At 49.8% G+C, this 70,118-nt stretch overlaps 5 protein-coding genes across 8 annotated transcripts in view; 4 read left to right on the top strand and 1 right to left on the bottom strand.

Moving 5' to 3' along the window:
• LOC144717544 (disintegrin and metalloproteinase domain-containing protein 8-like) overlaps positions 1-5,217 on the top strand; it is a 19,117-nt gene extending 13,900 nt beyond the window's left edge. For both annotated transcript variants that reach the window (XM_078592943.1, XM_078592942.1), the window contains exons 17-20: positions 1-4; positions 791-923; positions 2,727-3,042; positions 4,146-5,217. The exon at positions 1-4 is cut by the window's left edge and continues 75 nt beyond it. In XM_078592943.1, the coding sequence (XP_078449069.1) occupies positions 1-4; positions 791-923; positions 2,727-3,042; positions 4,146-4,280 (588 nt within the window). In that variant the 3' untranslated portion in view covers positions 4,281-5,217. The remainder of the gene's footprint in view (positions 5-790; positions 924-2,726; positions 3,043-4,145) is intronic.
• Positions 5,218-9,792: 4,575 nt separating this feature from the next.
• Positions 9,793-20,399, top strand: LOC144717546 (pancreatic triacylglycerol lipase-like). The gene is made up of 13 exons (XM_078592946.1): positions 9,793-9,878; positions 10,599-10,652; positions 11,031-11,182; positions 11,524-11,649; positions 12,083-12,217; positions 13,127-13,235; positions 13,641-13,760; positions 14,526-14,645; positions 15,524-15,642; positions 16,151-16,280; positions 16,875-16,986; positions 19,436-19,609; positions 20,192-20,399. The coding sequence occupies exons 2-13, from the start codon at positions 10,601-10,603 to the stop codon at positions 20,259-20,261; spliced, it is 1,419 nt and encodes a 472-aa protein (XP_078449072.1). The 5' UTR covers positions 9,793-9,878; positions 10,599-10,600; the 3' UTR covers positions 20,262-20,399.
• A 7,351-nt stretch (positions 20,400-27,750) lies between these two features.
• On the top strand, positions 27,751-38,114 carry LOC144717545 (pancreatic lipase-related protein 2-like). Its single transcript, XM_078592944.1, has 13 exons — positions 27,751-27,763; positions 28,676-28,729; positions 29,077-29,228; positions 29,960-30,085; positions 30,397-30,531; positions 30,757-30,865; positions 31,544-31,663; positions 33,175-33,294; positions 34,136-34,254; positions 34,731-34,860; positions 35,489-35,600; positions 37,118-37,291; positions 37,919-38,114. The coding sequence occupies exons 2-13, from the start codon at positions 28,678-28,680 to the stop codon at positions 37,986-37,988; spliced, it is 1,419 nt and encodes a 472-aa protein (XP_078449070.1). The 5' UTR covers positions 27,751-27,763; positions 28,676-28,677; the 3' UTR covers positions 37,989-38,114.
• Positions 38,115-49,052: 10,938 nt separating this feature from the next.
• Positions 49,053-59,845, top strand: LOC144717482 (pancreatic triacylglycerol lipase-like). The gene is made up of 13 exons (XM_078592852.1): positions 49,053-49,074; positions 50,709-50,762; positions 51,208-51,359; positions 52,116-52,241; positions 52,558-52,692; positions 53,598-53,706; positions 54,192-54,311; positions 55,797-55,916; positions 56,733-56,851; positions 57,490-57,619; positions 58,251-58,362; positions 58,593-58,766; positions 59,679-59,845. The coding sequence occupies exons 1-13, from the start codon at positions 49,053-49,055 to the stop codon at positions 59,746-59,748; spliced, it is 1,443 nt and encodes a 480-aa protein (XP_078448978.1). The 3' UTR covers positions 59,749-59,845.
• A 1,056-nt stretch (positions 59,846-60,901) lies between these two features.
• Positions 60,902-68,330, bottom strand: LOC144717542 (coiled-coil domain-containing protein 172-like). Of its 3 annotated transcripts, none has more exons than XM_078592940.1 (8): positions 68,187-68,330; positions 67,167-67,270; positions 66,191-66,276; positions 64,904-65,020; positions 63,912-64,071; positions 62,641-62,742; positions 62,156-62,258; positions 60,902-61,834 (listed from the first exon to the last, which is right to left on the bottom strand). In XM_078592940.1, the coding sequence occupies exons 2-8, from the start codon at positions 67,246-67,248 to the stop codon at positions 61,699-61,701; spliced, it is 786 nt and encodes a 261-aa protein (XP_078449066.1). In that variant the 5' UTR covers positions 67,249-67,270; positions 68,187-68,330; the 3' UTR covers positions 60,902-61,698. The 3 variants fall into 3 exon arrangements, with proteins under 3 accessions (XP_078449066.1, XP_078449065.1, XP_078449067.1); XM_078592939.1 differs by lacking the exon at positions 68,187-68,330 and adding an exon at positions 67,754-68,179; XM_078592941.1 differs by lacking the exon at positions 68,187-68,330 and adding an exon at positions 67,754-68,178 and having other exon boundaries at positions 60,902-61,841.
• Between the last annotated feature and the right edge of the window lie 1,788 nt (positions 68,331-70,118).

Genomic DNA, 70,118 nt, shown 5'->3' with positions numbered 1-70,118 from the left:
GCAGGTGAGACGCTCTCATCCTTCACAATTATTCTTGTTAAGAGGAAACTCAACCGGTGACGCTGTGCCGCCGCCGCACGGTATCCTCGCTGTCCAGGAGAGAGAACGACTCGGAGGCACCAGGAGAAACCGCAGACGAACGGCAAAGGCGGCAGCCGGGCGAACAGCCGGCGCCAGATTCCCCCCCCCTCCACCCCACAGCTCTGCAGTCCTCTATATATTTTGGTGTTATCGGCCAATTATTGTTTACGTGGGAGGAAAGCCATAGCACCCGGAGAAAGCCCACACGTGCGAGGGGGCAACACTCGATCCCCGTATGGCACCTCCCCAACACCCACGGGCAAGGAGTTTCACATCTGTGCAGTGATGCACCAACCGTCGCTGCTGCCTCCAGCGTGTGCGCGTGTGCAACCCGAGTTCGATTCCCGCTCGCGGCCGCCATCGGCGACCGATATTTTAACCGGTCCTGGGCCTCCACCGAGTTCCACTCGACCTTAAAAATGAGTACCTGGTGCGGTGTGTCGTGAACATCGCCACTGGGGAGACAAAGGCGGCAAGGCGTGGTGCTGGCCACCCACCCTCTGCTGCTCGCTAACAGCACTTGCCCCAACATCCTGTATGGGGGGGGGAGCGTGTCTCTCTCTTTGTTGCGTGTGTACGTCCACACCCACACAGTTGCATCAACTAAATCTATTCCTGACCATCCACCTGCCGCCCCCCCCCCATTACTACTCCTGCGACCCGTAACCCCCCCCCAACCCCCACCTCCCATTCTCTTCGCCCCCCACAGGGCTGCCAGTGGTGGTGGTGGTGGTCTGTGCGGTGGTGGCGGCGGTGGTAGCAGTGGTGGTGGTAGCGGTGGTGGCGGCCGTGTGTGTCCGTCGACGGAGGAGAACGAGCATCGGCTACAAGCAGCACGACAGGTGAGAGCACCAGTGTGTGCACCTAGCCTGGCACGAACACTGTAATGACGTCACTGCCGCTTCGTGGTTGATGGCGGTGGTGTGGTGGCGGCGGCGGTGCTGCGGTTTTGCACGCTGCGCCACGAAAGTCACCGGCCCCGGTTTCTGGGCTCCGGTTAACATCTGCGGCGAGTGACGCGACATCTTGTCATGCGCCTCTCTTAGGTGGGCTCAGCCACAAACGAGTACATGGTGCGGTGTGGTAACATCGGCACTGTGGAGGCAAAGGCAGCTTGGAGTAGTCTGCAAGCACCCTCCGTGCGCCGTGCCAATCTCACCTCAACAACCACTTTGCCTTGACAGCTGTTTGTCTAGATAGGAGTGTTTGTCTTTGCGGAGGTGTGTGCCTTTTTATTAACCTGGTCAGGGCCAACAACACCATTAAAGGGGTCGTGACCCTCTGTTTACGATCAATAAGGGCCTTCGAATTGCTGCGCAGGCCCCGGTAAGGCTGAAAGGACCCGGGTGTTGGCAAGTTTTTGTATTTACCTTGGGGTGCAACAAGGATTTGTTTTTTTTTGGCCCCTAACACGATTTCAAATATTTTGTTCTGACCCTGTAGTTCAAAAACTCTTTCCATGATTTTCTCAGTAGAGGCTTATCAATGCCTTTTGTGGTCAAGGGATGGCTTCCTGTTGGTCAACCATGTTGCTTTACGCTCGATGCCCTGGTAATCACTGCCCACTAAAACATAGCAAATGCCTGGGTATGTTGCGTGATCGAGCACTATACCCACCGCCTCAACTCTTTCAGGAGCAATTGGGCAGTTGAGTGGAGAGGGTTCCATATCTGGGCAATGTGCTCATGACCAGCTCGTTTGACAGAGGAAGTCTCACTCCGAGTCAAACGGTATTATCTTTCCATCAGCTGTGTAACGCTGTGTGGAAGTTACCTGGTCTATCGCTCCAGACGAAACTCCAGGTCTTAAGCCATGCCCTATTTACGCTTGTGAAACATGGACCCCTTTACGGAAACACCTGCGCTCGCTTGAAACATTCAGGCTGGGCTGCCTGTAGTCCATCCTCTGAGTCTGCGGCTGTTGTGCATGCCCATGTACTTGTGCTTACCTGTGTGTACATGTGGGGGGTGGGGGGTGGTGTACCGGTGAGTGCACTGCGCTACCCGAGTTCACTTCCCTTTCACGGCCGACACCAGTGACGATTATCTGAACCGGTCCTGGGCTTCCGCTCGGTCAACTCAGCCTCAAATGAGTACCTTTAGGGAGACAAAGGCGGCCGGGTGTGGCGCTGGCCACCCGCCCCCTGGTGTGCCGTACCGGCCTTTATAGGTGCTCGCACTTGTCTCGACAGTCTGTTAAGGCTATACAGGGGATCTTTGTCTTGGTCTTTATACATGTGGTGGGGAGTAGGGATTGTGTACACGTGCGTGTGAATGTCTTCCTGCGTACAAGTCAATCACATTTCGTTTAACCCCGGTGAGAACTCAAGAGACCATAAGAGTCTTGTTTGCCAGTGACCTGGGCACAACCTTAATAGGCGCTCGCTAACGCTCATTTTCCAGACATAACAGAGGAGCATACAAATACCTCTCCCACACGTATCATTGGCCTCCACGTGAATGATAAAAGTATTCATTTCACAGCCCGTCGGCCCAACGGCCTTCAGGGGAGTGCACAATTTCAACGGCTTTGATTTGGCAGGTACAAGCAAAATGCCGAACCGTTATCGGCACGTGGTGCCTCATCAGCAGACAGTCCACCACTAAAATGAACCTCCGCCGCTTCGCCCCTCTTCCAACTCGCAGCAGGAGCACCGCCAGCGTTGCCAAGACGACGGTGGCCACCGCCAGCGTTACCAAGACGACGACGGCGGTGGCCATCTCAAGCCCCCGCTTCAAGTCGAGCACGAACCACGCGGCCCAACAACGGCTGCCCCTCCCCGCGGCGCTCCCCGCGCCGCTCCCCGCGCCGCCCCCAGCGGCCCCCGGCACCGTCGCTGCGACACGCGCGTTGTTCCTTCAGAGTCCCTCCGAGGCTGCCCCCGCTCCTCCCGGGGCTCCGTTCAGGCCACGGCCCCTCAAGTCGGCGACCTCGCCGACCTCGCCGACCTCTGTGGCAGCGGTAAGGAGCGGCCGTGTCGCGTTCGGTTGGTGTTTTGTGGTTTGTCCGACGCCCGTCCTCGCACCACGCCACACTGCCTGTGGCACGTATACAGGGCATGTGTACAGGGCACCTGGCTCTCACCTGGTTGCTTTATTTATGCAGGTGAGAACTGAAGAGACCAGCCTTCTTGGTTCTTTCGGTAAAGTCACGTAGAAGGGAAGTAATAAAATAATAAAAATAAAACACCTGAAGACGGCTGCTTGCGTTGTAGCCGAAACGTCGTGAGAATTATTTTATTTTATTGTGTTTTATTTTTATTATTTTATTACTTCCCTTCTACGTGATTTTACCGAAAGAACCAAGAAGATGAATCCCTGCAGTCACGAAAGCTTTAAATCGAAATTTGAAGAGACCAGGATAGGAATACAAATTTTCAGCAGTGACCCCGAGTCACCAAAATGACAATTTTATTAAAAGTATAGCAATGAAGCAAATATAAATCGGGGCAAAAACGATTGAGCCAGACAAAACATCGAAAAGGATGTGTGAAATTTTTTATTACAAATTTTACAAAATATTTACTCGCTGAACTTGCCTGATGAATGGTAGATTGGTCTATGATAGAGCACGTGGGAGATTGGTTCAATTTAAAAGCGACATGAACCTTTCTGCAGTCGCACAAGATATAATTAAAAAATCTTATTTTATTTTCATAACATAGTTAGACTGTAGCGCCCTCCAGTGGCTACAGGGGTCAGGAGGGATCACGTGTATCACAAGTCTCAGGATTGGCTGCAATTGGTACGTTACACGCCTGACTTTAATCCAATCGTTGCCTTGGGCAGACATGGTCAGTAGAAGTGCAGTGAAGCAATACCAATTCCTGTGCCACGCTCCCCACCCTCGTCAACTCACTCCGAGCGGCGTGAAGTGTGGTCAAATAACCCCCACGCCATGCGTGGCGTGGGGAGGCCCTCATCCAGCAGTGGATTGACAAAAGGACTGTTCGCGATGCGTTGTGTTATAGCCTGGCTCTATCCCAGCCTTGGGATTTATGCCGAATCTGTGGAGAATTCTCATCCCTTGTGTCGTCTCCCGTACCCCCTTCTCTTCCCCAACAGCCACAGCCCAGGCCCCGCCCGCCCGTCCCCTGCAAGCCCCTGCCGCTTCTCTCCACCGGCATCAGAGGGGGGGGCCCATCCCGGCCACTGCTGCCCCCCAAACCGCTCATGCCCCCCAAAGTTGGGCCGCGGTGACACCCTCCCCCCACATTTTATTTCTTGTTACGCATCGTCGTTTTTGGCGGCAGTAGCATCTGCTATGGTCTATCCACTGCTGAAGGCCGGCACTTGTTCGTCACCACGTGCCGTGATCTAACCACTGCTGGATGGACTCGATATACTGCCACCTATTCACAGTCCTGAAACCCATCGGTCTCGTCTCACCGATGCACTCGCGATGGCCCCGTCGCTCGACCTCCACGGCGGTGGTCATCCTCAGAGGCCGCGGTCCTTCCTTCGGCCGCCATGCCGTCACCGGTCTTGTTTGTTGGCTATAATCACCCATAATCAACCATAATCAACCCTTCTGGCGATTAAAAACGCCACCGGTCCAGGCCCATTTGCCGCATCACCAGTGCGTCCCTCCGTGTGACGTCTCCGACGTTTGTTCGTTCCCCGCCCCACGTGCTCCTCGTCCCCATTTTGAAGACTGAAAATTACTTGAATATTCGTGGCGAATGCGAGACTCTCTTCACAAGGCTGGAGTGTGTATTTATCATTGGCAACATCGACTTTACGCTGTTTAATTAATGGCAGCTGAACCTGGTTATCGACCCAGGTATCTAAAGGGTGCTGGTTTTGGCCATTAAAACTCCCTTCTCTTTTCAGCCAACCGGCCCCCACCTCAGGCTGAAATAATTATTAATTTATCATCTCAGCCCAGCCTTGCCTCAAGAGGGTCCCACACGATCTCACTATGACGTGTTGTCTTCTGAAAGTACTTTTTTAACCTTTTTTATGCTTTTACAAAGCAGCTGTGAGGTCTGCAAAGGTTTACTGGTCCTAAGTGAATTTTTTTTATTTATGGGGTTTTTTTAAATCGCGAATTTGCGTTCGAGTCCGTGAGGTTTGAAAGTCTGTTGACCAAAAATACGCGTGAATAATGATAATAAACATGCTCGATCAATGCCAATTATCTTGGACGAGTCGAGTGCAAATCGCAAACAGAATGGAATGACCATCACCACATCATCACATCACCGTCAACACCATACACATCGTCAATTCCCTGATCACCATCGATGCCAAACAATGAGTCCACAGTAATAAACTACTTCTCTAACCTTAGACCACTATAAAACATCAACACCATTACATGGCGGTCAGAAATGTAAAGTAACGATGTTACCTAAACCAGCATTACCATTAGACATCAGAAACATCACGAGTACAATCACACCACCACCACCAGCCGAGCCATAAAAATAAACTTCCAGGAAATGATTCACACCGGCTCTGAAACTGCTTGGTGCCAAACCTGGAGTTTGTGGGTGGCGCGTCCCAGCCAGATGGTACAGATGGACTGGCGTTTACATCACGGCTCCTGCTACACCGGCCAATCGGCTGCCAGAAAAACAATCGGGGAGGGGGGGGGCTCACACGATGCGTGTACGAGGATGAGGTTGGTGTCCGGGGTAAGGGGCTGGCGGGGCCGTGTTGGGGTCGTCAAAGTTGCAGACAGTGTCGCAGCCGTCGGGTTTGCCGGCATTGCAACTTCACCCGGGGGGACCCACGGCTTGGAGGAGGGGGTCCAGGCGCCAGGCGACAACCCTCACGACCACCCAGCGAGCGAGTTTGAGCTCCGAGCAACCACGGCCGCCGTCTCGCCCTTCATCAATTCGGGGACGTCAGAAACTTCACTCGAACCCAGGCACAGATTTATTTTTTCTTAGTCACAAACTGGTCGATAATGCAAAGCAGTAAAATTTTGGTTGTAACAATGCCACAATTTAATATCGATTAAGCCAGCAACAACCGTGCCTCCAATTGTGCGTGCGAGGATCCCCGATTGTCGATCGCAATATTCTCCAAACATGAAGGCGCACTTTATTCCCCCTGCTTGCAAAAGCAGAGCTTGAGTGGGATTGTGTCACACGCACACACAAACATTCCATACCAAACTACCATCCACACACGTGGTCAGACGCTCCCGAGTGTAGCTCGGTTCTCACAAAGCATGACAGACATGCGCCCCCTAACTGTGCTCATACCTTTGGTAAACTCAAGTCATAAAATTACTCTTAAGAGTTTACAGACTCAACACCAGTCCGCTTCACCTTCCACACCTGGGTCATCAAAACTCTGAAGTGGAGTTTAAGCGTCACCGCTTGCGTCGCGCGTGCAGCCGACACACACTCGGCGTGGCACACGGCATGGGCTCGGCAAGAATTTGGCTCCCGAGGCCAGCGCCGAGGCCTGAGGCTGTCAGTCACGACGAGGAGGGTCGCAAGAGGCCTGCGCCGGGGAACGTCGCTCCGTCCGCTTCCTTCGGTCCCCCACAATACCACAAGACGCGGCTCTCGGAGAGTCGCCTCTGCGGCCCGGACTCGCGATGCTCCCCACAGTGAGGACACGGCAGAGGAGGGGGGACCCCCGCCGTCGTCATCCACGTGCAAATGGCACTTAATGAAAGTTTTCAACGTCTAAATAAAGTGCGGTAGAAAATCAATGACTGCAGGGTAACTGGCACTTCCAGCTCAGTCGGCTGTTCACCCCCCCCCGCCGCCCCCGCTGGCAGTGGCGCCCGCATCAGGGCACGGACCAGGAAGCGCGTTCTCACTCCAGAGTCGAGAGCCTCTTGCTCGCACCTGATGATGATGATGATGCTGGGTGTAATTTCCAGCTAAACATCGTTGACGATTGCTAGCGTTGTGCTTGCTTTTCAACATGCCCGTTTTCTGGAAAACCAAATCGAGTTGCACACACATCTCCACCAGACAACTTGCCTCGTTTGGATTTTGGTCGAGTGGTGGTGGGTTATAGCTCAAATTGCCGTTATACCTACGGCACGATCTAGCCCAAAAGAATACCAATCGTGAACATGCCCATTTGTTTCCCAGTCGAATGTAACCCGTGAACTTGTAATCGATGATTCGGGAGATGCAACCAGATTTGGGGGATTTGATAACAGTCGCCCAACCGATCCAGGTGCGTCCATTCCCACACTACGAGTGGACACGTGCAGGGCACTCGGTGAAAAGGGCAGACCGCTATAAACTGAGTGTTGTTGCCTGGCACCACACCACCACCAATAACAAGAAAAAAACTCGCATTCGTCAACAACGCTGACCCTGAAAAAATCTATAGAAGGGTGGATGGATTAGTTAATTCTCAACTTGTACGTGAATATCCTTGTTGTCGACGTGGGTCTCCTCTCCACGTCCTGGTGGCAGCGATTTGCTGCGTTTGGGACCGCATCTTTACTCGCTGTCCAGGAGGGGTCTGAGCGTCTCAGGGAGGACCTCATCATCATTGAGACTGTCTCATGAAGATGCTTATCGAGCCGGAGCCTGTGTTGGTTAATCTCTGCCATTTGATTTGCGTGTATAGCGCTACCTTTTAGCCCGTTCTCGACGCTGCTGAGCAACGTTCGATTCTTACTCCAGAATGGTTTTGTCCCCGCTCGGCACGAGGTCGCCGAGATGAAGCTGCCCCCTGACGTAGCCCTTCAGGGAGTCTCGAACAATCCCCCTCAGTGACCAATCGTGTGACCGGGGTACCACCCCCTCCGCCGTGACTTGCACCGTCACGTATCCTCCGGCAGGGTCGGCTACGTTTCGCCAGGGTGAAATGTAATATTCTTGGTTCTTTAAGTAAAGTCACGGAAATAAAAAAAAATAAAAAACGAAAAAAATGAAAACTTAAATAAAAAAATGTTCTTTTATTTTTTTTCATTTTATTATTTTTTACGTGCCTTTACCAAAAGAACCAAGAATATGACTTCCTGCAGTCACGAAAGGTATGTCAAAATGAAATGTAATATTTGGTTGATTTCGAGAGCCACCAACCTTTGCATTTGGTGAGACGCCATGTGCGCTTAAGTTTCCCCGACTTGTCCACAGAGAGGTGCGTTGCCTAAAGGTATGCAATGTCTGCTTTTCGGCTGTTCAAATGCCTTAATATCTCTCTTTTACTTGGGTGGTCAAGTCCTTTGATATTTGGAGAGACTATTTTTATATGGACTGTGGTACAGGGTGGAAGAGTCTTCGTTTAAGGGTTCATGGAGGTTTTAGTGCTTCTGATATGAAAGTGGCAAGGCCTCTCTCCAATGGGCAGCTTGGGAGTGGGAGGGAATGAGCGATCAGTTTTTCATATTTAAATCATACGTTTGAATATTTGGTCAGAAGTCGGAATAAGATGCTTCAGACATACACAGGCCCAGCCACCACCACTTAATGAAAGGAATCACAGGGAGAGGAACAATCCCAGATCATCCCACTCGCATTCGGAACGTGTCAAATATCCAATAACAACAACAAGACTCCTTGTAAGAAATCGCCCCAACCGGGCACAATATACACTTGCTCAACATTCCAATAACAGAGCCCCCCCCCCCCCCTCCATGCTTCCCCCATATAACTGTCCGTTAACAAAACCGCAGGCAATAGATAACCATCATCTTAACGTTTAGGTAAAGAAGAATGTCAGCGTATCCCTTGTCAATAATTCTTTATCCAAAAAGGAAGCGCAACGTTGAGTGGGCCACCTCCCTGGCAAAGTTGGTCAACTAAAATATCTACACCACCACGGTCCTGTTCACATTATCAGTCCAAATACAAAGGTCCAAGGGCAGGGCAAGGGAGGGGGTGGGAGTTCAAACACTTGCGTTTGGTCACGCAACTCTCACGTAGCGGTAGGACTGCCGTGGGACTAATGTGCGTCCACCCTCTGAATGCCTTCCACTTCCCTGTCGTCCCCTCAGCCAGAGACGCACACCGATCCCTGCGATGTTATTTCACCACTGGCATCAAGGGCCTTGATGCATGACCATTGCCCTCCCATCTTCCTCCCATCCCTTCTAGTTAAAGAGTTATCCATCAATTCTAAATTTGAAGCTTTCGTGACTGCAATAATTCATACTCTTAGGTTTTTTCGGTAAAGTCACGTAGGTAAAAATAAAAATGATAAAAATAATAAATGATAATAGAAATATTTTTATCATGTTTATTATTTCTTTTTAATCTCCAATCCCCATGCTTTGCCACTCATCCGATAACAATAACACCCACGTGTCACTGCGAGAGATTGATCCCCTAAATTAACCGATTGAAATTGCTTACGAGCGATGTATCGTTTCAAACCTCTACAGGCGAGTCCACCAAAGTGTGAAGACATGCATGCCAGCAATCACACCAAGCGTAAGAAAGAAGGAAACCTGGATTGTAGAACACACGCAAGTAAAAAACCACAGATTCAAGGGCAGTTGCAAGTCACGAGAAGGGGATGATGGCTGGTGGTCAAGGATAGCTTCGGAGTGGCAGCCCAAGGAGGGATTGTAGCCCCGAGGACCGCGGTGGTGGCACGAGATCAGCTCCTGCGCAGGAGTGAGACCGTGGAATTGCAGGCCCCCAGGAGGGACGGTGGCAACGTGAGGAGACCTTCATCCAGCTGTGGATAGATGTCCGATAGTGCTTGCAAACACGAGGGGGGGGGGGCTATCGGGGGAAGCAGCTGTCGCCGTCCCAAGGCCAACAAGACCCCCCACGCCCACCACCACCTCCACCACCTCGGAGCGAATAAAACCAGCGACAACCCTGGGCGCACCAAGCCCCGACTCGCTCCGGACAGCAGCAGGTAAGCGTACACAGAGAACAGCGTGGACACCACGCACGCACAGCCCTGTACACAGCGAACACGTGCACACAGCCAGCAGAGACACGTGTACACCACGTGGACACCACGTGCACACAGCCAGCAGAGACACGTGTACACCACGTGGACACCACGTGCACACAGCCAGCAGAGACATGTGTACACCACGTGCACACAGCCAGCAGACACGTGTACACCACGTGGACACCACGTGCACACAGCCAGCAGAGACACGTGTACACCACGTGCACACAGCCAGCAGAGACACGTGTACACCACGTGCACACAGCCAGCAGACACGTGTACACCACGTGGACACCACGTGCACACAGCCAGCAGAGACACGTGTACACCACGTGCACACAGCCAGCAGACACGTGTACACCACGTGCACACAGCCAGCAGACACATGTGTAATCTGTTCACACCATATGGAGAACCTGGAGAAACCCTCTAGAACAGGGGGGGAGAACATGCAAACTCCTAAGAAAAAGGCACCCGAGTCGGGGATTAAACCCAGGAGCTTATTGCTGCGAGGCACGCACGTTACCACTCAGCCACTCTGCCGTACGCAACGCAAAATAAACTTTAAAAGTTATAGGGCGATGGAATCGCGATAATCGTCAAATCTTGAAATCCAATATCGTATCGTGAAGCGTCGTGCAGCAGCATCCATGTCAAGTTGTGGTTTTCTTTGTGCAGAGATGTGGGCCGCGGTTCTCCTGGGAGGCCTCTGTGTGGCGACTGTCGTCACAGGTGAGTGTGTTGCGTTCACACACAGGTGAGAGCGGACCGATTGGGTGGGGGGCTTTAACCTTGGAGGGGGGTGGTTGTGGCGGTCACAGGATCGTGTAAACGCAGGTGGGGGAGGGGGGCAGCCACAGGTTGAGTGTTGATAACAGCGACAACGAAATCGGCAATGTCGACGATGATGATGATGATGCCGACGATGATGATGATGGTGCCGACGATGACGATGACGATGGTGCCGACGAGAATGACGCGATATTCAAGATTACGATCGTGGCAATAACCACTCTTAATGACGACGGCTATGTTGACTACGACGATCAGGACGACGATGATTATGGCCCAGGACTCTGGTGACGACGACGATGTTTTTGCCGCGCGCAGCGAGTCAGGTGTGCTACGACCTGGGCTGCTTCACGGACGACTTCCCCTACTCGGGCTCCACAGAGAGGCCCATCAAGCAGCTCCCCGATAGCCCCGAAAAGGTCAACACTCGCTTCCTCCTCTTCACCAAAGCCAACCCCAACACCTGGCAGGTGAGAACATCGCCCGTCACGGTGTCCCATCGCCCGTCAAGGTGTCCCATCACCCATCACGTGTCCCATCGCCCGTCTTGTCGCAAGTGGTTGTCGCGTGCCCTCGCCCCCCCCCCCCCCCCGTCACAGCGACGATGAACGTTCACCGTTGGCGAGGTGTGGCGGCACCAACAGCTTCGTCCACGATGACTTCTTGATCTCCATGTACACGCACCAGCCGCTTGTGCTCGTCCAACGGGAACGTTATTTCCACCACTGCTTCTGCGGGGCGCCGATGCCTCGCACGCTTCGCTTGTGCAGAAACTCACCCCGACGTGACACCATTGGCGCTGCGCCCGCAGGAACTGAAATCCCGTGATCCGTCCACCATCGGCGCCTCCAACTTCGGCAGCGGCAAGAAGACGGCGTTCGTGGTGCACGGGTTCATCGACCATGGCGAGGAGGATTGGGTGCAGGATATGTGCAAGGTGCGTCAGCCAGTCAGCCACGCGCCCACCCCTCCTGTGTGTAGACGTCCACCTATCTCGTTACCGTTCATTCAAAAGAACTGAGTGTTCGTATTGTTTCCACAAGCGTGGTGGTCACGTGACATGCACGGGAGGCACACAAAGCCGCGCCTTCCTGCCCGTTCATGAGCAGCACAATTACGTGTTCTTTAAGCTCTCGAGTTGGTGGTCTAGACAATGCTGAGAGCATTGTACATGCAGTAGTGGTTACGTGACGTGCACGCCAAGCGTACGGATGGGAGTTGCGCCTTCCTGTCGTTCGTGACCAGCAGCAGCAGTGGCGCACCCTTCACGCGTCCTCGTTCCGATCCGTGTCCAGCCTGGCACGCGTCCCCCCGCCGTGATGACGATTTCTCGATCGTTCCAGCACAACTTTGTAATTGTCGCATCGCAGGCCATCGTGGGGGTGGATGACGTGAACTGCGTGGCCGTGGACTGGAAGGGCGGCTCGCGCACCCTCTACACCAAGGCGGCCAACAACATCCGCGTGGTCGGAGCCGAGATAGCCAAGCTCGTCAACACCATGGAGGTGAGCGCGCCACGTGGGTCGTCGCGGCCACGCGGGACGTCGGCACGGCGGCTGCTTCAAGTGGCCGGGGGTCAGAGCGCTGAGCCGGCTCCGCCGAGACCCTCGATTCGAATCTGGGGTTGAGGTGCCCAACCAAAGCGACTCAGTTGAGTGCTCAACTGTGGCGAGTTAATGTCCGCAGCATGGTTAACAATGACTCCGCACAAAACAACCCATCGCATTACATGTTTCTGCACTTGATTTGGATGAATTCCTACTGAGAATCACGTGTTCTGTCATGTTAGGATCAGCGCTATTGCTAGGCCTCCCATGTTTTATGTTCCGTGTTAGCCCAAATGCAGCACGAGCATCTCATTTGCATAAATACAAAATGTGTTTTCTTGCAGACACGCAGTTTGATTGAGTTGCCATCTGGCCTGCTTTTCCCGATAGTCCTTTTGTTGAGGCCGATGCGTGTCCTGGGAATCTGTCAGTCTTGCCGGGACTTCAAAAGTCCCAATTTTTCCCAGTTGCGTAACAATAAAATTGCACAACTCCAAAGTCAATGCATTCAGGTGTCGTTTTCCCTTGTTAGAGTATTGATGATAAATTACTAATTTGGGAGTTTACACATCGCAATCAGCGCCCCCTGCTGGCAAACTAATGCACGTTTGCAGGCCAGGCCTTGAGTCGCATTGTGCCACACACGGGGCAGCTGCCACTGGGGGTGCCCTTTCAAATGTTTGAGACCGTTCCCAGCGTACAGGAGGGCCACTCCACCAATAATAAATTGTCATTCTTCTAGCTGCGGTAAGTCCAGGTTTTTTGTTTTGTACCGCAAGAGGTAGCAACACTCAGGAGATTCTGTGCGTGTCGCGAGCCGTGAGAGTTGCGATTCTGATGGAGTGATCATGGTGGTGGTGGCGGCAGGCTCAGTACGGGGCGCGCCAGGAGGATGTGCACATCATTGGACACAGCCTGGGGGCGCACGCGGCCGCCGAGGCTGGCCAGCGCCTGCCCCAGCTTGGGAGAATCACCGGTGCCTGGCACAGAACCTGCATGCCTACCCACCCGTCGACCCACCTGTCTGCCCACCCTTCCTATACCCACCCACCTAACCATCTACTCACTACCCACCTTCTTAGCACATCACCAGTACATCTCCTTATCCACCCACCCACTCCGCTTTGCTACCTACTTAACATACCCCTTCGTGATGTATCCTGACTGTAACGAGACTTCCGTGCTCAGCCTGAAAGAGAGTGCCTGGTAGGAGGGCATAAACATCCACCACTGGAGAGACAAAGGCAGCCGTGGGGGCACGGTGCTGACCACACCACCCGCTCATATGCGACGTCGTGCTAGGCTTCACAGGTGCTCGTTAGCAGCACTTGCCCCCTGTGCGAGCTACACGGGGGATCTTTGCATTTGTCTTTGTGCCCAGGTCTCGACCCGGCCGAGCCGTACTTCCAGAACTGCGACGCCGCCGTCCGCCTCGACCCCTCCGACGCCGCCTTCGTGGACGCCATCCACACGGACGCCGCTCCCATGATCCCCAAAATCGGTGAAGCTCGGACCTCGCCCCACACTCCCCCCCCCTCCCAACCTCTGCCACTTGCCCAACGCCCATCACAATTTGGAGTTTCGGCAGGGTTGCCACCTGTCCATGCTTTACCAGGATCACCCTTTATTTAGGGGAGGGAGGCGGGGGGAGAGGAGGTCAATCCTTCTCGTTACTGTTGCCCTGTCCTGGAATTCGTCACATCCTGAAATTTAAAGTCACTAATATAGTACATTTCGTATTTGTTTCGTCCGTATATAGCACAAGGCTATCCAGAAGGTGCTGTCTCACAAACATCGTCTGCCGTGGTTTCACAGCAAGGGCTACGTTGCTGTGTACTTCCTGCGGAGTAGCGTGCGCTGTCATTTTTAGAATTTGGTAAATGTGGACCGTGACGCTGGCACACAATTACCTACTCTCTTGCCGAATGACATCACGGAAATCTTTAAACTTCCACTGCGAAGCAGACTGTGTGCGCAGTGCGTTATGGCTAATACACCCCCCCGCGTGAAACGAACTGTCAACTTCTGCAACACGCGGAGAATGTGTTACCACGGAGCCGTCGCCACCACTACTCGGAGGTCACACGTCAACTATGCAAGAGTGGCAGGATCTGGTGGAAGGTAACGATGATGATGATCATGATGGTGGTGGTGGGTGGTGATGTGATGGCTTATGTGATCATGATGGTGGAGATGATCGTGATGATGGTGGTGATGACTCATGTGATGATCCTGATGGTGATGATGGTGATGATGGTTGTCTCAGGGTTGGGCATGAAGCAGCCGGTTGGGCATCTGGATTTTTATCCCAACGGAGGAGAGGAGATGCCCGGCTGTGACAAGAACATCATCTCCACCATCATCGACATCAACGGCATCTGGGATGGCAAGTTGAAAACTGTACGCCAGCGGTAATGGTTACCTTACCCTAGGTAATGGTTACCTTACCCTGGGTAATGGTTACCTTACCCTAGGTAATCAGCCGCCGGGATACCACCCACGGCCAGATTTTCACTCACTGATTATTATACAGTCTAGAGATTTTCTTGTTACATTTAAAATGGTTTCAAGTATTTGTATTATAAATGACTCGAGTATGGTTCAGCGGTTAAGAAAGTGGCTCAAAATCGGAAGGTTTCAAGTTAAAATCCCGATTGCGGGTCGATCCGGCCACCCATCTATCCCCTCCCTCTGGGGTTTGGTAAAATAAGAACTTGGCGGGGAAGCCGGTGGCTTTCCTACGCATTAAATCGCCACTGCCCAGGGAATGTGTAATTTCCATCACTGGCTCAGGGCTGTAAACAGGAGACAAGCACCAATGCCTCAATGCTTATTTGAACAGGAAATAACTTTTGACTTTTCATTTGATTTCATTGCTTTTTGTCAAGTTGGCTACCCACCTCTTACAAACGAGACGATGCTTAACACGTACGCTTCCGCGACCAATATCATCCATAACTTTTTTGGGTTTAGTTCGCGTACAAATATAAATGTGTCGTTAAACCCGCCACCACCCAACACAGCCAGTTAGTAAGGTTTGTCACGTGAACAGAACATAACAATGTGTTACTAGTACAGCACACCGGTGTGTTGGAGAGCAAATCCACAACATCTACAATCCGAGTACGATGGCGACTATGCTGTCCGCTGGAGCTTTCACTCGTCGTTTAAACAAAATCGAAATAAACTTTCGCCAGCGTAACCACAGAGCGCGTGGCCCGGTTCCCCGTGGCGTTGTTGATCGCAATGCGGTGCCGTCGCCAGGAACCAGAAACTTTGTTGCGTGCAACCACCTCCGTGCCTACAAGTACTTCACGGAGTCGCTGACGAACGTGGACGGCTTCGTTGGATTCCCCTGCAGCGACTACAACTCCTTTAAAAATGTATGCCGCACCGACTGCACGCCGTCGCCACGGCTCGTACCAGTGGTGGTAATCAGGAGGTATACGAGATGCGGTGTGCCCGGAGCGTAAATATTTTAAGGGTCGCTGACACGGACGAGATTCAGCGTAGGTGTGCCGCCCTTGGTGGTGCAGTTATCACTTAATGCTCTCTGGGTTGCTGGGAGACTTAAGTAAAACGGTACTGGCATAGCCAGCCACGGATGTGGTGTGCCAGGGCGACCGAGACCTGTAAGGTTAAAACCCGTCCAGAAGTTGTTTGAACAAATTCTGCAGGATAACGTGAGTCTGCAAAGTCAGTTGAATGATGGCCTTAAATATATATTTGTTTTCATATGCAGAAAGACACAAATTTACGTTGGTCATCATGTCCTCTCAACCAAATTCCTTATCGTCATTCCCACATGCCTGACCGTCTCTGCTATCCGGCTGCCCTGCTCCCCTCCTGCCCGGCTACCTGCTGCTCTGCTGCAAACTCTCGACACCACAGGGACAGTGCTCCACGTGCCCAAGCGGAGGATGCCCCCGCATGGGTTACTTCGCATCCAAAAGCTCCGTGGCCGCCGGGACCATAAACAACATCTACTACCTCAACACCGGAGCGGAGCAGGGCTTCTCCCGTGAGCTCCACGCATCACCGCTGCTTGCCACACGTGTACCAAGTCAGAGTGATATCACTCGCCGGTGATGATAGCCGCGGCCGTAAACTCAACTCTGGTCACCAGGTTCATAGTGCAGGTGGCTCAACGGTTGAGCGAGTGGCTCTTAATCGGAGGGCTTGTAAATTCAAATCCTAGTTGCGGATTGACTTAGCCCCATCGTCACTCCATGGCCAATTAAAACAGGTCCCACTTCGTTGAGAAGTCAACAGTGGTGGTCCTATGGAAATGAATACCCCGGCCATATGTGGATATTCCTGCACTGGTTCAGGGATGTAAACAGGAGTCGTGTGTGCACCGCCTTAATGCTCGTCGCAGATGCTACAAAATTTCATAAAACCGTGTAAGAATGAACATTACATACTTTGTACGTTAACACGTTCACGTGACCCCTGCAGCCACTCGTGGCCGCTGCATTCACCAATGTTCACAAAAATAACCGATCATGAATGGAATGGCAACCCTGAATGACGACCAGCGACTTGCCAGTGGGCAGGGTTCAATCGTTTGACCGCGAGACGCGAACGTCGCTGCGACATTTTGTGCCGTGTCTAGGCTGGCGCTACGAGGCGACTCTGACGCTGTCTGGCACCAAATCGGTCCAAGGGATCTTTAAGATCGCTCTGTACGGGCCCAACGGGAACACTCACCAGCACCAGCTGACACCGTGAGTAGCTGGCGTCAGTCAAGGCAACAGCATGGGTTGGCTCACAAACGCACGCTAACACACGAACAAAACACACTTGATACGTTGGCTCTTGGTGCTGGAAAGGTAAAGCAATCACGTGCAGCCAAAGTGAATTGCAATAGGGGCCCACCAAGCAGCTCCAGGCAAGCGTGTGATGCTGTCCACAAGGCACAAGGCCGCAGTGTTCACCAGTCAAAGTCAGCAGCAGCACTCTCCGAGGTTTGCCCACAGTTCCAGAGTTGCCACGGATTCTCCAGGCAAGGCCCCTGGGTTCTCCTGGCAGCTCTGAGATCCTGGGACACTCTTTTTACAGGTGAAGCTGGGGAAGCACACTTGGACCACCCCTCGCGGGCACCCTTGCCGGTCATGGGGATTGTTTGACCATACTTCACCACGATGGTCGGGCAGAGAGGGTGGACCAGGACGAGTTTAGTTATCACTTGTCACTGATGTTAGCCATAGCCAGGAATAGAACACAGGTTGCTGGGGTTCATAGCATAGCGAGCCAATCGTGGTGCACGATCAGGTATGTAGCGTGGGATGAAACGATGCGGTTGCAGGTCAAGGCGTGCGAGGGGTCTGTGCAAAGCCGCGTGACAATATCCAACAATTGCCTACCATGCAATCGGTAGCATAGCATCACTGGCATGGGCCCTGACACAAGGAATTAAATGCCCGCTGCCACCACAACCCCGCACCCCTTATCCAACGTCCCCCCCCCCCCCAATCCTCTTCAAGGCCAGCACCGAGGACCCTGTGGCCCATGGGTCTCAGGTTTAGCTGCACTGTCTCCACCACTTGATAGCGACGCGACTGCCTACAACGTCGAACCCTCGTGATTCTAAGTCCACGCATGCCGCTACCCACAGGCCAGCGCTGTGTTCAACTCTGCTTCTTAAAATTCCGTTGGCGCCTCCGCACTATGGAGTCAAGAGTGACCGTTGATGTTGATGATGATAAAGATAACACGGCTAGCCCGCAAACCCTTAACCTCCGACGTGATGGTTAACAGGGCACTTGCACATTGCCGATGCTTCTAGCACGTCATGAGATCTTCTTTGCAAGTGTAGGACTCGTACTGACGCGACAGCTTCTTTGTCTTTCTCAGTTCTTTATTAACGCGTATAGTTCACATCTCCTCCGTCGGCATCACTCAATGTCCCTCCATTTTCTTCAACGCACAACTCCCCATCAACATCACTCAATGTCCCTCCGTTCGCTCGCTCCGCTGGCTTCGCGCGCTCTCCCTCTGCTCCTCTCCTCCAGCGACCTCCCTCTCTGCTCTCTCTCTCTCTCCAGCTCGGTCGCTCTTTGTTCTCTCTGCCATCTCACTCCGTCGTAGCTTCTCCACCAAGGTCCGTTACTCTGCTGCTATCCTATACTGTATTCTTCTTTGGTTCTTTCGGTTAAGTCACGTCTAAAGATAAAATAATAAATTAAAATAATAATATTATTTTATCTTTAGACGTGACTTAACCGAAAGAACCAAAGAATAATTCCTGCAGTCACGAAAGCTCCAAAATTAAGATTATACTGTATTCTTTTTGTCCACTGCTACCGTATACTATCTCTCTCTGTCCACTGCTACCGTATACTATACTCTCTTGTCCACTGCTGCTCCGTCTCTTCCTCTATCCGTCTCTTGTCCCAGGCACCAACCAACTCCCGTTTCTCCCCGAACCAATTTCCCTTAATCAATTAGATCATCCCCCGCTTCTCCACTCGCCCCCAGCCCCCAGCCTCACGTGGTGTTGTTATTGTAGAGGCGCCAAATCCCGACACCCATCCCTCTCGTCCAATCACCGGCCTGCGTCCTCGATTACCCCCAACACCTGCAGGGCCCCCTTAACTACCTTACCACCTTAATTGGTACAATAACAACAGTATATCGCCCCGCTCCCTGTGTCCCCGTTTGCCCTCACTGTCCGCCGCATGCCCGTATCACAATCCAACGCGTGACGCGTGTTTCTCAAGTCCTACACAAGTTCCAAAATAATAGGTTTTTCCCCTTTTTATGGCAAAAAGGAGATCCCAATGATGAAGACGCTCACCCCGAGGTCTCATTACTCTGATAGTGCAATGTCTTTGGGCTGTACGCCTTTTGGCGTCCTCTGGTCTAACATCGTTTGAGACGAGGCTCAAAAGAAAGCTGTCTGGTGTGGACCAATCAGTTTCAAGGACAATGCATATATTATCAGAGTATGTTTTATGTTTTTTGATTGCATTCTGACCACAAGCATTGTGGTTAATGCAGACATTATTCCTTGTAAAAAGTTTCAGTTTGGTGTTTAGCATCTTAACACCTGTTTTGTTGCCAGAAAAAAAGGGGAAAACCCTATTATCAGCTTCTAGCACTATTTTGCACTTCTTAAATGACTATCGCCACGATAGAGCCCCAGCCACCAACTCGGTTGACAATCTCCCACAGCTCGGCGACGTCGCTGGAGCCCGGCAAGACGTACACGTACCCCCTGGACAGCGAGGCCATGGTGGGCGAGATCACCAAGGTGAAGTTCCTGTGGGATGACAACGTCATCCACCTCGACCGCCCCAAGCTGGGGGTGACCCGCCTCGAGCTAAAGTCGCCGTTCGAACATCAAACGTGAGCAGCACTTTGAACCCACCACCAAAGTCAAGTTGCCTCCACATCCTGCGCGTAAAACTTGCAATTCTTAAGCAGGTACAGCCTTTAAAAAGGGGATGACTTTTGTTTTACTCTGCCCTTAAAAAGGGACCCGTGCACTTTTATTCTGCCCTTAAAGGGACGTGACCCTTTGTCCATGACATCGCTCTGGGTCCCCCGCCACCTTTCTTGCAGAGCGAGGCTGGACACATTTTTCCATTTACAGCCGAAGTCTCTAAAAAAGACTGGTGCGGCACACGGCAATTAAGTTCCACACGTGCCGGTTCCCAGATCTCGGGCACAAAGAGGCAACTCCTGCAAACCCAAAACACAAAATGCCAATTAAAGGCTGTACCCGGTCACACACAGGCCCAGGTGGTAACCCTACCACACGCCACTGCCACCACTTTGGTCTGGCCACAGTGGTGAGAGTATATGCTGGAGCAGAGAAGTACGGTACAACAATGGACGTTGCCCCATCGAGTCTGTTGCCAACAGCGCGGTCGTGCGTTGAGTGTCAATGATGGTGATTCGACGTCGCCTTGCCCCCTGTGCGTGTAGATACAATTTCTGTGCGAGCTCAAACGAGATGGTGTACGAGGAGGTGCTGCTGACGATCAACCCCTGCTAGAGACGCTCACCACCACCACCACCACCGTCGAGAGAGAATCCCCGACTGACATTCACACCGCAGATGGAGAGCGGCTCATTCGCAATGTAAATCTGTAATAAAGTGCTTTAAATGATAATAAAAATCACATGCACGTCGCACCGTCTGTCAAAAATAATTTCTCCCGAGGCGAAACCTTTGGACCCATGAACCACGTTGGCAACCGTTGCTGGCAACTCGTCAGCAGCAGCAGCAACTCGTATCCGGACCAATTGTGGTGGCCAACACATTGCACCAAACTTTGTACCATTTTAGTCCATCTTCACAATCCACCAGAAAGCTATAACCACGTTTCCTGGATTTAAGCCTGTAATGTCCAAGCATATATATATATATTTGTTTAATGCTACTATAGTCAGGGATTATGCAATATGACTAATGCTGGACATTACCCATGAATCCCCACCAATATGAATTGACCGCTCCATGTGTGTCGCTATTAAAACACTCAGCTTTACGCAGCATCACCGTCGCTTACACCGACGATAATTTGCTTCAGCAATTGCCACGTGAACTTAAGCTATTCGAACATTAAGCAAAACGACGTAAATCACGAGCTTCACCGCAGGTCTCCACCACACGCAGAACTGGACCCCTGCCTCAGGCTCGAACACGTGCGCAGCCGCCTAGGCCCGACTCAACCACGTGGGCGATTATCGTGGGCTGCAAATATCCATCCACAACAATGATCGTGAACGTTACACGAGCAACGCAGAGTTGGTGCATGCACGCTGTGTACCTATCTATGTCCCTGGAACGCAACTCGGCAAAGGTAATTTTAGAATGTCGATTCAAAGCTTATTGTAAAGTATAGTAAATATACTGATGGTGCTATGCAGTTTATACTTTAGTTTTTTATGTAGTTTATACTTTAGTTTTCTACGTGGTTGTTTAGTATCTGCAGCTACATACTATTAACATTCCTTTCCTTTGTTAATGCTACTCCCTGCACCTTCCCTTGGTGCTGCTGATCCTGCATAATGCATGGGCATAATATGACTTTGAAACCCCCCCCGCCCACCTCCTACGCATTTCCCATGATTATGCTAAATTCCTCTTGATATGCACATTCTTTTGTTAAGGCGCTCTTCTTCTTCCACCTCCAACTCAGCTTATATATAAGCTCCTAGCTTGGCAGTGTCTCATTCTTCACCTGAAGACGGCTGCTTGCGTTGTAGCCGAAACGTCGTGAGAATTATTTTATTTTATTATGTTTATTTTTATTATTTTATTACTTCCCTTCTACGTGACTTTACCGAAAGAACCAAGAAGAATAATACAATTGTAATAACTCTGGTCCAGACACGACTTGACTTTTGGTGAGTTTATTCGGTTACTCCTTCCAGCCTTTCTCTGCTCCGCACTCCCCACTCCTCTCTCCGCTACCTACCTGCTGTTGGTTGACAGCGTTTAGGGGAAAGGTCGGACCACCCGTCTGCAAGGCCTCACCCGTTCACATCCTGGCTCGAAGACCACGTGTCACCTCTCGCCACCCCTCTTATACCCTGGGTCACGTGATACCCCCAGCCAATCCACAGCCACCAGTTAGAACCTTCCAGGGCGCTGTTCAGCCCTCGGGGCTCCGCCCCTGGCTCGACTTCGCATTGGCTTTGGCTGAGCTGACAGCCCATCACCCACGCCCCTGTATATCGTCACATTACACAATGTTACATCAACCCAGCCTTGAAAGTACAACAACATAAACGCGAGACAATCGGCGTCTGGAACAAGGGTTGCCACCTCTGAGCTACCAATAATGGCGAGAAGAAAAATAAATAAAAACCATCATCACGCGAGATCGCAGGAGGGCAGAACGACCGGATGCACGGGCCGAAATCGGCATTCTTCACGAGGGTTCAGAGGGATGGTCACTTTCGCCGATAAGACATCGTCAGTGCGTGAGTGCCGCCACACATTTGAAACCATTGGGGGTTTGACAGCAGCACGATGATGATGGGGAGTGTTTCCACTCTGTGCGTATGGTCGGGGGACCCCACGTCAGGGGCCGCACTAAAGGCCACCAGGAGCCTGCCAGTGGCCCGCTGGCCTAAGTGGGGTATTACGAGTGATGTCACGCGACTAAAAACAACTGGGACTTTTAATGTCCTGGGAAAACTGATAGATTTCCCAGGACAAGTGGCAACCCAACCTGGCAATGGTAAGTACCAGGTTGCCCTCTCCAAGGTTGCCTCCACAGCTGCTGTAACAACCCCAGCAACAACACAGAGTGGTAGGGAAAGAGGGAGGGGCTATTTGACATGCCTGCCCACCCCACCATGTAATTCCTTGTGCCAGGACAAATGGCCAATCTCGCTACCCCATTGAGGGAGAGGCATGGGAGAGCGCGAATGAGTTTTGAGCTTCCAGCCGCCACGACCACCGTAACTTGACTCCAGCGGATGTTTGCCACAACTACTCGATAAAGAAAACCAATAAAATGCAGGTTTATACATTTCGGCTGGAGTAATTCTACAATCAAATATCGATTCATCCCACAAAAAATTCCGTCTCGGATTGTTCATGCAGAATTCTCAGACCTGGCGGTGGAGGCGCTGGACGTGGCTTATAATCCAGCACTGGAGGCGAGGGTTGGTGGATCAGCGCACAGATGTCACGAAACTCCCTTACCACAAGTGTCAAAGTGCCATACCGTGGCTTGCCAGGAGACGGCAGTAGCGCAAGTAGACAAATTGACATCTGTTTTCCATCTGTACGGGGATAGAGTGTTACCCCCTCGCGCCAGGCGTGGGCTATCTCCGGGTGCTCCGGTTTCCTCCCACGTGTGGAACAAACGCAACTCGTCGTTAATTGGCTGAAATAATCTTCAAATAACACCCACAATGTAGGAGCCACCTGAACAAGATTCCTACAACTCAGTGTGCCTCTCCTGGAACATGAGTAAACAAATATAATTGTTTTGAGTGAGATGCACTTATTCCTCTGATTTTTAAGTAAAAGTTTGGTGCGTCTTATGATTCGGTACAGACACTGATTTATCCATTGGAGCCTCGTGACAAGCCTGACCCTGCTGATGAGACCCAGCATGTGAAACCTGATCCAGGTTTGCCTTTTTTTGCTTTGAATGAGGCCCCATCGTTCAGATGTATTGCTGTTGCCAATAACATGTTAATCCGGCAGCAATTGTTCGCAAGCCTGACTATACTGATGAGACCCAGAAGGCCGAAACCAGTCTAGAGTTTTATTGCTGAGAGACACATTGGTCTAGAAAGTCAATCGGATGGACTAAAACATATTATCCATATGCGGAGCTACAGAACAGAGTTCTTCTTATACTCCATTACAATCCGGTAGCCGTGTGTGCGAGAGACAAGATCCGTTTCATTTTATGAACACTAGAAAAACGCTTGGGGTGTGCCACGCTCCCTGGAGCGTCTTACAATTCGGAGACGGCGGCACCGTTCGGGTTTGCAAGTTGGCTGCTGCGACCATCCACTAGAGGCCGCTACATGCGCCACTATTTGGTGGTGCTGCGTTGGCGGTAGTGCCACAAGCACAATCTACGAAATAACTCGCGACACATTCGTCGATAAGACTTAATGAGTGTGCTATGAAGAAAGGGCAATTGTCCTAAACGTCGCCAATATACTTAAGGAAGTGTTATTGACGAATGTGTGCAGTCTTTTGTAAATATATAACCAAAAATATCGACACTTGCATCGCATTTCTGATTCGTGACGATTCTTGGAAGAGCGAGGGGTGTAGGGATTGGGGGGGGGGCATCATAATCAAAATCGTTCTTTATCCTGGAGAAATCCGATGAGCTATGAAGCTCTTTTTTCACAGATGTCCAGGATGGGGCGGATGAGAAAGTTACAACAACAAACAGCACGACAACACGATAGGAGTGCAAAGTATCGGGAAGGTAAGCAAGTCACTAAAAGATGGACACGTAAAATAAAGTATGTAAGTTCTGATTGCATAAGTGCACCAATTTCAAAGCTTGGGCAAGGCAGCAAAAAATACAGCAAGAACAGTCCCAGATCACAATTAGACAACAACAACAACGCAGTCCATTGCACATGCCGGGTCTATAATTGCTGCCGTAAGCATTGGCACCCACGGGCTGTTGGCGAAACACGACGTGGGCCTTTTTTTCCAAGGTAATGTAAACAATCCGTAACGTTTTATTCGATGATTCGTGAGATACAACCAGATTGTGGGATTTTATATCAGTCGCGTAACCTTGACAGGCGCATTCGTTCCCATGAGACCATTCCAAACATACGCCATTCACTCAGTCAACAGAGCATGTAGTTACGAAGTAAATATAGTTATATACTCAATACTGGTTGGTGCGACATCATCAGAAATGATGAAAACTCAACACATTCGGGCAATAGCACTGTGCGCCCTTAAAATAAATAATTAAGCATCTATAATAAGGGTCATTTCGGGAAAGGGCCCTCTTCACAGCACAAAGGGCCACTGCCCGAAACGTCGCCTATTATATTTTGGTCACATCAACGAGCGAGCAAGGGCAGTACTCATCGCTAGAAGCGACCGTGGCCGCCGACCAAGAGTAACGATGGGGGGAGTGGCAGCTAAGGGATGGAAGACGTTCGGGAGGACGTCTGGAGACATCGAAGCAACTGCCAATGAAGCGACACGGGCGTCAGGTAGAGCACGGCGTGGCTAGAAGGGGGCTATGGCCGATGGTCGAGAGAAACGAGGGAGTGCAACGCATGGGCTTCACGACCAAAGCCACCCACAATGAACGACGGAGTGGCTGCCCTAGGCGGGATTACACCTGAGAGGGCGACCACCGTCCAGGTGGCCCCGACATGCGGAGAACTCCATCCAGCTGTGGATAGACAATGTCCAACGTCGCTCTGCCATCCATCCGCTCATTGTTACGTTTGTAACGTGCGCAAATTGAAACATCAAAAGGACATTCAGACGCACGGGGAGAAGAAACGAAAGAAGGGGGGGGGAAGTATCTCGAGGTTCTGACAAAAGGCGCACAGCAACGCCGTTTAGGCACAGTGCGAGACTCGGCAATGCATCCCAGAAGACCGGAGCTGCGACGTTCCCCCACTTCTGGGTTCCAGAGACTCGGGCCTTGACGAGACGGAGGCCACTCGAAACAGATCGGAGGTTGCGCGATGGGAGCCTACAATGAGATGGCGGAAGATAAACATGTCGGTCGACCCAGGGCTTTATAAATGAAATTATAAACTAAACTATTGTTTTTGCAGGTGTAAGGACAGTACGGGGTGAGGTAGGGACAGTACGGCTCCCCATGACCATGGTTGCTAATGAATGTAGGGAACAGACAGGGTCACGTTGGGGTAATGTGGGACCTAAGAAGTTGCTAATAATGATTGATGGGACAAGCGTTGACAGGGTCGCGTGAGGGGAAGCATGGGACCTAACAGTCATAAATTGTAATAAGGGCAGAGACAGACAGGGCCAGGTGCGGTGAGAGAGGGTTCGGGAATAAGGGCGTGGCCGGGTCGTGAGGGGGATAAAAGCCGGCGCGAACTGAGGCTCTGGGCTGCTGTAGTGGGGGCACTGCCGTCGCTGTCGTCACCTGGGAGCGGGTCGTCTTCATCGTCCTAGAGTGGGCACGTTGTAGTCTTGGAAGGCTAGAGTTACGTTGTCTCAGAATAGAGTTATCGAAGTTACCCAAGTGAAAATAGTCACTCGCGGTTACTCGTTACGTTATCAGTGAGTCGGCGGATTTTATTCATAATAAATATACATATAACTGAAGAAGATGGTGTCTCTGAGAGCTACATTACAAAGGTAAGGCCCACTGAGCTATATAGCTCCTTTCCAGATGTGACCTGGCCACAAATAATAGCTCAACCAAGTGGCTTATCATGTGGAAATGTTTCACAGCCAAACACTCTAAACACGTGTTGATTCTAAATGTGCAGGGGGAAACCGGAGGACCCGGAGAAAGTTTCAAGCGACCACGGGGAGAGAGACACGCAGGCATCAGGGTCGGGATCGAACCACGACCTCCTACATACCAGGCGAGGGAGTTAACATCTCGCCACCGCGGCATCCCTGGGGGAATCCAATGAGCTATGAAGCTCTTTTTCACAGATGACAAATTGCATCAGTACATACATTCCTGCCGAATTTTCAACACTAAATGCAAGCTTGGGCAAGGCAGCAAAACAACAACTGTCCCAGACCTCACCGAGACAACTCACAGTCCTCAATAAAATTCCACATTAACAATGAACTATCGTGACACGGATAAGGATCATAGTTACAAATCACCGTAGAAAATGTGGCTGTAGCCAGCATCAATCCTCTGCTTCGTGGTATTATCTTTTGAAGGAAGAATCACGATGTAAAGGGGGAGGAAGCAAAACGTTGGTGTTGCTGCAGCGGCAAAGGGCGTTGTCCCCCATTCCTATTCCTGTTCTAGTTGGGGAATAGTTAAACGTCACTTTGGGTTTCTTGATGAACAAATATGACGAGACCTGGCGTGATGATGATTTGGATGCGCGAACAATGGATGCAACGTGATAGTCCACCCTCGAGCTCACAGAGTCGGCCGGGCTATCGGGCAATGTCAGGAGGAGAGGGCAGCCGGGATAGCCTCTGTCGACCGCCCACGATCGTGGACTCAGGTTTTGATGGATGCAACAATGGACCGTTTGGCCAGAGTCAACAATGGAGAGAGAGAGAGCAGCCAGGAAGATCGTCAAGAGGGGAGGGGGAGCTTGTATGGGTGTGGGGTGTCCATGAACGTCACCAGCATAGCCAGTGCCGTGATTCTCCATGAGTCGACCACTTGGAGAGACGAAAGTGGCGAAGCGGAGGCGACCGAGGACAGATCCCGGGGGAAAGCAACTGGCAGAGAGGAGGTCTCCAAGAGATGCTGGTAAACACGAAGGAGGCTGGGTAGGGGGCTATGGGAGGGAGGAAGCAGCTGTAGGGCTGAACGATTAATCGATTTGAAATCGAAATAGCAATTTTAAACAATGCAAATCGCAAAGGCTGCAATTTTTTGCGATTTGAAAAGTCCTATTACTTTCTTATTGGAATTGTTTTATTTTTTATAACTTTTTTTTATTTAACTTAACAATTGTTCTATGTTTGATTGTTCTATTTCAATTAAAACATTTAATAAATACATTTTGGAAGCAATTCATATCTTTTAAGTTCTCATCCTTGAATTAGAAAATATAGTGCAGTTCATATTTTGATGGTATCATGTGGTAATGCTCCATCACATATTTTAAATCTATTACACATTGAATATTGAACTGCGGCTTACTTAAAAAAATGTAATCGCAAATCAAATCGCAATATCCGTCAGAAGAATCGCAATTGTATATTTTCCCTAAATCGTTCAGCCCTACCTGCAGCTGTCGCTGTTCCAGAACAGCTGCGAGCCCGCCCCCCCCCCCCCCCCCCACGGAGTGAATAAAAACATCGCCAGCCCCGCCGGGACCAAACCACTCGCTCCAGACAGCATCACGGTAAGTGTCGACCCAGAGCGCAGTGGCACACCACGTGCACACAGCCAGCAATCACACGTGTACACAAATAACTCACTTTTTTTTAACCAAGTAATGCCCACTGAGCTAAGTAGCAATTTCTTTTTCAGAAGCGACCTGGCCACAAATGATAGCCCAAATGAAGTGGCTTCTCACGTGGACATTTATAACAGCCACATACTCAAAACGCGTGATGTTGATTCTACCTGTGCAAGTTTGAGGGCTTCCCCATTTAACCACGCGTAACTACACTGGCCTGCGTAAATGCACTACAACCTATTTGTATTTTACCACTGAGCTATTCAGCTCTCTTTCAGTAGTGACCTGGCTATCACACATTAAACCTCAACGAAGTGGCTTATCATGTGGAAATGTATGGCGTAGCCAAATACTCTAAATGTAGAAGGGGAAAACCCAGAGGATCCGATAAAAAAATCCACGCGACCACGGAGAGAGACATGCAATCTCCAAATATTTAGCAGGCGTCAGGGTCGGGATCGAACCCACGACCTCCTGTATACCAGGCGAGGTAGTTAACATTTCGTTACTTGCACACATCCAGCAAGATATACCGTTGGTATAGCCATAATCTTCAGATCGTGACATCTAATATAATATCGTGACATCTAATATCGTATCGTGAAATCTGATATCGTATCGGGAACATGCAAACTCCAAAGAGAAAGGCACCCGAGTAGGGGATTAAACCCAGGTGCTTATTGCTGCGAGGCATGCGTGTTACGACTGGGCCACTCTGCCGTACGCAACGCAAAATAAACTTTAAAAGTTATAGGGCGATGCAATCGCGATAATCGTCAAATCTTGAAATCCAATATCGTATCGTGAAGCGTCGTGCAGCAGCAGCTATGTTGAGTTGTGGTTTTCTTTGCGCAGAGATGTGGGCCGCTGTTCTCCTGGGAGGCCTCTGTGTGGCGACTGTCGTCACAGGTGAGTGTGTTGCGTTCACACACAGGTGAGAGCAGAGCGAGTCGGGGGGGTGGAGAGGAGACATTAAAATTTGGGAAGGGGGGGCGGTGGCAGTCACAGGATTCTGTCACTGTGAGTGGGGGGGGCAGCCACGGTGATTACAGTGACAATGTCGACAAGGATGATGACTGGATGATGATAAAGACGACGACGAAAGTGATGATAATGAATGATTTTGATGATTACGATCATTGCAACGATAACAACAACAAAACTCTACCGAAGATGGCGATGATATTTAAGACGATCGTAATTACAACGATGACAATGACAGACTGGTGATGACGACGATGGTTTTGCTCGCGCAGCGAGTCAGGTGTGCTACGACCTGGGCTGCTTCACGGACGACGTCCCCTACTCGGACTCCACAGAGAGGCCCATCAAGCAGCTCCCCGATAGCCCCGAAAAGATCAACACTCTCTTCCTCCTCTTCACCAAAGCCAACCCCGACACCTGGCAGGTGAGAACATCACCCATCATGGTGTCCCATCACCCGTCACGGTGTCCCATCACCCGTCACGATGCGTCCCATCATCGTCCCATAACCCATCATCGTATCCTCCCAATAACTTCACTTTTCCGTCACCCATCGTACCCATGCCCCATAATTTTCCCATCACCACTGTGTCCCATCGGCCCCAACTGGTATACTGATGCCCGCTGGCAGGTTGGTGGATGTTCACCTTGTGCCGGCTCAGGGGCAGCTGCCACTCCCCTAGGCTAAACTGCAGTAGGGCAACTGGAATGGTTGAGAGACGAGATGTCAGGCACTTGGAAACTGCCGAGGCCAGTAAGCAAGGGCTCTCGACACGCACACCAGGAGATTGAATCCGGCCAGGCGGCTCAGCATCGAGCGAGGGGGCTCGCAATCGGGAGTCGACTCAACCGATCATTCCTCGGCGGTCGATAAAATAGGCACCACTGAGTGGGAAAGTCGCCAGTGGTTGTTGCGTGCGCACCCTCGCCCCCCGTCACAGAGACGATGAACGTTCACCGTTGGCGAGGTGTGGCGGCACCAACAGCTTCGTCCACGATGACTTCTTGATCTCCATGTACACGCACCAGCCGCTTGTGCTCGTTATTTCCACCACTGCTTATGCGGGGCTCTAAGCGGGAGAACACAGATGCCTCGCATGCTTCGCTTGTGCAGAAACTCACCCCGACGTGACCCCATTGGCGCTGCGCCCGCAGGAACTGAAATCCCGCGATCCGTCCACCATCGGCGCCTCCAACTTCGGCAGCGGCAAGAAGACGGCGTTCGTGGTTCACGGGTTCATCGACCATGGCGAGCAGGATTGGGTGCAGGACACGTGCAAGGTTCGTCAGGCAGTCAGCCACGCGCCCACCCCTCCTGTGCGTCCACATCCATCCGAGTATCCGCGTATCGTTTACGCGCGCGTAGTGGTCCCGTGACATGCGCGCGAGGCATTGCGGGTGGGAGCTGCGCCTTCCCGCCCGTTCGGAAGTTGGTGGTCTAGACAAGGCTGACATCATTGTACATGCAGTAGTGGTCACGTAACGTGCAGGCATACGGATGGGAGCCGCGCCTTCGCGCGTCCTCGTTGCGTTCCATGACGACGACGATTTCACTATCGCTCCAGCACGGCGTTGTAATTGTCGCATCGCAGGCCATCGTGGGGGTGGACGACGTGAACTGCGTGGCCGTGGACTGGAAGGGCGGCTCGCGCACCCTCTACACCAAGGCGGCCAACAACATCCGCGTGGTCGGAGCCGAGATAGCCAAGCTCGTCAACACCATGGAGGTGAGCGCGCTACGTGGGTCGTTGGCACGGAGGTCAGAGACGCGGCAACCGCCAGGATCCCTTGCGTTCGAATCCTGGATTCAGTAGTCGAACCGTGATTTGGTTGGGTTCTGAAGCGGAGCGATCTGACGATGCCAGCCTGGTGGCACGGCGACCCTCGGGTGGCCGTGCGTGTCGCGAGCCGCGAGATTCGAGATGTTGATGGAGTGGTGGTGGTGGCGGCAGGTTCAGTACGGGACACGCCAGGAGGACGTGCACATCATCGGACACTGCCTGGGGGCGCACGCGGCCGCCGAGGCTGGCCAGCGCCTGCCACGGCTCGGGAGAATCACTGGTACCTGGCACAGAACTTGCATGCCTACCCACCTTGCTACCTACCTAACTAACCTATCTACTAATCTGCCTACATATCTACTTAACTACTCACCGACATGCCAGCCTGCTTACCTGATAAGCTGCCTACCTACCTGCCCGCGTACCGACCTTCTTACCTACTTACGTATTTACCTTCCTTCCTATCCCTCCATGTACCTATCCACCTAACCACCAACTCCCTAACAGCTCACCCACCTGGCTCGTAGTAAGCAGGTGAGTCGAACCTACTTTCCTTCCTGCCTACCTACCGGCTTACCTGCTTGTTCACCTACTTACCTACCCACCCAATCCACATTCCTACTCCACTTGACGATGAGGTCTCCGTGCTCATCCCGAAACGAGTACCTGGAACAAATCGACACGGCTGGCTACGTACGGTGCTAAAGACGTTCAACGTGCGTGTGTGTGTACACACTTGTGCGCGTGTACACACGTGTGCGCGCGTACACACGTGTGCACGCGCGTACACACGTGTGCGCGCGTACACACGTGTGCGTAAACATCAGCGCTGGGGAGGCAAAGGCAGGCGGAGCTCTGGTGCTGCCCATTACCGGCCTTTCGTAGGTCCTCCCCTTGGCAGCACTTGCCCCGACCGTCCGCATGAGCTACACGGGTGATCTTTGTCATCGTGTCCTAGGCCTGGACCCGGCCGAGTCGTACTTCCAGAACTGCGACCCCGCCATCCGCCTCGACCCCTCCGACGCCATCTTCGTGGACGCCATCCACACGGACGCCGCTCCCATGATCCCCAACATGGGTGAAGCTCGAACCCCCCGCCCCCCCGCCTCTTGCCGATGTGGGGTTTTGCCGGGTTGCCACCTGTACACGTTCTCCCAGTAATCGCCCTCATTATTGTTTTCTCCCTTCTTCCATGAGCACACATTGTCATCCGTTTCTTTACAGCCTTTCAGTTGCACTTTAGGAACGGTTTCGTTTGCAGCTACAAAAGCAAATTTTTGCATTCAATTGTTTCAATTTTATCTGCACATCTTCTTATTTTGAAGAACACAACATTTATATTTTTACAGCTTCACTACACTTTTACCGATTGTCTCCATCGTTGTTTTTCCATATAAGTGAACCTGAACTTTTGGGCCCCCTTCTGGTTCAGTTAACGTCACTAATGTCGCTCGCATCTCCACACAACGCGAGTGTGGTCACTGCCACCGTCCGCTCTAAGGCGTCACTGAAGAATTACATTCGGAAGCCATCTGTTGTGGGATGGCTTTGACTGTAGTCAGAACCACAATCGTCCCATCTCTCAGTACGCTCATCAGGTCGCAACCCCAGGTTACAGCCCTCCGTTGTGTTTTCTGCTGGGAACACGCGTATTCCGGCACGATGTCCAACATTTCACTCCTTGGGCCTTCTTCGGAGAGCTGTACAGCACGGAGAGCATTTGAAGGGTTTTTGTTAGTGACCTTGGCGTGAATGCAGTGGTGGTGGTATTGGCGTTAATGCTGATGTGGTAGCAATACGTTACGGTGATGTTGATGTCGGTACCATTATGATGATGGTGATGTGTGTATGGTTAACTTCTTACGCACCGTATGTAGCCGACCGTGCTAATCGGAGGTGCAGGCGAAGGACAACAAACTACATTTTGACTTAAAACTTTCGTGACTGGAGGAATTCATGTTCTATGGTTCTTTCGGTAAAGTCACGTAGATATAATAACATAATAATAATATAATAAAAATTAAAATAAAGTGAATTACAAAAATCACGACGTGTCGAACGCAACACAAGCAATTGACGATTGCTAATGTAGCAATCGAAACGTCGTGATATTTAAAATTTTTATTATTTTTTATTCACTTAATTTTTTATAATCGTATTATTATCTTTTTATATCTATGTGACTTTACCGAAAGACCATAGGACAACGAACCAAACCCAAGAATCAGTTCTAAAGAAATTACTTTCCAATCTAGATGATTTAAAAGTACATAGCTCCGGTGGCTTCCTAATATCGGAAGGAAGAACGTTCCAGATGGCCACAGAAGCGCATCTGAAAAGGCGCGATGCAGTGACCGCCTTTGTTCGATGGTTAGCCAATGCCGCTGCAAGGATGTCCGGAGTTTGCCTGATGAATGTCAGTGCTGATCTGATCATCACGAGGGTCACGGTGGTGATGGCTTATGTGATCATGATGATGGAGATGATCTTAATGGTGGTGATGATGATGATGACTCTTTGTAAAGATCCTGATGGTGTTGATGATGATGGTGGTGATGATGATGATGGTGATGATGATGGTTGTCTCAGGGATGGGCATGAAGCAGCCGGTTGGGCATCTGGATTTTTATCCCAACGGAGGAGAGGAAATGCCCGGCTGTGACAAGAACATCATCTCCACCATCATCGACATCAACGGCATCTGGGAAGGCAAGTTGAAAACTGTGCGCCAGCGGTAATGGTTACCTTACCCTAGGTAATGGTTACCTTATCCTGGGTAATGGTTACCTCACCCTGGGTAATGGTTACCCTACCCTAGGTAATGGTTACCTTACCCTGGGTAATGGTTACGTTACCCTGGGTAATCAGCTGCCGGGATACCACCCAAGACCAGATTTTCGCTCCCTGATTATTGTATACAGTCAAGATTTTTGGTAACATTTGAAAGATTTTCAAATATTACTTTTATTTTAATTGGTGGTTAGCAGTAAAGCGAGTGGCTCACAATCAGAAGTTTACAAGTTCAAATCCTGGTTGCGGGTTGAATCAGCCCATCATCCCTCCCTCCGGGGTTGCATAAAATAGGTACTACTATCCGAGGAAAATCAAGTGGTTTTCCTATGGAGACACTCGCCCCCACCATAGGAACGTGGAATTTCCACGACTGGTTCACGACTATAAACGAGCACCAACCTCAATGCTCATTTGAGAAGAAAACGACTTTTCACTTTTTTTTGTAATTCAACTTCATCGCTTTTTATCCCATTCTTACAAACGAAACTATACTGGCCACTTTGAGTTCTCACCTGGTTAGACTCGGACTTTATCATTTCAGCTGCTGCTAAGCTACTCTGAGCTAAGCATCTCGACTGTGAGGACAAACCACAGCCCAAGACCCTTGGCAGTGGCAGCAGTTGCGTGGCATTGTAGAGGAGGAAGGGGGGATGTGCAAACTAACCAAAGCAAAAACCACCACAATATAACTTGTGCCAGCCTAACCCGCACAGAGTGGCGGCCAACAACATTGCTCGCGACGCGTTGCCGTCTCCAGGAGCCCGAGACATTGTTGCGTGCAACCACCTCCGCGCGGACAAGTACTTCACGGAGTCGCTGACGAACGAAGACGGCTTCGTCGGATTCCCCTGCGGCGACTACGACACCTTCGACAAGGTCTCGTGCTAGGGAGGTTTAATTGATGTGGTGTGCTGGGAGAAGGGAATTGTCTTCCAGAGCACCGGCGTCAGTGTGTCTCTTGGTGGCGCACATGCACAGGCGTCGCCAGGGCGAAGTTCCTATTGAATATTGTCCGGGCCACTGGTCGACTGAAGTGGAATGTAACTCCTGTACCAAACACGGCCATAGTGAGTGGTATAGTCCATGCCGCGTGCTACGCGCAGAAATATTTTTCTCTATAACAATCCCCATATACTGTTGGATTTATTAAATATAATTATATTCATATGCGAAGACTTATATTGCTCCTCGCTTGTCCTCTCACACTAACGCTAACCTCATCACCATTTCCATGACCATCTTTGCTGCCCTCCTACCCGGCTACCTCCTGCCTCCCTGCCCCCCTTCCCCGCTGCCACACGGCCCTGACGCATCACTGCCCTGCCTGCCCACCATCACCGTTGACACCACAGGGACAGTGCTCCACGTGCCCAAGCGGAGGATGCCCCCGCATGGGTTACTTCGCATCCAATAGCTCCGTGGCCGCCGGGACCATAAACAACATCTACTACCTCAACACCGGAGCGGAGCCGAGCTTCTCCCGTGAGCCCCGCGCATCACCGCTGCTTCCCACACGTGTACCAAGTCAGAGTAATATCACTCGCCGGTGATGATAGCCGTGGCCGTAAACTCATCTCTGGTCACCAGGTTCACAGCGCAGGAGGCTCAGCTGTTGAGCACGTGGCGCGTAATCGGAGCGTTGCAAGTCACAATCCGAGTTGGGGATTGACGCAGCCTATCAACTCTCCATGGTCGAAAAAAGAAGGGACCACTTTGTGGGAAAGTCAGCATTGGTTTTCCTAGAAAATAAATACCCCGGCCATATGAATGTGGAATTTCCTACACTGGTTCAGGGATGTAAACAGGAGTCGTGTGTGCACCGCCTTGATGTATGGTGAACTTCTTTCGCACCGTACGTAGTCAACCGTGCACACGATACTAAATTTCATAAAACCGTGTAAGAATGAACGTTGCATACTTTGTACGTTAACACGTTCACGTGACCCCTGCAGCCACTCGTGGCCGCTGCTTTCACCAATGTTCACAAAAATAACCAATCATTGAATGGAATGGCAACCCTGAATGACGGCGAGCGACTCGCCAGTGGGCAGGGTTCAATCGTTTGACCGCGAGGCGCGAACGTCACTGCGACGTTTTGTGCCGTGTCTAGGCTGGCGCTACGAGGCGACTCTGACGCTGTCTGGCACCAAATCGGTCCGAGGGATCTTTAAGATCGCTCTGTACGGGCCCAACGGGAACACTCACCAGCACCAGCTGACACCGTGAGTAGCCGGCGTCAGTCAAGGCAACAGTGTGGGTTGCCTCTCAAACGCACGCTAACACACGAACAAAACACACTTGATATAATGGCTCTTGGTGCTGGAAAGGTAAAGCAATCATGTGCAACCAAGGTGAATTGCAATAGGGGCCCACCAGGCAAGCGTGTGATGCTGTCCACAAGGCACAAGGCCGCAGTGTTCACCAGTCAGTCAGCAGCAGCACTCTCCGAGGTTTGCCCACAGTTCCAGAGTTGCCACGGATTCTCCAGGCAAGGCCCCTGGGTTCTCCTGGCAGCTCTGAGATTCTAGGTCACTCTTTTTACAGGTGAAGCTGGGGAAGCACACTTGGACCACCCCTCGCGGGCACCCTTGCCGGTCATGGGGATTGTTTGACCATACTTCACCACGATGGTCGGGCAGAGAGGGTGGACCAGGACAAGTTCAGTTATCACTTGTCACTGATGTTAGCCATAGCCAGGAATAGAACACAGGTTGCTGGGAGTCATAGCATAGCGAGCCAATCGTGGTGCACGATCGGAACGTAGCGTGGGATGAAACGATGCGGTTGCAGGTCAAGGCGTGCGAGGGGTCTGTGCAAAGCCGCGTGATAATCTCAAACAATTGCCTACCGTGCAATCGGTAGCATAGCATCGTTGGCATGGGCCTTGACACAAGGAATTAAATGCCCCCTGCCACCACCACCCACCGCTTATCCAACGTCCCCCCCCCCCCCAATCATCTTCAAGGCCAGCACCGAGGACCCTGTGGCCCATGGGTCTCAGGTTCATCTGCACTGTCTCCACCACTTGATAGCGACGCGACTGCCTACAACGTCGAACCCTCGTGATTCTAAGTCCACACGTGCCGCTACCCACAGGCCAGCGCTGTGTTCAACTCTGCTTCTTAAAATTCCGTTGGCGCCTCCGCACTATGGAGTCAAGATTGACCGGTGATTTTGATGATGATAAAGATAACACGGCTAACTTGCAAACCCTTAACCTCTGACGTGATGGTTAACAGGGCACTTGCACATTGCCGATGCTTCTAGCACGTCATGGGATCTTCTTTGCCAGTACCAAAATGTAACTGTGTTTCTCCCATTTTTTTGGGCAAAAAGGAGATCCCAATGATGAAGATGCTCAGCCCGAGCTCTCATTACTCTGATAGCGCATTGTCTTTGGGCTGTACGCCTTTTGGCGTCCTCTGGTCTAACATCGTTTGAGACGAGGCTCAAAAGAAAGCTGTCTCTGGTGTGGACCAATCAGTTTCAAAGACAATGCATATATTATCAGTGTGTTTTATGTTTTTTTTGTTGCATTCTGACCACAAGCAGTGGTTAATGCAGACATGATTCCTTGTAAAAGGTTTGAGTTTGGTGTTTTAACATCTTAACACCTATTTTGTTGCCAGAAAAAAAGGGGAAAAACCTATTATCAGCTTCTAGCACTATTTTGCACTTCTTAAATGACTATCGCCACGATAGAACCCCAGCCACCAACTCGGTTGCCGATCTCCCACAGCTCGGCGACGTCGCTGGAGCCCGGCAAGACGTACAGGTACCCCCTGGACAGCGAGGCCATGGTGGGCGAGGTCACCAATGTGAAGTTCCTGTGGGATGACAACATCATCGACCTCTTCCGCCCCAAGCTGGGGGTGACACGCCTCGAGCTCAAGTCGCCGTTCGATCGTCAAACGTGAGCAGCACTTTGAACAACCCACCACCAAAGTCAAGTTGCCTCCACATCCTGCGTGTAAAACTTGCAATTCTTAAGCAGGTACAGCCTTTAAAAAGGGGATGACTTTTGTTTTACTCTGCCCTTAAAAGGGACCTGTGCACTTTTACTCTGCCCTTAAAGGGACGTGACCCTTTGTCCATGACATCGCTTTGGGTCCCCGCCACCTTTCTCGCAGAGCGAGGCGGGACACATTTTTCCCTTTACAGCCAAAGTCTCTCAAAAAGACTGGTGCGGCACACGGCAATTAAGTTCCACACGTGCCGGTTCCCAGATCTCGGGCACAAAGAGGCAACTCCTGCAAACCCAAAACACAAGATGCCAATTCAAGGCTGTACCCGGTCACACACAGGCCCAGGTGGTAACCCTACCAGCGGGAGATGGGGGCCTTCTCCATGCCGTGAGGTTGTCTGACCACACGCCACTGCCACCACTTTGGTCTGGCCACAGTGGGGAGAGTAGATGCTGGAGCAGAGAAGTACGGTACAGCAATGGACGTTGCCCCATCGCGTCTGTTGCCAACAGCGCGGTCGTGTGTTGAGTGTCAATGACGGTGATTCGATGTCGCCTTGCCCCCTGTGCGTGTAGATACAATTTCTGTGCGAGCTCAAATGAGATGGTGTACGAGGAGGTGCTGCTGACGATCAACCCCTGCTAGAGACACTCGCCACCACCACCGTCGAGAGTCCCCGACTGTCATTCACCACAGATGGAGAGCGGCCTATTCGCAATGTAAATCTGTAATAAAGTGCTTTAAATGATAATAAAAATCACACGCACGTCGCACCGTCTGTCAAAAATAATTTATCCCGAGGCGAAACCTTCCGACCCATGAACCATGGCAACCGTTGCTGGCAACTCGTATATTGCACCAATCGTGGTGGCCAACACATTGCACCAAACTTTGTTCCATTTTAGTCCATCTCCACAATCCACCAGAAAGCTATAACCACGTTTCCTGGATTTAAGCCTGTAATGTCCAAGCATATACATATTTTTAATGCTACTATAGTTATGTAACTACCCCTCAGGGATCATGCAATATGACTAATACTGGACATTACCCATGAATCCCCACCAATATTAATTGATCGCTTCATTTGTGTGTCGCTGTTAAAACACTTAGCTTTACCCAGCATCACCGTCGCTTACACCGACGGATAAATTTGCATCAGCAATTGCCACGTGAACTTAAGCTATTCGAACATAAAGCAAAACGACGTCAATCACGAGCTTCACCGCAGGTCTCCACCACACGCAGAACTGGACCCCTGCCTCAGGCTCGAACACGTGCGCAGCCGCCTAGGCCCGACTCAACCACGTGGGCGATTATCGTGGGCCGCAAATGTCCATCCACAACAATGATCGTGAACGTTACACGAGCAACGCAGAGTTGGTGCATGCACGCTGTGTACCTATCTATGTCCCTGGAACGCAACTCGGCAAAGGTAATTTTAGAATGTCGATTCAAAGCGGATCCCGGTACATTCTCTGCATGGACTGCGTTGAGCGGGGCAGGGTCGAGAGAGTAGCCTGGAGGCGTCTCGGAGGCAGGGTATCCAGGCAAGGGCGGGCTGAAAACGTGGCGGCCAGGCCACAGCACTGCACAATGATTTCCTGGGACGCTCGCCTAAACCGCCCAGCCTTCTTATGTGAAGATTCCGCTCCCCCGTGATATGTTATTGTTTTATCCAATCCAACCATTCACAGAAGAGTCGTATTTTTAATGTTTGTCTTTCACCAAAATATTTCGAGAGCCGTAATATCACACGCGGAGCTACTTGAAGGCCAACACAACAGCAGTTAAACTGCAGCCAAAACGCCGCTAGGGGGCAGCCAAAGAGCCGCAGGCAGCCGACCCCTGGGACTCTCTGGAGGCATCTGCCACGAGACCCACGAGAGACCACGTGACTCTCCGGGGAGAGCGCTGCTGCCAAAACCCAAGCCCCGCCCCGAGTCTCCCCTCTCCCCCACTTCTCCTTCCCCTCCCCTACTCCTCCTCCCCACTCCCCGACTCTCCACTCCTCCTTCCCCTCCCCTCTCTCCAACTCCCCCCTACTCCCCACTCCCCTACTCTCCACTCCTCCTTCCCCTCCCCTCTCTCCAACTCCCTCCTACTCCCCACTCCGAACGTCATTTATTAAAATTGAACGAGGTAAAACTGGTAAGAAAACAGCAGATACAGCATGTTAATACCCAGAAACACCAATATAATGAATAAACACCACAGCATCATAACATTGTCTTAAGAATGAGACATTTTGTTATTGCAAGTTTGAATCCACTTACTTGATTACAGGTAACAGTCACAACAAGGCAAGCTGCAGGCTTTATTGTCAACTAGGCCCCGCATTCATCGTAACAATTTAACAGCATTATAAAGGTCCTAACATTATAACAGTATAATAAAGGTCCTTCTAACATTATAGCAACATTGCCAATATTATAAGAACACAAACGAACTTACAATGCTTCCCAAAGTCCCACAACGGACAACTGCGGCTGGCTTCACGGGGCCGCAATGTGTGCCGCCATCTTGAATTATGTCTGTAATGGCCGACGCCCGCGTGGTTCAGCGGAAATTGAAAATCGCAACTTCCTGGTCACGTGATCACCCCCTGGTTCAAAAACAGGAAATTCCTTTGTAGACACGCCCCACATTGCGTGAGGCAGAACACACCAGGTACTCATCTGAGGCAGAGTCGACCTAGGGGAGGTCCAGGACGGCTCCAGATAATCGCCACTGGTGTTGGCTGTGAGCGAGAATCGAACTCGGGTCGCCGGGTTCGTAGCGCAGCGTAGCGCTAACAGCTGCCCCCCCCCCCCATCACGCTCTGCAAGCCGTTCCCCTGCGTGACTGTGGCCCGATTGAGAACTTGGACTGCACCCAATTTAATCGCGGGCAGCTGACACCTGGATTTCATCTCAAGATCTCAACAGGGCTGGCGCTGTGTTTCTGACACGGCCGTTACGAAGACCCACCCACCTCTTCAGCCAACCGGCTACCTAAGACCGAAACAACAATAACACTGGTCAACAAAAAATAATTCTGCAGCTGTTTTAGACTAATTGCAGGGTGCTGATTCCAAATCTGATCTCAGATTTGCTCTATCACATCTCATTTTTATGCTATCGGCATACCCCATTTTTATTGATTTTACCCGAAATGAACTATGTCACTTATGATTGCAAGTTGTTGCGAGTCAGTGACTGCTTTAGTGTTAAAATTTGGTGCTGTATTTTTAGGATAGTGTGTTTATAATATAATTTTATGTAGATATCCACATTTATTTAATATTTTTCTTCTGCAGGGCGTGATCTCACAATGGCTACAACATCCGAAAGAAGGAAATGCAGTAATGACCCAGATATATTCTGCTACATCTGTGGCAGCTTCACTTTGCAGGATCAAAGGCGCAACATCAATACCTTTGTCAAGGTTTATCTTGCCTACTTTAAAGTACGACTTGGAGACCAAGACAAAAATTGGGCTCCTCACAAAGTGTGTAAAACCTGTGTTGAAACTTTGCGATCATGGTCTAAAGGAAAGAATGCTAAGCTGAAGTTTGGTGTGCCAATGGTTTGGAGAGAACCTACAAACCATTTGGATAACTGCTAATTCTGCCTTGTCAATGTAAAATGTTTCAATAAGAAAAGCAAACAACACTTACAAACCCAGTTATCCCATCTGCCAGATGACCAGTTGATCACTGTGAGGAAATACCTGTGCCTGTATTTACTGAGCTACCAGATATTGATGTTGAATCCCTCAGTTTACCTGCTTCTACAGATATGATGATGATGCTCAGATCGAATATACGCCATCTGATGCAGATTGTGATAAAATGTCTCTGTTTAGTCAGCCTGAATTGAATGATCTTGTAAGAGATTTGTATTTGCCAAAGCAGTCTGCTGAATTGTTGGCTTCCAGGCTGCAAAAGAAAGGACTACTCAGACCTGGCACTAGTGTCTCCTTTTATCGTAACAGAGAAGCAGCACTGCGAAAGTACTTCCATTCAGATGGTCAACTTGTTTATTGTAATGATGTTGAAGGGCTTCTTCTCAATATGGGACTGCCTGCATATGATTCAAGTGAATGGAGACTTTTTATTGACAGTAGTAAAAGGAGTTTGAAATGTGTGTTACTTCACAACAGAAATATATATGGTTCAATCCCAATAGGACACTCTGTAAAAATGAATGAAGAGTATGCCAACATCAAGATTGTTCTGGATATATTGGAATACCATGTTCATGGATGGCTAATTTGTGTTGATTTGAAAATGGTTAATTTTCTGCTGGGTCAGCAAGGAGGTCACACCAAATACCCTTATTTCCTGTGCTACTGGGACAGGAGGGCTACATTAGAACACTGGGTTAAAAAGAACTGGCCACCAATAATCAGTTTGACGCCTGGTGACAAGAACATCAAGAATGAGCCTCTGGTTGATAGGAATAAAATTGTATTTCCCCCACTGCACATAAAACTTGGGTAAATGAAGCAATTCGTCAAAGCTCTTGATCACACTGGAGACTGCTTCAGCTATATATGTTCAACCTTTTCAAATCTCAGTGCCGAGAAGAAAAAGGCAGGAATATTTGATGGACCTCAAATAAGAACACTCATCAGGGATCCACACTTTGTTACAACAATTACTGCGGCAGAGGCTAGAGCTTGGAATGCATTATCTGATGTGGTGCAGAATTTCCTTGGGGACAGGAAAGCGGACAACTATCGAGAGATTGTGGAGGAGCTGCTCTTGAGTTTCCAAGTACTTGGATGTAGAATGAGCATCAAGGTTCACTACTTACATAGTCACTTGGCCCAGTTTCCAGAGAACATGGGTCACGTGAGCAAAGAGCAAGGTGAACGCTTTCATCAAGACATTAAAGTTATGGAAGAACGTTACCAAGGCCGATGGGACTCAAACATGATGGCAGATTACTGCTGGTCCTTGATGAGAGACATTCCACAAGCTGTACATCGGAGATCGTCAAATAAGAGGTCGTTTATGCAGATGTAACATCACTTGTGAATGACCTTTTTGTACATATTTTTCTTATCTTCACAATTCAATTCTTACATGGTAATATGCATTCACTCACATTGATATGCTCTCACAACTTTGTGCTACAGCTCATTAAATGTTTGTTTCATTATTATTGTATATTGTATCTTAACTTATTCTTGTATGGATGTCTGTTTAGCTATTCGTATATGAGCATAAATTTGCTGTTTTTATTGAAAATGCAATATTTGATATCTCAAAAACCGAAATTGATTGCCAAAAACTGATGCTAGATTTGGAATCAGCACCCCAAAATTACCTGAAAACCGTTGGAATACCTTATGCCAGAAAAAGTGTGTTGACCAGTGTAACAATACAAATATGTTACATCAACCCAGCCTTGAAAGTACGTTTTTATGCACAACACAAACGCGAGACAATCGGCGTCTGGAACAAGGGTTGCCACCTCTGAGCTACCAAAAATCGGGGACATTTCATGATGGCGAGAAGAAAAATTAAAAACATCATCACGCGAGATCACAGGAGGGCAGAACGACAGGACGCACGGACCGAAGTCGGCGTTCCTCACGACGGTTCAGAGGCATGGTCACTTTCGCCGATAAGACATCGTCGGTGTGTGAGTGCCGCCACACATTTGAAACCATTGGGGGTTTGGCAGCAGCACGATGATGATGGGGAGTGTTTCCACTCTGTGCGTATTGTTGGGGGACCTCACGTCAGGGGCCGCACTAAAGGCCACCAGGAGCCTGCCAGTGGCCCGCTGGCCTAAGTGGGGTATTACGAGTGATATCACGCGACTAACAACAACTGGGACTTTTAATGTCCTGGGAAAACTGCTAGATTTCCCAGGACAAGTGGCAACCCAACCTGGCAATGGTAAGTACCAGGTTGCCCTCTCCAAGGTTGCCTCCACAGCCACTGTTAACAACCCCAGCAACAACACAGAGTGGTAGGGAGAGAGAGGGGGGGAGCTATTTGACATGCCTGCCCCCGCACCATGTAATTCCTTGTGCCAGGACAAATGGCCAATCTCGCTACCCCATTGAGGGAGAGGCATGGGAGAGCGCGAGTGAGTTTTGAGCTTCCAGCTGCCACGACCACCGTAACGTGACTCCAGTGGATGTTTGCCACAACTGCTCGATAAAGAAAACCAATAAAACGCAGGTTTATACATTTCGGCTGGAGCAATTCTACAATCAAATATTGATTCATCCCACAAATAATGGCGTCTCGTATTTTTCATGCAGAATTCTCAGGCCGGGCGGTGGAGGCTCTGGACGCGGCTTGTAATCCAGATATCGCGAAACTCCCTTTCCGCAAGTGTCAAAGTGCCATACCGTGGCTTGCCAGGAGACGGCAGTAGCGCAAGTAGACAAATCGACATCTGTTTTCCATCTGTACGGGGGTAGAGTGTTACCTCCTCGCGCGAGGTGTGGGCTTTCTCCGGGTGCTCCGGTTTCCTCCCACGTGTGGAGCAAACGCGACTCGTCGTTAATTGGCTGAAATAATCTTCAAATAACACCCACAATGCAGGAGCCACCTGAACAAGATTCCTATAACTCAGTGTGCCTCTCCTGGAACATGAGTAAACAAATATAATTGTTTTGAGTGAGATGCACTTATTCCTCTGATTTTTAAGTAAAAATTTGGTGCGTCTTATGATTCGGTACAGACACTGATTTATCCATTGGAGCCTCGTGACAAGCCTGACCCTGCTGATGAGGCCCAGCATGTCAAACCCGATCCAGGTTTGCATTTTTTTGCTTTGAATGGGGCCCCATCGTTCAGATATATTGCTGTTGCCAATAACATCTGTTAATCCGGCAGCAATTGTTCGCAAGCCTGACTATACTGATGAGACCCAGAAGGCCGAAACCAGTCCAGAGTTTTCTTGCTGAGAGACACATTGGTCTAGAAAGTCAATCGGATGGACTAAAACATACTATCCATATGCGGAGCTACAGAACAGAGTTCTGCTTATATTCCATTACAATCCGGTAGCCGTGTGGGCGAGAGACAAGATCCGTTTCATTTTATGAACACTAGGAAAACGCTTGGGGTGTGCCACGCTCCCTGGAGCGTCTTACAATTCGGAGACGGCGGCACCGTTCGGGTTTGCAAGTTGGCTGCTGCGGCCATCCACTAGAGGCCGCTACATGCGCCACTATTTGGTGGTGCTGCGTTGACGGTGGTGCCACAAGCACAATCTACGAAATAACTCGTCACATTCGTCCATAAGACCTCATGCGTGTGCTATGAAGAAAAGGCAATTGTCCTAAATGTCGCATATATGCTTAAGGAAGTGTTATTGACGAATGTGTGCAGTTTTTTGTAACTATATAACCAAAAATATCGACACTTGCATCGCATTTCTGATTCGTGACGATTATAGGAAGAACGAGGGGTGTAGGGAGTTGGGGCGGGGGGCATCAGAATCAGAACCGTTCTTTATCCTGGAGAAATCCAAAGAGCTATGAAGCTCTTTTTCACAGATGTCCAGGATGGGGCGGATGAGAAAGTTACAACAACAAACAGCACGACAACACGATAGGAGTGCAAAGTATCGGGAAGGTAAGCAAGTCACTAAAAGATGGACACGTAAAATAAAGTATATAAGTTCTGATTGCATAAGTGCACCAATTCGCAAGCTTGGGCAAGGCAGCAAAACAACAGCAAGAACAGACCCAGATCACACCTAGAAAACAACAACAACGCAGTCCATTGCACATGCCGGGTCTATAATCGCTGCCGTAAGCATTGGCACCCACGAGCTGTTGGCGAAACCCGATGTGGGCCTTTTTTGATCTACCAATCTAATGTAAACAACCTGTAACGTTTTATTCGATGATTCGTGAGATACAACCAGATTGTGGGATTTTATATCAGTCGCGTAACCTTGACAGGCACATCCGTTCCCACGAGACCATTCCAAATATACGCACTCAGCATGTAGTTACGAAGTAAATAGAGTTATAAACTAAATACTGGTTGGTGCGACATCATCATAAAAGATGAAAACTCAACACATTCTGGCAATGTCACTGTGTGGCCTTAAAATAAAAAATTAAGCATCTATAATAAGCATCATTTCGGGAAAGGGCCCTCTTCACAGCACAAAGGGCCACTGCCCGAAACGTCGCCTATTATATTTTGGTCACATCAACGAGCGAGCAAGGGCAGTACTCATCGCTAGAAGCGACCGTGGCCGCCGAACAAGAGTAACGATGGGGGGAGTGGCAGCTAAGGGATGGAAGACGTTCGGGAGGACGTCTTGGAAACGTCGAGGTGACTGCCGATGAAACGACGTGGGCGTCAGGTAGGGCACCGCGTGGCTAGAAGGGGGCGATGGCCGATGGTCGAGCGAAACGAGGGAATGCAACGCGTGGGCTTCACGACCAATGTCACCCACAATGAATGACGGAGTGGCTGCCAAAGGAGGGATTACACCCGAGAGGGCGACCACCGTCCAGGTGGCCCCGACATGCAGAAAACTCCATCCAGCTGTGGATAGACAATGTCCGACGTCCCTCTGCCATCCATCCGCTCATTGTTACGTTTGTAACGTGCGCAAATTTAAACATCAAAAGGACATTCAGACGCACGGGGAGAAGAAACGAAGGAAAGGGGGGAGGAGTATCTCGAGGTTCTGAGAAAAGGCGCACAGCGACGCCGTTTAGGCACAGTGAGAGACTCGGGAGTGCATCCCAGACGACCGGAGCTGCGATGTTCCCCCACGTCTGGGTTCCAGAGACTCGGGCCTTGACGAGAAGGAGGCCACTCGAAACAGATCAGAGGTTGCGCGATGGAGCCTACAATGAGACGACGGAAGATAAACATGTCGGTCGACCCAGGGCTTTATAAATTAAACTATTAACTAAACTATTGTTTTTGCAGGTGTAAGGGCAGTACGGGGTGAGGTAGGGACAGTACGGCTCCCCGTGACCATGGTTACTAATTAACGTAAAGGGAACAGACAGGGTCACGTTGGGGTAATGTGGGACCTAAGTAGTTGCTAATAATGATTGATGGGACAAGCGTTGACAGGGTCGCGTGAGGGGAAGCACGTGACCTAACGGTCGTAAATTGTAATAAGGGCAGAGACAGACAGGGCCAGGTGCGGTGAGAGAGGGTTTGGGAATAGGGGCATGGCCGGGTCGTGAGGGGGATAAAAGCCGGCACGAACCGGGGCTCTGGGCTGCTGTAGTGGGGGCATTGCCGTCGCTATCGTCACCTGGGAGCGGGTCGTCTTCATTGTCCTAGAGTGGGCATGTTGTCGTCTTGGAAGGCTAGAGTTACGTTGTCTCAGAATAGAGTTATCTAAGTTACCCAAGTGAAAATAGTCACTCACGGTTACTCGTTAAGTTATCAGTGAGTCGGCGGACTTTATTCATAATAAATATACATATAACTGAACAAGATGGTGTCTCTGAGAGCTACATTACACAGGTAAGGCCCACTGAGCTATATAGCTCCTTTCCAGATGCGACCTGGCCACAAATAATAGCTCAACCAAGTGGCTTATCATGTGGAAATGTTTCGCAGCCAAACACTCTAAACGCGTGTTGATTTTAAATGTGCAGGGGGGGAAACCGGAGGACCCGGAGAAAGTTTCACGCGAACACAGGGAGACAGACACGCAAACTCCAAATATACAGCAGGCGTCAGGGTCGGGATCGAACCCATGACCTCCTGTATACCAGGCGAGGGAGTTAACATCTCGCCACCGTGGCATCCCTGGGGGAATCCGATGAGCTATGAAGTTCTTTTTCACAGATGTCCAGTCGGAGCGGGTCTTCAACAAACAATACAAAAACACGATATGGGTGCATAAGAGAGAAGGATGAAAGCAAGTTACGATAAACAAAGACAGAGGTTCTCTGCAAGCCATCTGGCTACCATGAGAGATTGGTTCATGAAGCGATCCACATATACAAACACAGAGACAATTTTAACCGAGAAGATGGATTCTGGCTCAGCAATCATTGGAAGGACGTGATAAAGCAGTTCGGGTCTTAACTGATTGTGTTCACGTTTACGGTGACTTTCAGACCGCAGTGCACTCGCTGGCATTGACTATATATCTTTTGTATTCACCTCAGGGAATGGAGTCTTTGCTCCGCTGCAAGTCTCCTATCACCACTCTTCCATTGACATATTTCGTTGCTTCCTCTTAGTACCTTTCACGCGACGGTCAATGGTATAGTGTATAGCATATTGTATAATAATAAATAGTATAAAAGTGTAATGTTTAATATAATGTATAAGGTAACATATAGTATCGTATTTGTATGGTGAATATACAGCAGTGTGGTATACAGTAGGGTGTGCAGAATAATACATAGTGTAATATTACAATGTATAGTCTAAGGTGGTGTATAGTAACGCAGTGTATAATTTAATGTTGGGTTTGTCTATGGCAGTGTATAGTACGGGGTATATCCGTGTAATGTAAGAAAAAAGTTTAGCTGGAGGCATATTATCTTTTTTGCGACATAGAAGTGTAATGTATGACTTACTGTTAATAGCTCAGCTTATTGGAGAGTATATTGAGTATATTCATGATATTGATGCAGTTTATATTTTAGTTTTTAATGTGGTGGTTTGGCTGCTGCAGCTCCTTACTATAAAAAAAATTCCCTCCCTTTATTACTGCTAATCCTACTGCCTACACACGAGCATAATATGACTTTGAGACCCCCCCCACCACCTACACATTCCACAAGTAGTGACTAATCCCATATCTGCATTTTCCATAAATATGCTAAATTCATCTGTTGATATGTACATTTCTTTGTCAAGGCGCTCTCCTCCTCTAACCCAGCTTAAATATACGCTGCCAACCTTGCTGGTGTTCATTCGGACGCTGTCTTTCCGACAGCCCTGTTCTTCACCTGAGGACGGCTGCTTTCGTTGTGGCCGAAACGTCGTGAGAATTGTATTTTATTATGTTTTATTTTTATTATTTTATTATTTCCCTTCTACGTGACTTTACTGAAAGAACCAAGAAGAGAAATGAATAACGGTCTGTATATAAGTACAAATGGCATCAGTACATACATTCCTGCCGAATTTTCAACACTAAATGCAAGCTTGGGCAAGGCAGCAAAACAACAACAACAACTGTCCCAGACCTCACAGAGACAACAACACACATTCCTCAATAAAATTCCACATTAACAATGAACTATCGTGACACGGGTAAGGATCATAGTTTCAATTCACCGTAAAAAATGTGGCTGTAGCCAGCATCAATCCTCCGCTTCGTGGTATTATCTTTTGAAGGAAGAGTCACGATGTGAAGGGGGAGGAAGCAAAACGTTGGTATCGCTGCAGCGGCAAAAGGCTTTGTCCCCCATTCCTATTCCCGTTCTATGAAAGAAATAGTTAAACGTCACTTTGGGTTTCTTGATTAACAAATATGACGAGACCTGGCCAGATGGTGATTTGGATGCGCGGACAATGGATGCAACGTGATAGTCCACCCTCGAGCTCACAGAGTCGGCCGGGCTATCGGGCAATGTCAGGAGGAGAGTACAGCCGGGATAGCCTCTGTCGACCGCCCACGATCGTGGACTCAGGTTTTGATGGATGCAACAATGGACCGTTTGGCCAGAGTCAACAATGGAGAGAGAGAGAGCAGCCAGGAAGATCGTCAAGAGGGGACGGGGAGCTTGTCTGGGTGTGGGGTGTCCATGAACGTCACCAGCATGGCCGGTGCCGTGATTCTCTATGAGGCGACCACTTGGAGAGACGAAAGTGGCGAAGCGGAGGCGACCGAGGACAGATCCCTGTGGAAAGCCACTGGCAGAGAGGAGGTCTCCAAGAGATGCTGGTAAACACGAGGGAAGCTGGGTAGGGGGCTATGGGAGGGAGGAAGCAGTTGTAGGGCTGAACGATTAATCGATTTAAAATCGAAATCGCAATTTTAAACAATGCGATTAGCAAATCGCAAAGGCTGCGATTTTTTGCTATTTGAAAAGTCCTATTACTTTCTTATTGGAATTGTTATATTTTTTATTATTATAACTTTTTTAAATTTAACTTAACAATTGTTATATGTTTGATTGTTCTATTTCAATTAAAACATTTAATAAATACATTTTGGAAGCAATTCATATATTTTAAGTTCTCATCCTTGAATTAGAAAATATAGTGCAGTTCATATTTTGATGGTATCATGTGGTAATGCTCCATCACATGTTCTAAATTTATTACACAGTGAATATTGAACTGAAGCTTACTTTAAAAAATGTAATCGCAAATCAAATCGCAATCTTTCAGAAAAATCGCAATTGTACATTTTCCCCAAATCGTTCAGCCCTACCTGCAGCTGTCGCCGTCCCAGAAGAGCCGCGAGCCCGCCCCCCCCCACGGAGTGAATAAAAACATCGCCACCCCCCGGTACCAAACCACTCGCTCCAGACAGCATCACGGTAAGTGTCGACCCAGAGCGCAGTGGCACACCACGTGCACACAGCCAGCAATCACACGTGTACACAAATAACTCACTTTTTTTTAACCAAGTAATGCCCACTGAGCTAAGTAGCAATTTCTTTTTCAGAAGCGACCTGGCCACAAATGATAGCCCAAATGAAGTGGCTTCTCACGTGGACATTTATAACAGCCACATACTCAAAACGCGTGATGTTGATTCTACCTGTGCGAGTTTGAGGGCCTCCCCATTTAACCACGCGTCACTACACTGGCCTGCGTAAATGCACTACAACCTATTTGTATTTTACCACTGAGCTATCCAGCTCTCTTTCAGTAGTGACCTGGCTATCACACATTAAACCTCAACGAAGTGGCTTATCATGTGGAAATGTATAGCGCAGCCAAATACTCTAAATGTAGAGGGGGAAAATCCAGAGGATCCGATCAAAAAAATCCACGCGACCACGGAGAGAGACACGCAAACTCCAAATATACAGCAGGCGTCAGGGTCGGGATCGAACCTTCGACCTCCTGTATACCAGGCAAGGTAGTTAACAGTTCGCTACTTGCACACATCCAGCAAGATATACCATTGGTATAGCCATAATCGTCAGATCGTGACATCTAATATCATATCGTGACATCTAATATCGTATCGTGAAATCTGATATCGTATCGGGAACATGCACACTCCAAAGAGAAATGCACCCGAGTAGGAAATTAAACCCAGGAGCCTATTGCTGCGAGGCGCACGCGCGTTACGACTGGGCCACTCTGCCGTACGTAACGCAAAATAAACGTTAAAAGTTATAGGGCGATGAAATCGCGATAATCATCAAATCTTGAAATCCAATATCATATCGTGAAGCGTCGTGCAGCAGCATCCATGTCGAGTTGTGGTTTTCTTCGTGCAGAGATGTGGGCCGCTGTTCTCCTGGGAGGCCTCTGTGTGGCGACTGTCGTCACAGGTGAGTGTGTTGCGTTCACACACAGGTGAGATCGGAGCGATTGGGTGGGGGGCTTTAACCTTGGAGGGGGGTGGTTGTGGCGGTCACAGGATCGTGTCAACGAAGGTGGGGGGGGGGCAGCCACGGGTTGAGTGTTGATAACAACGACAACGAAATCGGCAATGTCGACGATGATGATGATGCCGACGATGATGATGCCGACGATGATGATGATGATGGTGCCGACGATGATGATGATGCCGACGATGATGATGATGGTGCCGACGATGATGATGATGGTGCCGACGATGATGATGGTGCCGACGAGAATGACGCAATATTCAAGATTACGATCGTGGCAATAACCACTCTTAATGACGACGGCTATGTTGACTACGACGATCAGGACGACGATGATTATGGCCCAGGACTCTGGTGACGACGACGATGCTTTTGCTGCGCGCAGCGAGTCAGGTGTGCTACGACCTGGGCTGCTTCACGGACGACTTCCCCTACTCGGGCTACAGAGAGAGGCCCATCAAGAAGCTCCCCGATAGCCCCGAAAATATCAACACTCGCTTCCTCCTCTTCACCAGAGCCAACCTCGACACCTGGCAGGTGAGAACATCACCCGTCACGGTGTCCCATCACCCGTCACGTGTCTCATCACCCGTCACGTGTCCCATCACCCGTCACGATGCGTCCCATCATCGTCCCATAACCCATCATCGTATCCTCCCAATTACTTCACTTTTCCATCACCCATCGTACCCATGCCCCATAATTTTTCCATCATCATTGTGTCCCATCGGCCCCAACTGGTAGACTGGTGCCCGCTGGCAGGTTGGTGCAATGTTCACCTTGCGCCAGCACAGGGGCAGCTGCCACTGGGGAGTCCCCTAGGCTAAATTGCAGTAGGGCAACTGGAATGGTTGAGAGACGACATGTCAGGCACTTGGAAACTGCCGAGGCCAGTAAGCAAGGGCTCTCTACACGCACACCAGGAGATTGAATCCGGCCAGGTGGCTCAGCACCGATTGCGAGGGGGCTCGCAATCGGGAGTCGACTCAACCAATCATTCCTCAGCGGTCGATAAAATTGCACCACTTAGTGAGAAAGTCGCAATTGGTTGTCGCGTGCGCACCCTCTCCCCCCGTCACATCGACGATGAACGTTCACCGTTGGCGAGTTGTGGCGGCACCAACAGCTTCGTCCACGATAACTTCTTGACCTCCATGTACACGCACCGTCCGCTTGTGCTCGTCCAACGGGAACGTTATTTCCACAACTGCTTCTGCGGGGCGCCGATGCCTCGCACGCTTCGCTTGTGCAGAAACTCACCCCCACGTGACCCCATTGGCGCTGCGCCCGCAGGAACTGAAATCCCGCGTTCCGTCCACCATCGGCGCCTCCAACTTCGTCAGCGGCAAGAAGACGGCGTTCGTGGTGCACGGGTTCATCGACCATGGCGAGGAGGATTGGGTGCAGAACATGTGCAAGGTGCGTCAGGCAGTCAGCCACACGCCCACCCTTCTTGTGTGTCCACATCCATCCGAGTGTCCGCTTATCGTTTACGCGCGCGTGGTGGTCCCGTGACGTGCGCGCGAGGCATTGCGGGTGGGAGCCGCGCCTTCCCGCCCATTCGTGAGTTGGTGGTTTAGACAAGGCTGACATCATTGTACATGCTGTAGTGGTCACGTGACGTGCATGCGAGGCATACGGATGGGAGCCGCGCCTTCACGCGTCCTCGTTGCGATCCGTGACGACGAAGATTTCTCGATTGTTCCAGCATGGCTTTGTAATTGTCGCATCGCAGGCCATCCTAGGGGCGGAGGACGTGAACTGCGTGGCCGTGGACTGGAAGGGCGGCTCGCGCACCCTCTACACCAAGGCGGCCAACAACATCCGCGTGGTTGGAGCCGAGATAGCCAAGCTCGTCAAAACCATGGAGGTGAGCGCGTCACGTGGGTCGTCGCGGCCACGCGGGACGTCGGCACGGCGGCTGCTTCAAGTGGCCGGGGGTCAGAGCGCTGAACCGGCTCCGCCGAGACCCTCGATTCAAATCTGGGGTTCAGGTGCCCAACCAAAGCGACTCAGTTGGGTGCTCAACTGTGGCGAGTTGATGTCCGCAGCATGGTTAACAATGACTACGCACAAAACAACCCATCACATTACATGATTCTGCACTTGATTTGGATGAATTCCCACTGAGAATCACGTGATCTGTCGGGTTAGGAACAGTGCTATTGCTAGGCCTCCCATGTTTTATGTTCCGTGTGTGCCGTTTCTGCTTTTTGTTTACTCCTTTAGCCCAAATGCAACAAGAGCGTCCAATTTGCATAAATACAAAATGTGTTTTCTTGCAGTCACGCAGTTTGATTGGGTTGCCATCTGGCCTGCTTTTCCCGATAGTCCCTGAGGCCGCTGCGTGTCCTGCGAATCTGTCAGTCTTGCCGGGACTTCAAAAGTCCCAATTTTTTCCAGTTGTGTAACAATAAAATTGCACCACTCCATAGACAATGCATTCAGGTGTCGTTTTCCCTTGATCTTTGGGAGTTTACACATCGCAATCATCGCCCCCTGCTGGAAAAATAATGCACGTTTGCAGGCCAGGCCTTGAGTCGTGTTGTGCCACACACGGGGCAGCAGCCACTGGGGGTGCCCTTTCAAATGTTTGAGACCACTCCCAGCGTACAGGAGGGTGCTCCACCAATAATAAATTGTCATTCTTCTAGCTGTGGTAAGTCAAGTCTTTATTTTTTGTACCGCAAGAGATATCAACGCTCAGGGATTCTGTGCGTGTCGCGAGCCGCGAGAGTCCCGGTGTTGATGGAGTGATCGTGGTGGTGGCGGCAGGCACAGTACGGGGCACGCCGGGAGGATGTGCACATCATCGGACACAGCCTGGGGGCGCACGCGGCCGCCGAGGCTGGCCAGCGCCTGCCTCGGCTCGGGAGAATCACCGGTACCTGGCACAGAACCTGCATGCCTACCCACCTTGCTACCTACCTAACTAACCTATCTACTAATCTACCTACTTATCTACTTAACTACTCACCGACATGCCAGCCTGCTTACCTGATAAGCTGCCTACCTACCTGCCCGCGTACCGACCTTCTTACCTACTTACGTATTTACCTGCCTTCCTATCCCTCCATGTACCTATCCACCTAACCACCTACTCCCTAACAGCTCACCCACCTGGCTCGTAGTAAGCAGGTGAGTCGAACCTACTTTCCTTCCTGCCTACCTACCGGCTTACCTGCTTGTTCACCTACTTACCTACCCACCCAATCCACCACGTGTGCGTAAACATCAGCGCTGGGGAGGCAAAGGCAGGCGGAGGTCTGGTGCTGCCCATTACCGGCCTTTCGTAGGCGCTCCCCTTGGCAGCACTTGCCCCGACCGTCCGCATGAGCTACACGGGTGATCTTTGTCTTCGTGTCCTAGGCCTGGACCCGGCCGAGTCGTACTTCCAGAACTGCGACCCCGCCATCCGCCTCGACCCCTCCGACGCCATCTTCGTGGACGCCATCCACACGGACGCCGCTCCCATGATCCCCAACTTGGGTGAAGCTCGAACCCCCCCCCCCCCCGCCTCTTGCCGATGTGGGGTTTTGCCGGGTTGCCACCTGTACACGTTCTCCCAGTAATCGCCCTCATTATTGTTATTTTCTCCCTTCTTCCATGAGCACACATTCCGTCATCCGTTTCTTTACAGCCTTTCAGGTGCACTTTAGGAACGGTTTCGTTTGCAGCTTCAAAAGCTAATTTTTGCATTAAATTGTTTCAATTTTATCTGCACATCTTCTTATTTTGAAGAACACAACATTTATATTTTTACAGCTTCACTACACTTTTACCGATTGTCTCCTTCGTTGTTTTTCCATGTAAGTGAACCTGAACTTTTGGGCCCCCTTCTGATTCAGTTAACGTCACTAATGTCGCTCGCATCTCCACACAACGCGAGTGTGGTCACTGCCACCGTCCGCTCTAAGGCGTCACTGAAGAATTACGTTCGGAAGCCATCTGTTGTGGGATGGCTATGACTGTAGTCAGAACCACGATCGTCCCATCTCTCAGTACGCTCATGAGGTCGCAACCCCAGGTTACAGCCCTCCGTTGTGTTTTCTGCTGGGACCACGGATATTCCGGCACGATGTCCAACGTTTCACTCCTCGGGCCTTCTTCGGAGAGCTGTACAGCACGGAGAGCATTTGAGGGGTTTTTGTTGGTGACCTTGGCGTGAATGCAGTGGTGGTGGTATTGGCGTTAATGCCGATGTGGTAGTAATATGTTACGGTGATGTTGATGTCAGTACCATTATGATGATGGTGATGTGTGTATGGTGAACTTCTTACGCACCGTACATAGCCGACCGTGCTAATCGGAGGTGCAGGCGAAGGACAACAAACTACATTTTGTTCTATGGTTCTTTTGGTAAGGTCACATATATATAAAAAATAATAATAAAATAATAATAAAACCGAAAATAAAGTGAATAAAAAAATTACGACGTTTCGAACGCAACACAAGCAATCGACGATTGTTTGTGTTGCGATCGAAACGTCGTGATATTTACATTTCTTATTTTATTCATTTTCTTTTCATCATTTTATTGTTATTATCTTTTTATATCTATGTGACTTTACCGAAAGAACCATAGGACAACGAACTAAACCCAAGAATCCGTTCTAAAGAAATTACTTTCCAATCTAGATGATTTGAAAGTACATAGCTCCGGTGGCTTCCTAATATCGGAAGGAAGAACGTTCCAGACGGCCACAAAAGCGCATCTGAAAGCGCGCGATGCGGTGACTGCCTTTGTTCGATGGTTAGCCAATGCCGCTGCAAGGATGACCGGAGTTTGCGTGATGAATGTCAGTGCTGATCTGATCATCACGAGGGTCACGGTGGTGATGGCTTATGTGATCATGATGATGGAGATGATCTTCATGGTGGTGATGATGATGATGACTCTTGTGATGATGCTGATGGTGTTGATGATGATGATGGTGGTGATGATGATGATGGTTATGATGATGGTTGTCTCAGGGATGGGCATGAAGCAGCCTGTTGGGCATCTGGATTTTTATCCCAACGGAGGAGAGGAAATGCCCGGCTGTGACAAGAACATCATCTCCACCATCATCGACATCAATGGCATCTGGGAAGGCAAGTTGAAAACTGTGCGCCAGCGGTAATGGTTACCTTACCCCAGGTAATGGTTACCTTACCATAGGTAATGGTTACCTTACCATGGGTAATGGTTACTTTACCCTGGGTAATCAGCTGCCGGGATACCACCCAAGACCAGATTTTCGCTCCCTGATTATTGTATACAGTCGAGATTTTGGTAACATTTGAAAGATTTTCAGATATTACTTTTATTTTAATTGGTGGTTAGCAGTAAAGCGAGTGGCTCACAATCAGAAGTTTACAAGTTCAAATCCTGGTTGCGGGTTGACTCAGCCCATCATCCCTCCCTCCGGGGTTGCATAAAATTGGTACTACTATCTGAGGAAAGTCAACAGTGGTTTTCCTATGGAGACACTCGCCCACACCATAGGAACGTGGAATTTCCACGACTGGTTCACGACTATAAACGAGCACCAACCTCGATGCTCATTTGAGCAGAAAACGACTTTTGACTTTTTTTTGCAATTCAACTTCATTGCTTTTTATCCCTTTCTTACAAACGAAACTATCCTGGCCACTTTGAGTTCTCACCTGGTTAGACTCGGACTTTATCATTTCAGCTGCTGCTCAGCTACTCTGAGCTAAGCATCTCGACTGCGAGGACAAACCACAGCCCAAGACCCTTGGCAGTGGCAGCAGTTGCGTGACATTGTAGAGGCGGAGGGGGGGATGTGCAAACTAACCAAAGTGAAAACAACCACCACAATATAACTTGTGCCAGCCTAACCCGCACAGAGCGCGTGGCCCGGTTCCCCCGTGACGCCGTTGCTCGCGACGCGTTGCCATCGCCAGGAACCCGAGAATTTGTTGCGTGCAACCACCTCCGCGCGAACAAGTACTTCATGGAGTCGCTGACGAACGAAGACGGCTTCGTCGGATTCCCCTGCGCCGACTACGACGCCTTCGACAAGGTCTAGTGCTAGGGAGGTTTACTTGATGTGGTGTGCTGGGAGAAGGGAATTGTCTTCCAGAGCACCGGCGTCGGTGTGTCCCCTGGTGGCGCACATGCACAGGTGTCGCCAGGGCGAAGTTCCCTTGAATATTGTCCGGGCCATTGGTCGACTGAAGTGGAATGTAACTCCTGTAACAAACACGGCCATGGTGAGGGGTATAGTCCATGTCGCGTGCTGTGTGCAGAAATATTTTTCTCTTTAACAATCCCCATATACTGTTGGATTTAAATAGAATTATATTCATATGCTTGTCCTCTCACACTAACGCTAACCTCATCACCATTTCCATATAATTCTAGATTTGAAGCTTTCGTGACTGCAAGGATTCATACTATTTGGGTTTTTTCGGTAAAGTCACGTAGGTAAATCAATAAAATAATTTAGTTGTTTTCATTTATTTTATTTTTTACCTACGTGACTTTACCGGAAAAAAACAAAGAGAGGTACATTTCCATATACACGACCATCTTTGCTGCCCTCCTACCCGGCTACCTCCTGCCTCCCTGCCCCCCTGCCCCCCTTCTCCACTGCCACACGGCCCTGCTGCCCTGACGCATCACTGCCCTGTCTGCCCACCATCACCGTCGACACCACAGGGACAGTGCTCCACGTGCCCAAGCGGAGGATGCCCCCGCATGGGTTACTTCGCATCCAAAAGTTCCGTGGCCGCTGGGACCATAAACAACATCTACTACCTCAACACCGGAGCGGAGCAGGGCTTCTCCCGTGAGCCCCACGCATCACCGCTGCTTGCCACACGTGTACCAAGTCAGAGTGATATCACTCGCCGGTGATGATAGCCGTGGCCGTAAACTCATCTCTGGTCACCAGGTTCACAGCGCAGGAGGCTCAGCTGTTGAGCACGTGGCGCATAATCGGAGCGTTGCGAGTCACAATCCTAGTTGGGGATTGACGCAGCCTATCAACTCTCCGTGATCGATAAAAGAAGGGACCACTTTGTGGGAAAGACAGCATTGGTTTTCCTATGCAAATAAATACCCCGGCCATATGAATGTGGAATTTCCTACACTGGTTCAGGGATGTAAACATGAGTCGTGTGTGCACCGCCTTGATGTATGTTGAACTTCTTTCGGGCACTGTACGTAGTCAACCGTGCACACGATACTAAATTTCATAAAACCGTGTAAGAGTGAACGTTGCATACTTTGAATGTTAACACGTTCACGTAAACCCTGCAGCCACTGGTGACCGCTGCTTTCACCAATGTTCACACACATAACCGATCATTGAATGGAATGGCAACCCTGAATGACGGCGAGCGACTCGCCAGTGGGCAGGGTTCAATCGTTTGACCGCGAGGCGCGAACGTCGCTGCGACGTTTTGTGCCGTGTCTAGGCTGGCGCTACGAGGCGACTCTGACGCTGTCTGGCACCAAATCGGTCCGAGGGATCTTTAAGATCGCTCTGTACGGACCCAACGGGAACACTCACCAGCACCAGCTGACACCGTGAGTAGCCGGCGTGCGTTAGCTCACAAATGCACGCCAACACACGAACAAAACTCACTCACTAGTTAGTTGTCCTTCCCCCCCGCCTGCACGTAGGGTGCAAACGAAGTTCAACATTCATACATATATACGTCACGTGCTTCCGTAGCGCGCCTGCGCGTTTCTCAATTGACCGGGGGTTTACACGAACGAACGAACGAATGAACGACTCGGGTCCCTTTCCCCCACAGCTCGGCGACGTGGCTGGAGCCCGGCAAGACGTACACGTACCCCCTGGACAGCGAAGCCATGGTGGGCGGGGTCACCAAGGTGAAGTTCCTGTGGGATGACAATGTCATCCACCTCGTCCGCCCCAAGCTGGGGGTGACCCGCCTCGAACTCAAGTCGCCGTTCAATCAACAAACGTGAGCAGCACTGACAACAGTCGGTTACCTCCACATTGCGCTCATAAAACGACGCTTAAAGAAAACACGAAGGGATCTCTATTTTTGTTTTCACTCTGCCTTCAATCGACCCATGCACTTTCACTCTGCCTTAAAGGGACCCATGCACTTTCACTCTGCCTTAAAGGGACCTGACCTGCACGGCCCTTTGACCCATTCATTGCTTAGGGTCCCCACGTTTTGCACGGACGTAGTTCTCTATCGGCCACGGTCTCTCGAAACTGTGCAGTATATCCCGCAATAAAGGTCTACACGATGCCAGCACCGAATTGTGGTACAGATCGACACCTGGACTGCATCAGGTGAAACACGGGACAGGTGGCAACCCGAGCAGTGCGAGATGAAGGCGTCCCCAAGTCGTCGGGGGTTAGGTCACCACGCGTCACTCTGCTGGCCAGCGCGTGCTGGCAAAAGCGGGCAGAGTGGATGCAGCAGCAGCAGCAGCAGCAACGGAATACTACAGAACAATGGATGTTGCTGAATCATATCTATGTTGCCCTGCATAAATAAACTACGTATAAATGTTTTTTGTTTGAATGGGTAAAGCCCACAGAGCCATATAGCTGCTTTTTTTACAGAAGCGACCTGGCCACAAATGATAGCTCAACGAAGTGGCTTATCACGTGGAAAGTTAAAGCAGTCAAAATAATCTAAACGCGTGTCTTTTTTAAATGCGGAGGGAAAAATCGGAGGCCCCGGAGAAAAATCCACGCGACCACAGGGAGAGAGACACCGCAAACTCTAAATATACAGCAGCACGCGTCAGGGTCGGGATCAAACCCACGGCCACCTGTATACCAAGCGAGGTAGTTATCATCTCGCCACCGTGTGATTGTTTATGAAATGCGTTGCCTTGCCCGTGTGTGTGTGTAGATACAATTTCTGCGGAGGCTCAAACGACTTGGTGTTGAAGGAAGAGCTCCTGACGATCAGACCCTGCTAACCCACCCACGGTTCAGCAACGCAGCACTGAAAGCAGCTCGTTTGCGATGCAGATCTGTAACAAAGCTCTACAATGATAATAAATCGAATGCATGTCACACCGTCTTTGTCGACGAACTTCCTCCATTGTATCTTCGTACCATGAACTAAGAATGGCAACTGTTGCTTGCAATCGACAGCAACTGGTTTGCTGAGAGCCACAATGGGAACTCGGTACGGCAACGTTGTAGTGACCAAGTTCTGTTTGGTCGATGAAAACAGAGGGTTTGTTGGCAAACGAGTCGATGAAAAACGATCGGCCTACACAACACTGCCCGCCCAGCAACGACGGCGCTGACTGACGAGATAGCCGGCTGTCTAGCAGTGGCGACGTCGAGCGATGACAAAGACGGCAGCGACGAGACGACCGCAATTTCCACGGACAGCCCCGAGCCCCTCTCGCCTACTTTTATCTTGCCAACTTTAATCTTGCCAGCAGGGCCTGGCCATGCCCCTCTTCTGGAACTATCCAGCTGGTTCGGGGAGTCACGCGTAGTAGCGAGCTCAGCAGAAGAACTCCACGCTTCCCACTGAATCTTCTTTCTAAATTAGATGAATTCCCCTTGTCGCCCCATCCCCCAACATTGTCCCCTCGGCTTGAGCAGCTCGGTTCGAAACCGAGCGCCACGCGCACTGTTCACAATCCAATGACCAAATCGGGAAAGGTCGCCGAGCTAATCAGGTTCACTCAAATGCCACACGGCTGCTGCGCTCGTCCAATCAAGAGCTGGTCCGGCTCGTGGCTGGGCCAATGGGAGGGCTCCCCGCGCCGAATTCAAATCGCCAGCAGAGCCGCTGCACTCGTCCGTCGAGCGTCCGCGTGAATTCATAAACCAAGGATCGCCCTTCGGCAGCCTTTGCACATGTAACCACACGTCACCACACCAGGGCCGGCTCCAGATTCTTTCGGATGGGATGGGGATGGTGGGGGGGGGGCAGTAGAGCTGTGGCACGGGGCCACCAGAACGGTAATTCACTGCTGTGGATAGTGCACCTGGGTGGGGGACAGAGGGTGCAGGGCCCAGCTCCCCCTTGTGAAGGCCCTGCCACCACTTTCTCTACTTCGATTGTCGTTTGTCCTGCTGTAGTGATGACCAGACGTGATCGTGGTTTATAATATAATCAAACATTTAATGGAGACCCACACGCGTGAACGTCACTGCTTGTGTAACACGCTCATTTAGTTTAACGCGTAGGATTTCGCGACCAATATCATCATTTAACACACACAAACGTTGACAGTTCAATAGTGCTGCAACTTAACAATGAGTTAACATTTTAGTAAACCAACATAAATCATGAAACGGTGCTGTGCTGTCGAATGAGCGTTAGACACCTCGCACTGCACACCTGAATGGAGTCGCTCCTTCTCCTCTGCTGCACCCCCAGTCTCGAATTCCCTTTGCCCTGCCGCCCGTGCTAGTAGCTGCCTGCCCCTGTTCATGTCCAGGCTCAAGACCTTCCTTACGTTTCCCCTCTGCCTATGACCGACTGCCTGTCTGAAATATATAAGCCTGCTGTTATTGCGCATCTCGAGTTAATGGTCGCATTCAGGCACGAGATGACAATTTGCAGCAATTCATCAGCATTTATAGAACTATATATATATTTGAAGGATTGAGCCTGGATAGTACTTGGTTGACCGCCAATGTATACCAGGTGTTATAGGTATGGGGCTAAGAGGCAGCCAGGATGTAGTAGTACAGCAATGGCCTCAGTCTACATAAAGACTGCTTATGTGGTCTGTATGGTGGACCTATGTATAGAACTTTGTGATATGGTCGGCTTACTCCGGGTACCCCAGCTTCCTCCCAATGCAGCAGGACTCGACTGAAAATGAGTCTTGAGACCCGGCAAGGCTTTCCTGGGTAAATAATGGGAATTGTCATTATATTAATTATTGCAGCATGGATTAAGTGAACGAGACAACACAAATAAATGCAGCTGCATCGTCAGCAGCGCGGCAGAAGAACTTGAGCAGCCCGAGGAGGCAGGCGATGGAATTACAAGACCCGTGCAGATTCATCCTTGTAGGCCTGCAGCTGCTGCTGTAGCCTGAGTGGAGGGGTCATGGAAACGAGGGACAGACAGCAGCGGTGAGACTCGAGAGGAGGTTTTTACAGTTGGGCATGTAAGACACGAGAGGATTCGGAGACACTACCCCGGTTAAGTTTCCTCCCAAGAACAATCAGGCATCCCGCCTCGTGCTGCTGTGAAGCGGCTCTCGTACCGCGGACCACCTCACGCACGTGGGGAAACATGTCGACGCCTGTACCACGCTCACAGAATTCTCAGCCACCCAACGAGAGACGAGCACACGGACGCCGCCGCCGCCTCCCCCTCCTCCTCGTCGGTCTCCACCTCCTCACCGCACAAACTCGGGGTCGCTCCTGAGTTTCTCTCCGAGCTTCTCCTTCTTCCTGTGCAGGCTCTCCGTCGCCTCACAAGCCTCGCGCCGCTCCGCCTCCAGCTCTGCGCGTGCACAGCGGACGTGAACAATTGCTTCTTCTACAGCCGCAAAGATCGGCTCGTGAAATTATCGATGAATAGATCACTGTTGTCATCGTTATCAACACTCGTCCATACGGTTTAGCCACAGCGTGCAGAAAGGCCACCGCACATGGTTTAGCCACACCACACCCACCGTTTAACCACACCACATAGAATCACACCAAATGGTTTAGCCACACCACACAAAACAGCCACACCATATAGTTTAGCAATCCCACGTGGTTTCTCCACACTCCACAGTTTGGCCACACCACACGGTTTAGCTGCGCTACATAGAACAGACACACCACGTGGTCGAGCCACACCACACAGTGCAGACAGACCCACGTCCTATCAGACGTACTACTTAGGTGCGCGCGTTGGGAAGCGATCTCCTCCCTCAGCGTCTGAATCTGCTGCTGCAGTGGGACCATCTTCACAAGCTCAGCCTCGATATTCTCCAGCTCTATGCCAAGCACACACAAAACATCATCACCAGCAATGGCCACTGCTGGATCAAGGCCTCCCCAGGCTCTCGCCATCTCCCACATTCCCACGACGCAAAAATCCATGTAGCTCCTCTCGTGAGCTGATTTTAGTCTGACCACCGACCATCAACCCTACAACTTTTTATACATCTGCCCGACTTAAAAAGTAAAAGCTTTTTTTTACCCATTCTGCTGATGAGACACTACGTTGAGATCGGTCCAGAGTTTTATTTTATTGAATGAATGTTGCTGAAAGTATGCACTTCCAGAAGGCCATGAGGCCGATGGGATGTGCAAAATTTGCATTATTTTCACACGGAGGAGCAGATATCAAAAGCAGGCATATTATGTGCTTATTTAATTTGTAATGAAATTCTCCACAACACGAATTATGATGTCGTGGTGTATTATTCTTAAAGGTCAATATGATGTCTCTAACGTGCACACGTTCCCTGAAAAATGTGTTCCTCCTTCCCGTTTCTCAGCATAATTGCAAATGCCGTGATCTTAAAAATCAATACTCATCAAAGAATCAATGCATCGTCGGTGCCCCCAATTACTTGACCCTATCGTTACAAGGGCCTGATTAAGTTTAAGGGGTGCCCCGGGGCTGAGATAGTTTTGGGGTCCAATATTTGGATATTCAATCCCTCTCATTACTGTTCTACCACCACCCATGCCTGATGCCAAACACATTTTCCTTTTCACCTTGGAATTTACAGTTTAAGATTTTAAATACAATATATGAATTGTAGAAATAAAATTAAAACAAATCAAAATTATTAAACTTAGGCACATAACTTGTAGTAATACATTGTGGTACTATAGCTTTAATTACCAAAAAGCCTACAGGATGTATCATTGTGCTTCAGACCAGCACATCAGCCATTATAAATCAGTACCATATTCTCTGAATTATAAGATGCACTTTCTCCCCGAATTTTTAAGAAAAAGGTTGGGGACGCGTATTATAATCCAGCATGTTTGTGTGTGACCAGATTTATATAATTTTATAGGGCTAAAGTTTCGGATATTACTTTCCAAAGTGTCTTATAATCCGAAAAATATGCGACATTTTTTGGAGCCCCTCAAAATACAAGGGCCTAGGCTGAAGCCCCAAAAGCCCCAGCGTTAACCCAGCTGTTACCCCCAGTCAGCTGAGAGATGCTCTCCTCCACCGCAGCAAGACGCTCCCTCTCAATGCAGCGTCGCCCCTCACGGCCCCACATGCAGTGGTGCGTCGTGAAGGCGCTCAGCTCCGCCAAGAATCGCTTGTTCTCCTCGCTCGCCCTCTGCTTATGCTCGGCCTGGAGGCCATGCGAGGGAGCAGCACACGCGGCACCATGTGGGGAATTCTGGCCCACGTGGCTCTATCACACACACCGGAGTGCAGTGCTTTTATCGAGTTTGTTTACAGCTAGCGGTGAGGAACCTTTTCGGGAACCGATGGCCAAATATGACTTTCAGATACCTTTGACGGACAACCGCACTTCAACACTCACCTTCTTAGCGTTATCAAATTACAACACGAAAAATTATGATTTACATTTACTGAATGTGTGAAAAGTGTTGTTTCCACATTGAAAAAAAGCCCCTTTAGTACCAGATTAGTGCTGCTAAGATGCTTGTACTGACGGAAAAATATTGTTTCCTGGTCGTTTGGAAGTGGGAGGCCTCGTGTGATTGAGGGCCATGTGAAATGAAGTCACGGGCCATATGAAAACTAAGTTGTGAGTCGTAGGTTCCCCACGCCTGGTTTATAGCGTTTAGAGCGCTATGTTGTAAATAAAAACACCGTCAGTTCGTGTTAATGGGCCACGAACCACCCACAAATAAGCTTGTTAGGGATATCCGTGGACAGCCTTAGTGCGCTGGTCGTCATTTGCTGCGGTGGCATAGCTATTAATTGTGCAGGCGGTGCAATTGCACAGGAACCAATAGGTCAGAGGGCTCTAGGTGCCAGGCTAAAGTAAATTACTGGACATCTGTGAAAAAGAGCTTTATAGCTCATCGGATTCCTCAAGTATAAATAAAGAGAATTCCGAGATAGGGGGCCTCATTCCACTGCTAGCACCAGGGCACATGCCAACCGTGCTATGGGTCAGCTTGCTCACAAGTGGTCTGCGGTTTTGTTCTCACCGTCAGCTGGTTGAGGGTTTTGATCTCCGTCAGGAGGTCTTGCTCAAACGCAGCCAACACCTCCTCTCGCACTCGAATGAACTCTCTTTCCAGGTCCTCCTCCTCAAGTTGCTGGTTCTTTAACACAATAACGACAACAATGCTGTGTACAGAGGCTGTAATTATATATTAACTAAATAGATTGTACATCATGGGACCTCCTTTGCCAGTACCAAAATATGAGAATAGGTCTTTCCCCTTTTTTCTGGTCTAACACCGTTTGAGACGAGGCTCAAAAGAAAGCTGTCTCTGGTGTGGACCAATCAGTTTGAAAGACAATGCATATATTATCAGAGTATGTTTTTTTGTTTGCATTCTGACCACAGGTATTGTGGTTAATGCAGACATGACTCCTTGTAAAAGGTGTTATTTTTTGTTGCCAGAAAAAAGGGGGAAAAAAACTATTCTTATAAATAGATTGTGTACGGAATGAAAATTCAGATCGTAAAAAACACTATGTACATTACATACACATGGACCAGAAACATTGACACAAAGGTAAACAACTTGAAGAAAAAAATGTATGGTCCGCATGATTTTAATTACACCAACAACGAACATTCACGAAGTGTGTCGCTGCAATTTGAATCTAATTTTCTACATGAAATGTCACTGATCCTGTTCTATCACCGTGTACTGTCAATGTACACATTTTGGTTGAAATCGGAGCATCACACTCCGCGAGCATTTGCTTTGAGACAGGAAGAGCACATTGATTAGAGACCACACGGGAATTTAAGAAATCGAAATGACTCACAGTTAAATGTATTTTGAACCTCTTTCGCACCATACGTAGCCAACCGTGCTAATCGGGGGTGCGGGGGAAGGTCAACAAACTAAACACAAAAAGCAGTTCTAAAAAATGAGTGGGCTTGGGCAAGACACATTAATACAATCAATAATGACCGGTGGTCGAGACGAACGCAGAGTGGCAGCCACTGGAGCGAACACGCCCAAGAGGACCTCTGTGGACCGTCAAGCATGGCACGATAAAATGCTGGCACACGTGTAGGTGCTAAATGGATTCTTGCATCGTTAGGCCATGAGAGATGGATGGCTTTCACCCAGCTGTAGATATGAGATGGATTGTTGTATCACAAGTGGGGTAAACCGCTTTATGCGGCCTTCATCCAGAAGTATGCAATTCATGCCTGACGATGGCGATTGCCACGTAAAGGCTGCCACGGCTTAGGCCATCACTCTGGCCTCGTGCGGCCACGATGAGATCTGTGGGTGGGGAGATGTCACCTTCTCGAGCAGCTCCTGCTGGACGACCTGGACCTCCTGTCTCACGGAGGCCAGCCTCTCCGTGGTGTTCATTATCTCGGCCTTGACTGCACTCACGCAGACGGGGAAATGGTGGTTGACTGTGTAGTTTGCCCGACACTGCTCATCTACCCACGTCTGTCGGCTAAATCCTAACTTGAAGAGTAGGGAGCCTGGAGAGGGATCTGGATGAGAGACCTGTGGGATTGAGGACCCTGTGGGATTGAGGGCCCTGTGGGATTGAGGGACCTGTGGGATTGAGAGACCTGTGGGATTGAGGGACCTGTGGGATTGAGGGCCCTGTGCGATTGAGGGACCTGTGGGATTGATGGCCCTGTGGGTTTGACATTGAGGGACCTGTGGGATTGAGACCTGTGGGATTGAGGACTATGTGGGATTGAGGGCCCTGTGAGATTGAGAAACCTGTGGGATTGAGAGACCTGTGGGATCGAGATATCTGTGGGATCGAGGACCCTGTAGGATTGAGGGCCCTGTGGGATTGAGACCTGTGGGATTGAGGGCCCTGTGGGATTGAGACCTGTGGGATTGAGGGCCCTGTGGGATTGAGGACCCTGTGGGATTGAGGGGCCTGTGGGATTGAGGGCCGTGTGGGATCGAGATATCTGTGGGATTTATGGCTCTGTGGGATTGAAGGCCCTGTGGGATTGAGAGACCTGTGGGATTTAGAGACCTGTCGGATTGAGGGACCTGTGGGATGTATGGCCCTGTGGGATCGAGATATCTGTGGGATTGAGGGGCCTGTGGGATTGAGGGCCCTGTGGGATTGAGGGCTCTGTGGGATCGAGCAATCTGTGGGATTGAGGGCTCTGTGTGATTGAGGGCCCTGTGGGATTGAGGGCTCTGTGGGATCGAGATATCTGTGGGATTGAGGGCTCTGTGGGATCGAGATATCTGTGTGATTGAGGGCCCTGTGTGATTGAGGGGCCTGCGTGGTCACCTTCTTGCCGCTCCTGTGAGAATTCGAGGCGCTCCGGCTCGAAGGCGACGCTGCTGTCACCCAAAATGGCGGCCACGCTCATGGCCGCTCACTGCCTCGGGCAACTAACACGGGCGGTTAACGATACAACTTGGCAATCGTTGTTAACAACAAACTGCTACTCCTGTGCTAGCAACAAGGCAATGAGTTAACTATTGTTAACAATCAACAACACAAACAACAACAACCACCACCTCAGGCCGCGAACCCAGCACCCGGCCTACCTGAATAAACCCGGGAAAAAATCCCTCAAATGTTTTATTTAAAAGCTCGTTATTATATATAATTCCAAGTCAATAACTCTTCATATTATTCGCATTAATTATAATATACTGCAGTTGCGCGTAGTTTTTATTAAAACAATGTTCGTATAATTGTGTACTGTACTCCCTATACTGTCGAACGGATATTAGCCGTTTTTATTCACACATATTTTAACATCACGTGGATAAACTGTTAATTATTATTAAACGCTTTGATTCGTTACGATGTATTAAACCAAACAAAGCTGGCTAACGTTGCAATAAAATAAGCGTTTACAGTGTCACCTGTTTTCTCGAACGTTACTATCCGTAGTAGAAAATGTAGCAGGGTGCGCGCAACGCAGCGCATGTCAGTGGTAGCAATTGTAATGCCGTTGCATTTCCGTTAAAGCAAAATTGTGAAATATAGTCTATTTATTTCTATTATTTTTATTATTTATTTTTACCTACGTGACTTTACCGAAAACACCTAAGAGTATGAATCCTTGCAGTCACGAAAACTTCAAGTCTAGAATTATAAAGTCGCCAATCTTAACACCCCGACACAATCGTGAACTCTTAACCCCAGCACTGCGCCGCAGTGTTTGTTATACGACTTGTACTGTGGTACACTTTGGAAGATTTCTCCACAATTCCAGATTTTCGCCCGATTGGTGCCAGTTAATTACTGGCGGGACACGGATTGTGAATGTTGTTGAGTTTCTCTCCAACACAACACCTCTGCCGTGGTTGTTGTGGCTTCGATCGATGGTGCGGCCACGTGGACTGGACAAGGAGAAGCCCTCGGCCCTCCTCCACGTGGCGCTGGGACGCCAACTCGACCGCGACACGAATGGCGTTTCACGTCGTCGCCGTTTCAAATGTTTCATGTCTTGGATGTTTCATATCGCACCCGTTTCAGATGTTTCATATCGTAGCCGTTGTTTCAGATGTTTAATATCGCACCCGTTTCAGATGTTTAATATCGTAGCCGTTGTTTCAGATGTTTAATATCGCACCCGTTTCAGATGTTTAATATCGTAGCCGTTGTAGATGTTTAATATCGTAGCTGTTTCAGATGTTTAATATCGTAGCCGTTGTAGATGTATAATATCGTAACCGTATCAGATGTTTAATATCGTAGCCGTTTTAGATGTTTAATATCGCAGCCGTTTTAGATGTTTAATATCGCAGCCGTTGTTGTAGATGTTTAATATCGTAACTGTTGTTGTAGATGTCTAATATCGTAGCCGTTGTTGTAGATGTTTAATATCGTAACCGTATCAGATGTTTAATATCGTAGCCGTTGTAATGTTTAATATCGTAATCGTATCAGATGTTTAATATCGTAGCCGTTGTAGATGTTTCATATCGTAGCTGTTGTCTTAGATGTTTCATATCGTAGCTGATGTAGATGTTTCATATCGTAACTGTTGTAATGTTTAATATCGTAGCCGTTGTAGATGTTTCATATCGTAGCTGTTGTAGATGTTTCATATCGTAGCTGATGTAGATGTTTAATATCGTAACTGTTGTAGATGTTTAATATCGTAACTGTTATAGATGTTTAATATCGTAACCGTATCAGATGTTTTATATCGTAGCTGTTGTCGATGTTTCATATCGTAGCTGTTGTAGATGTTTAATATCGTAACTGTTGTAGATGTTTAATATCGTAACTGTTGTAGATGTTTAATATCGTAACCGTATCAGATGTTTTATATCGTAGCTGTTGTCGATGTTTCATATCGTAGCTGTTGTAGATGTTTAATATCGTAACCGTTTCAGATGTTTAATATCGTAGCTGTTGTAGATGTTTAATATCGTAACTGTTTCAGATGTTTAATATCGTAGCTGTTGTAGATGTTTCATATCGTAGTCGTTTTAGATGTTTCAGATCGTAGCCGTTATATATGTTTAATATCGTAGCCGTTGTTTGACGTTTAATGACTCGTATCTAATTGTAACTGCTTAGAGAGATGACCGTTTCAGCTGCCCTAACATCATCTAAATCCCCCCCTCCCCTCCTAAACCGAATAGCTGCGTTTAAAAAAAACACGTCTTGATATTCCGGTAAATCACCGAGTAGTGCCTGGTATTTAGAGAGATTCTTGAATGCGTTCAGGAACCAAGGCACTGGAGATGGAGTCAGATGGCGTGCAGCAGGCAATGTGCTCGGTGGTGGGTCGTTCACAACCCTCAGGGAAGAGACGACGGCTCGGACGAGGCCTTCATCCAGCAGTGGATTGACCATGGCTGATGACGCTTTATGCAAAAGTGCAGTCATCGATGTCGTGTTTATATCTATCACCGTGCCCATCACTTTATTAATCAAACCGAGCGGACACGCTGAACGCGTCATCTCCCGGGTCGGTATTTTCACGAACAGGCGGCATTGGTCATTGTGTGGTGAAGTATGGTCAAGAACATGCTGCACCCTGGGGTAGAGTCGGGGTCTAGGGGGGTGGAAACGATGAAGGTTTAAGTTCAAAGTTTAGGGTTTAGGCAAAAGTGAGCCAGGCTTCATGGGGTCAAGAGTTCAATACAGGGGTGAGAACATCTTTTCTGAGATTCGTATCGGATTTGAAGCTTTCGTGACTGCAGGAATCCATACTCTGGTTATTTCGGTAAAGTCACGTATTTAGAAATTAAACAAATCACGACGTTTTGA

The sequence above is a fragment of the Lampetra planeri genome, chromosome 4 (genome assembly GCF_965212315.1).
Source record: "Lampetra planeri chromosome 4, kcLamPlan1.2.h2, whole genome shotgun sequence".
NCBI classification, from domain to species: Eukaryota; Metazoa; Chordata; class Hyperoartia; order Petromyzontiformes; family Petromyzontidae; genus Lampetra; species Lampetra planeri.
Note: the sequence above shows the minus strand (reverse complement) of the source record. Positions and strands in the feature narration are given on the sequence as shown.

Excerpts from the sequence above, each read along its gene's own strand:
- LOC144717482 (XM_078592852.1), top strand. The coding sequence starts at position 49,053 with ATGAACGTCACCAGCATGGCCG. Across the intron at positions 57,620-58,250 it reads AGCGGAGCAGGGCTTCTCCC|GCTGGCGCTACGAGGCGACT; the intron begins GTGAGCCCCACG and ends TGCCGTGTCTAG. Across the intron at positions 58,767-59,678 it reads TCGCCGTTCAATCAACAAAC|ATACAATTTCTGCGGAGGCT; the intron begins GTGAGCAGCACT and ends GTGTGTGTGTAG.
- LOC144717546 (XM_078592946.1), top strand. The coding sequence starts at position 10,601 with ATGTGGGCCGCGGTTCTCCTGGGAGGCCTCTGTGTGGCGACTGTCGTC. Across the intron at positions 11,183-11,523 it reads CCAACCCCAACACCTGGCAG|GAACTGAAATCCCGTGATCC; the intron begins GTGAGAACATCG and ends CTGCGCCCGCAG. Across the intron at positions 13,236-13,640 it reads CCAGCTTGGGAGAATCACCG|GTCTCGACCCGGCCGAGCCG; the intron begins GTGCCTGGCACA and ends CTTTGTGCCCAG.
- LOC144717545 (XM_078592944.1), top strand. The coding sequence starts at position 28,678 with ATGTGGGCCGCTGTTCTCCTGGGAGGCCTCTGTGTGGCGACTGTCGTC. Across the intron at positions 30,866-31,543 it reads ACGGCTCGGGAGAATCACTG|GCCTGGACCCGGCCGAGTCG; the intron begins GTACCTGGCACA and ends ATCGTGTCCTAG. Across the intron at positions 34,861-35,488 it reads AGCGGAGCCGAGCTTCTCCC|GCTGGCGCTACGAGGCGACT; the intron begins GTGAGCCCCGCG and ends TGCCGTGTCTAG.
- LOC144717542 (XM_078592940.1), bottom strand. The coding sequence starts at position 67,248 with ATGAGCGTGGCCGCCATTTTGGGTGACAGCAGCGTCGCCTTCGAGCCG. Across the intron at positions 64,072-64,903 it reads AAACCCTCAACCAGCTGACG|GCCGAGCATAAGCAGAGGGC; the intron begins GTGAGAACAAAA and ends CATGGCCTCCAG. Across the intron at positions 62,743-63,911 it reads CATCTCTCAGCTGACTGGGG|AGCTGGAGAATATCGAGGCT; the intron begins GTAACAGCTGGG and ends TGCTTGGCATAG.